The sequence below is a fragment of the Magnolia sinica genome, chromosome 3 (assembly GCF_029962835.1).
Source record: "Magnolia sinica isolate HGM2019 chromosome 3, MsV1, whole genome shotgun sequence".
Taxonomy (NCBI): Eukaryota; Viridiplantae; Streptophyta; class Magnoliopsida; order Magnoliales; family Magnoliaceae; genus Magnolia; species Magnolia sinica.
This window is the reverse complement of record NC_080575.1, coordinates 90,078,105-90,135,285: the sequence shown is the minus strand read 5'-3', so window position 1 is coordinate 90,135,285 and position 57,181 is coordinate 90,078,105. Positions and strand designations below refer to the sequence as shown.

The window sequence follows — 57,181 nt, the reverse complement described above, 5'->3', positions numbered from 1 at the left end:
AAATTAATACCCCAACAATCAAATATGTCCAATGGTAAAATTGGAAATAAAGACATTATGTTGCACTAGGACACTCTTTCCAACCTTTGACATCTATCACAACAACATAGAAAGTATGGCTGTCTTTAAACATGGTAGGCCAGTAAAAACTGTACTATAGGATTTTTGCAGTAGTTTTCTTAGCAGAAAAATAGCCACCACATGCTTCCATGTGGCAAAAAGAAATAACACTCTGAACTTCATCCTCTGGGACACAACGTTTAAAAATCTGATCAGTCCCATATTTATATAAATATGAGTCATCCTAGAAGAAGTTCTTAACCTCGATTTCAAAACGCTTCCTATCTTGTGACTTCCAATGATATGACTTTTTTTCATTACAAGATAGTTCACTATATCCGTATACTAAGGTAATTTGGAGATCGTAAATAATTGTTCATCAAGGAAAGTGTCCCAGATATGCATTTCCTCAGTGGAATCATCTAACACCAATCTGGAAAGGTGATCGGCCACTACGTTTTCTACTCCTTTCTTATCTTTTATCTCTAAGTTAAATTCTTGGAGTAGGAGGAATTATTTCAAAAGTCTCGGCTTTGCATCCTTCTTAGATAGCAAATATTTTAAAGTCGAGTGGTTCGTGAAAATGATCACTTTGGATCCCATCAAGTAGGACCTAAACTTATCTAAAGTAAAAACTACTGCAACTCTTTTTCAGTTGTTGAGTAGTTCACTTGGGCCGAGTTTAGAGTTCTACTCACATAGTGAATAACGTAGGGCCGTTTATCTTTCCTTTGACCCAAAACAACCCCTATGGCATAATCACTTGCTTCGCACATTAGTTCAAAAGGAAGTGTCCAATCTGGTGGACGCATGATAGGTGCAACGCATGATAGGTGCAGTGGTAAGGGATGATTTAATTTTATTAAAGGCACTTGCACACTCATCTGTATACTTAAATGGGACATCGTTTTGAAGAAGATTAGTCAATGGTCTAATAATGACACTAAAGTCCTTGATGAATTTTCTATAAAAACCAATGTGTCCTTGAAGTGATCTAATATCTCTAACAGTTCGGGGGATAGGTAGATTAACTATAATGTCGAGTTTTGAATGATCTACCTCGATTTTATTTTTAGAGATTACATAGTCCAAAACAATTCCTTTTTAAACCATGAAATGACATTTCTCCCAATTTAAGATAAGGTGTTTCTCTTCACACCTAGACAAGACAAGAGATAAATTGTTGAAGCATTCCTTAAAACTACTCCCAAATACAGAAAAGTCGTCCATGAAAACCTCAAGAAACTTTCTAACTATATTTGAAAAAATACTTAACATACACAGTTGAAAAGTTGTTAAGGCATTACACAATCCAAATGGCATCCGTTTGAAAGCAAACGTGCCAAATAGACAAGTGAACATGGTTTTCTCTTGGTCTTCCAGGGCTATCTCTATTTGGTTATATCCGAATATCCATTAAGAAAACTATAGAAGGAGTGACCTGCTACCCTCTCTAAAACTTGATCAATGAATGGTAGAGGGAAATAGTCATTCCTTGTGACCTGGTTCAATTTTCTATAGTCAATGCAAATACGCCAACCTGTGGTGACACATGTTGGAATGAGTTCATTATTAGAATTTTGCACAATAGTTATTCCAGATTTCTTTGGGACTACTTGAATTGAACTCACCCAAACACTATCGGATATTGAGTAGATGATTTCCACATCTAACAATTTGATCACCTCATTTTTTACAACTTCCATCATATTTGGATTGAGATACCTTTGAGGTTATCTAATTGGTTTGGCGTCCTCATCGAGGTGGATTCAATGAGTGCATATAGAAGGGCTTATACCCTTTATATCAGAAATGGTCTACCCCAAGGCTCCTTTGTGATCCCTTAGAACATTCAACAATTTAATCTCTTGATCCTTTTTTAAAAATGAAGAGATCACCGCAGGATAAGTTTTATTTTCACCTAAGTATACATATTTAAGCTCATTTGATAGTAGTTTTAAATCAAGCTTTGGAACATTAGTTAGTGATGGCAGAGGTCGCGAGTCCTCGATAGATAGGATTTGAGTGCACGGTTTCCATTGGTACATACCAATGTCCTGGGTGGTAGTGCTCTCATTATCATCACAAATTTCAGCAGGCACTTTTTCTAAATTAGAATTTTTCAAGTCCCCAAAGGCTTGAGTCAATTCCTTAGTCAGACTAGGTTCCAATTCCTCTTCTTCTATCAAGCAGTCCATGAAATTCAGCTCATGGATCTCATTATTATCAATGGGCTGCTTAGATTAAAAATATTTAGCTCTAGAGTCATGTTACCAAAAGACAAGTTCATCATTCCATTCCTACAATTTATGATTGCATTTGAAGTTGCTAGGAACGAGCAGCCTAAAATGATGGGAACTTGAGCACTAGCATTTACACAAGGTTCAGTGTCTAGTACAATAAAATCCACAGGGAAGCAGAATTTCTTTTCTTGGACTGGCACGTCCTCTAAAATTCCCCTTGGTACCTTAATGGAGCGGTCAGCGAGTTGGAGTGTAATCATGGTTGGTTTAAGCTTGCCTAATCCCATTTGTTTGTAAACCGAATAAGGTACAAAGTTGACACTTGCACCCAAATCTAGCAAAGCAAGCTTAATTTGAAAATTCCCAATAATACAAGGAAAAATGGGACTTCCCGGATCTTTGTATTTGGGTATGGCCCTTTGTTGAATGATAACACTAACTTTCTCAGTAAGGAAGGCCTTTTTGTGCACATTTAATTTTCTTTTTACAGTGCATAAGTCCTTGAGATATTTAGCATATGATGGAATTTGTCTAATGGCATCAAGCAGAGGAATATTGACAGTAACCTTTTAGAGCACATCCAACACCTCTTGATATTTCATGGGGACAGTCGAATTTCGAGAAGTCTAGATGGGAACGGAACTGGAGGCTCATATGATTTAGTGTCTTTATCATTTTGTTGTTACAGCTCTTGAACCATAGCCGGTTCATCATTCTCTTAAGACAGTGGCTCATCCTCCGGTATTTCTACCAGTTGCATTATCTTGCTATCGACCTCTTTCCCACTTCTCAAGGTAATGATAGCCTTAACTTATTCATGATGTAGCTCACTTGAATTTGAGTCTCCAATGAAATGTGTGTTTCTAGGGTTTGGTGTAGGTTGAGAAGGAAGGGTGCTTTTTCCCCTAACATTTAGTTGAGTCTCAATCCTAGCCACAACCATCTTTAATTCCTGATTTGATTGGATTAGAGACCAATTCATTTGAGCTTGAGAGTTCACGAATGCGGTCAATGCATCCTCCACAGATGATCGCGTTGGTGGGGGCACATATGGTGCATTGTTAGGCGCCCCAAAGAAGTTGTTTTGTGGAGGCATTTGAGGTGCATTGGGCACATTAATTTGTGGTCCATTCCTCCAACTAAGATTAGGATGGTTACGCCAATTTGGATTATACGTGTTTCCTATTGGTTGCATAACTGACCTTTGGTAATTATTTATAACATTTGCTTACTCATACTTATACGTGATATTTTGTACAACTGGAATTATTAGACAATCCTTTGTGTCATAGTCTACATCACCACAAATGCTACAAAAATTACCTAAGAAAGTGTTTACTTTAACCATATCAACCTTCCTAATTTTCAAAGCTTCGACCTTTCTAGCCAATGCATCGAATTTTGCATTAAGGTCGTCTTCCTCTCTAAGGACATACATCCCCACTTTCTCTCTAAGAATGGATCTAGTTTGGTCTGGTTTAACAGAGACATCCCATGTCTGCGTATTCTCTACTAACATGTATAGAAAATCCCATGCCTCATTATGATCCTTGTCAAGAAAAGTTCCACCACACATCATCTCTATGAACTGATGGGTATCCATGGTGAGTCCCTTTCGGAACACATTAATCACCTATCATGGTTTATAACCATGATGTGGACAAGTAAGTAGAAGGTCTTTGAAGCACTTCCAAGGTTGGAAAAACAGTTCATTCCTCTTTTGGGAGAACGACATGATTTCTTGTTTTAGTGCATTTGTTCTGTGCTTAGGAAAGAATTTTTTCAAAAACTGTCTACTTAAGGCTTGCCATATAGTGATGGTATTAGGTCTTAGAGAGTTGAGCCATGCTTTAACCCGATCCTTTAGGGAAAATGAGAATAACCTAAGCTTAAGTGTATCTCTATTGCCATTGTTTACTTGTAATGTTGCAATTACTTCCTCAAAGTCCTTGAGGTGCAAGTAAGGGCTTTCAGAATCCAAGCCACGAAATTTAGGAATCAATTGAATCACACCTGGTTTAAAATCAATGTTTCCTATATCAGCAGGGAATACTATGCAAGATGGTAAAGTTGATCTCTCAGGGTGTAGATGTTCACATAAAGTCCGTGATTGGTTTAACACATTCCTATGAACTTCATTTTCATCCTCAAGAGGAGGATTAAGTTGATTTTCTCTGTTTTGATTTATAGTTGGATCTGACAAACTTGGATTTGGATTATCAACTAGGTCTACCATGGAATCCAAGTAATGTTTAATGCCTCTTCTAAGTGAATGATTAAGGCCTGGAACTAATCCGCCTTCGGAGGAGAGTCGATTGTTTTGATCCCTACTCCAACGGGACATAAACCATCCACACCACACAACAAAATAAAAGCAAAAACTTAACCAACAACCCAGGCGGTAGGGTCAGCTATGAGGGTTCAATCCACAAACTAAAATAAATCAACAACCCAGGCGACAAGGCCGACCATGAGGGTTCAATCCACAAAGCAAAAATAAATCAACAACCCAGGCGGCAGGGTCGACCATGAGAGTTCAATCCACACACAAAAATAAATAAACAACCTAGGCAGTAGGGTTGACCATGAGGGTTCAATCCAAAAAGCCAAAATAAATCAACAAGTAAAACTAATGTAGAAATTAAACTATTCTAATCTGGAAAATAGATTCAGCAAATGATCTTTGTGATTAAACAGCAACTGCAGGACAACCATAGCATTTGAGTGATATAATCCCAAACAGGGCAACCTTATGTCATAGTTAGTGCTTGAAAGACCCAACGGAATTTACTTTAAAAAAATAGAAAATCTACAGAAATTTTGGGGGGTTTAGAAGGGAACTTACCTTAGATATCTTGCACAAATCTAATCTATCTCAGTCTCTCCCTGGCAACGACGCCAAAAACTTGGTTGCTTGTCTCAAAGTGCAGAGGTTTGTAAGTAATATCCCATGAATACAAGGTCGATCCCACAGAGAGAAATTATGAGAAGGAGAAAATTAAAACTAAATTGATGATTTAATTTTGGAATTTTTGAATGGATGTAATTCAAATGAATTAAAATAACACCCAAGCTTCAAAGTTCTACACATAGGTTAATGTTCCAAAATCATGATGACTTGGATAATACAACTAAGATCTGAGCACTATGGTCAGCCTAATCGAAAAATAAAATAGTTTAAATATTTTAATAAATGATATAAAAGATTAGAAAATCATGGATTTGTACCATTGATATATATTCTTAAGCGCCAGTGATTTTAAGCATTCAATATCCATGAGATGATAAATCAAAAAAATGTAGTAGGTTGAGAACCTCTCCTATCTAGGAAATCTAATTGATCCAGGGTAAGCCTATCCATTAATGTGGATCTCATATGATGGAAACATTTGTATCTCACATGAGGATCAAAAACTTAAACCTAAACAATAGATAACATGCATACACTATTTTTCTCATCATTAAAATAATTAATCATCATAACTATGAAAACATTAAACAAATGTGCTTCCCTTCTAGCTTGGGCTAGAGGGAACATAGAATAACATAATTAAATTACAGAAATAAAAAGCAACAAGAAAGAAATAAATACAAATAAAAAAATCTAAAAGGAAAAAACACAACTTATAAAACTTTAATAAAATTGAAAACTCTTTAAAAACCCTAAATCTTGCTCTTAAATGCTTTGAATGATGCTTAGGAATGCCCTGGGAATCCCTATTTATAAATAGGGAACTCCAACTTTCGTACAATGTCGAAAAACTCTAGAAACCGCCTCAAATATATGCAATTTTCCAAAATAGACTTCATGCTGTGCAGTTTGCTTAAAATAGATTTTACGCTGCTCAGTTTTCCAAAATAGACTTAAGAGTTTCAGAATACACTTTTTCAGGACTATTTCAAGATTCTTCACTTCAAATCGTCGATTCTCTTCATTCCTCACTTGGTTTTCTTGGATATTTAGCATGTAAATTCTTCAATCTTGGTCTCCCAAGATCCATCCATTGCCTTGGTGATTCTTGAGCATCAAATCCATGCTTTTAGCACCCTTTTTCAATCCAAGCTCTTAAATTCACCTTGCAACACATACATGAGTAAAATGGAATACTAAGTTGATTCATGTTCATAAAACCAATATATAAATGGGGGAAATTATGCAATATTTGAGTCTCAACACAAGGCCACCTCAGGGATGGGTCAAAGTGAATGTTGATGGGTTGGCGAGGGGAAACTCGGTTCCCTCGGGGGGTGGTGGAGTGGATAGAGACTGTAATGGAGACTTCCTTTTCGCTTTAGCTTTTGGGTATGGGAGAGGTTCTAATACTATGGCGGAGTTTAGGGCGATTTTAGATGGAATCGAGCAGTGTGCTGCGTTCGGGTTCTCAAGAATTGAGGTGTCCAGTGACTTTAGCTCGGTGGTAGTGGCCCTTGCTAAGGAGACTTGTGGGTCTTGGCCTTTGTGGCACTGGAGGCATAGGATCAAGGTGCTTCGGCACACTTTGAACGTTCGTATATCTCACACGCCGAGGGAAGCTAACGTGGTGGCAGACGAGCTAGCCAGGCTAGGTAGTGAGACCCAAGCAGAGATGATTTTCAGATCGAGGGATTCCCTTCCCCCTACCATCATGGGTAATATAGTCCTGGATAGAGTAGGTTTGGGTTATCTAAGAGTGGTCCATCCCTCTTAGGTGCTGCCCTTTTTCTTTCATTTTCCCTTAGGATAGGCGGGCCTTCTCCTTTTTGTTGTCGGCTTGGCCCGAATTAGTGTTAGAGCTGTATAGCTCTGGGCTTTTTTCGTAATGGAATTCAAGCTCTCTTTTGAAGAAAAAAAAAGTGTTGTTGTTGTAGGGATTTGATTTTGTAAAAAAAAATAAAAATAAATATTTGTTGCAACATATTCTTTGCCAACTCCCACCACTCTATTGAATTTGCTAGGAGCTATGATCTACTTAGATTTTGTAGCAACCTTTTCCTTTGGCGGATCTACAGCATTACGTGACCACAAAGGTTTTCTAGGCCTGGATGAATGGAGAACCTACTACATACAAAAAAAAATGCATGCATGCATGCATCATATGATGATTCCACACCTATGAACTCTATGTAGAGGAATTATGCAATCTTGATCTTCAACAAATGTATAATTTGTTGCCATTTCTTACCAAATCAAACACCACATTCTCAGAACAAACCAAGATTTTCAGTCAAAAGGAGAATAGTTAAGAGAGGCTAGAAATCCATCTTCACATGTTTGACTTGAGCCTAAGGTCTTGCACAAGCATGAAATAACCAAGAACTGAGGCAAATGGGTATCGTACTGTATGTTGACATGTAGGACTGAAGCATGGATGTTCCCCATCTTGACTGATTGAAACTTCTAAGCAAAACAATAATAGATAGAATTATTTTACATGGTGAGAAGGATTTTAAAACTCACCATAACCTTTTTGCACATACTCATGCAGATCTTCATTCCACAACTTTTGGTTGTCATGATTGAAGCACATGAGTAGAAAAATAATCTCAAAAAGAAACATGTAAAGTTGTGGCTCCAACAACTGATACATACTACTTTTTAAAATGCTGCACAAAACAGAACCAAATTTAATCTAAGCCTATAAAATCCGAATCAACTAAAGAATTAAAAGTTAGTTTCTTGTCTTCAACCAACAACAAATTCGAAATTAAAAAAATGATAGAAATTAACTGTATCCAATGCTCTTAGAACTATCATCTCCAGGATTAATTCAAGTACAATTAAGAATCAGATGTGTCTCTGAGATACCAAATTAAAGAAGGGCTGATTGCAATCAGGTTTATTTAACTATAATTGTACCAATGCCAACAAGGCAACAACTGGGTACCAGGAACAACCATATCATTATTATACTTAAATTTTTTTTTTTTTACGAAATCATTTAAAATCTCAAGGATTGCTTTGGAAGCCTATCTTACTTGGGTGTGGGTGCAGGTGTTGGGTAATAGTACAACTTGAGGCAAGAGACTCACTTGAACCCAAATCACTGCATACAGGGATAGCTTAGCATTTAATAATTAATATCTTCTAACTAATTGAAGCTCTACCTGGAAGCAATATGTGCCTGCCAGTCCCAACTTAGGAAGGTTTTTTTTTTTTTTTTTTAAATTAAAAAAACTATATGCATTGATCAGGAATAGGCCGAGAACGGCTTACAAATTCGGGAAGGGCCGATATCAAAAAGGGAATGGGCCCTCCTATCATATGGGATGAAAGGGAATAAAGAGAAATAGGCTGGCTTAGGCCAGGCATAGGGAGCCAAGGCCGACTTTGTCGAGAAACAGAAGACCTTTGATGGCGGCTGGGAGAGTGTCACGAGATAGAAAAGTGGTGTTGGACTGGGCCTCTCTCCCCAGACGATCCAAACAATCAGCGACTGAGTTCGCTTCTCTTGGCATGTGGACAATTTGAAGATGAAGGGAGTGGGAGAGGAGGGAGACTCTTGCCTTCCAGTACCAGATCGGCCAGTAGGCGTTAGCAGGATCAGTAAGGGCCTTCACCACCACCATGGAATCACTCGCGAACAGGATTTGTGAATAGCCCAGACGGCGTGCTAGCATGAGAGCATCCAAGACATCTTTTGACTTGGCCCTCGTGTTTGTGCTAATGTTGTAGCCGTGGGCAAACCGAAGAGGAATCGACCTGACTCATCTCTCCCAACTCCCAAAAGCCCCAGGTTCCCTCTAGAGGAACTATCCACGTTCAGTTTGATCCAGCTCGAACGAGGCCTGCACCTTTTAACAATGGAGATTGTTGGCTTTAGTGGCTGTGGATTCGGGATGCTTGTTAAGGGTCAAATATTGCATATCAGACCCCAGTTACTGCCTGAATTTATGAACATGGTACTGTTTAACGGCCTAATTTAACCATGTTTTTGCTGTAAGATGTGTTTAGGAGCTTGGACCGAAACAGCGTGCTAAAAGCATGAAATTAATGCTTAGAATTCACCAAAGCATGGGATGGACTCCAGGGGACCAAGATCGACGCCAAAAATTCGAGAAAAGTGAGAAACCGAAGCTCAAGTGACCCGAAAATGAGCTAGAATGCAAGATCACAGGGTTTCCACCATCCGTTCAGCTCGAAACTTCACATATGGCCTAAGGACCATAAATTAACCGTACATGTAGAATTTCAGCCGTTGGAACCCTATGGAAGTGGCCCAATGGACACATAAGACCCTAAAACACTGATTTGGGGCCCACCTGCTATCAGGATACACTTCAAATTTGGTCCCCACGGTTAAAATGAGATGAAAAACGGATGGATGGAGCGGATGTCTCAAAAAGATCATAGTGGACCCCACATGTACACATGTGTGTACATAGCACACTTTCACCGGCCACGCACCAGATCTCCCAAAGTCGGTCAGTTTATTCTTAAAACTCAAGAAACATCCAGCGACGGACGGGAGGACGCCGGTTTTGGCTAGTGGGTCCCACATATCATCCCAACGGACGATCAGTGCCGACCATTGAGTCTCTAGGCTAGGTGTGACCCTCTACTAGGTGGATTTTGGCCCCATACACGTATATGCATGTGGATCTTCGTAAAATGCAAGATTAACGGTGAAAGAAAAGATTCAATGGACCGAATCAAAAGACATACAGAAATACCCTTTTCCAGCTAGTTTTTCGAGAGGAACGCAATGGACGGATTGGATTTCCACACCGACATCAAATATGGGCCCACCAACCATCACAGCGCTGGATGCAAAGCTCTGTTTTGCAGAATTTTTGTGGCTTGCGGACAGTTCTTGTGGGCCACCACCGTACAACAAAGGTCTAATCCGGACCGTCCATTCGGAGCCCAAGGGCCCTCTCATCCAATCCTAGGTGTCAAAAGTCTGAGAACAAAACCGCTAGGATGATCTCAACCATCTGACAGAGAATGAACGGCAGAGCAAAAGACCTTGTAGGCCACACTGAAATCAATCCAATCTCGTCATTCCCGAATGGTTTTTCATTTAGAATCTAATGAACGGTGTGGATTTCTTCATCGCAGTCAGTATTGGGCCCCACCAAACACCAGCGCAAACACGGGCTCTGTTTACGCACATCTGGAAACCCAGACGATCCAATCCGTTTTGTGCGCGTGGCCAGGATCGGTCCAACGATCCTGACCGTTCGAAACCTTCTAAATGTGGGTTCGACTGATGCCAAGAAGTCTGGCCGGATCAGATCATGCAATAAGCCTTGCTTTGCTGAGATTCATTCTTATCAAGAAGTTGCCGCGTTCTTGTTTCGCATGCGGCTGCGAAAGGAGCTTGCGAAAGGTCCACCGATTTTTCTCTGCGTAAAGCAGGCTTCCGCACCGACCTCCTTACTCTATATAAGGAAAAAGAAAAGGAGAGAAAATCATCCTAGATCTGGGTGGACGTGAGAGCAAGAGAGAGAGTTTTTCTTTAGTTTTTCTATTTTAGTTTCTTCTTTCTTTCTTTTGAGAATTAGTTAATCATGCTTGTGGTTAGCTAACCTCTTAGCTAGGGCTAAGAGGTGAAGCTTGTGGTGTGATGGGTAGTGTTCTACTAGTTTGATTCATGTTATGAACTGATTTGATTCTGGTTTGATTATTAAGGAATGCCTTTAGTTGTTAATGGTTTGTTGTGACTGAAATTACAATAGATCTGCGATGGCTTGAGTATTTCCTTTTCCTCTTTGTGATTATGAAGTCAGGAAGCTCTGTTGTTTACTATCGTCTCCTGGGCATGGTTAGATGACGACACCCTTCCTACCGTTCATACATCTCTCAGATTGAAGTAGATTGGTTTAATTTTGTTGTTTGCTTTGTCTCATGGGCATGGTTTTGTGATGGAATCCATTCTTATTTACTTAAATCTTATCTCTCTAAAACTAGATCAAAAGACGTTCAGATTTGATTTTCAGGTTATATCTTCCAACTGGATGAATATGGGACTCGAAGTCCAGTTGAGTTCATGAATCGACTGTAGATCTCCCTGATCTCTACAAGTGGATCCTCTGAATCCATAGTTTCCTACCTTTGAATTCTACATATTTTAGTTTACTATTTCACCATTGTTCCTAAAATCCACCTAATTTAGATTTCATCTTTTTCTAGTTCTAGTTCTAGTTACTTTCAGATTACGTATAAGGTTCAGTCCCTTAGGATTCGACCTCGGTCTCACCGAGTTTATTACTACATCACAACCCTATACTTGGGGAGTGAACAATGCTCTAGCCTTTGCACATGATAGAGACTAATTTGAGGAGAACTCTAGGGGCCAGAACGCGTTGCACTATATGGGAGTCACCGGAAGCTGCGTTGTCAAAGCGGATGGAATTCCTGGCATTCCACAATTCCCAGAATATGAAAATGGGGATCAGGCCTTTGAGCGGCTACGCAAATGCTTGGGAAGCATTCCACCATTGAGAAGCTCGACCAGCCGTTATGGGGAGCAAGGGCTGGGGGATCCTGCAGTCCGCTCGAAAGCGCTCCCAAACTCTGCTGGCCAGCGAACCCATGGTAAAAAGATGGTCCACCAATTTGTAGTTGGGGGAGGAAGGCAGGGGGCAGCAGGAACACATGGATGCGATGCTTACACCTTTGCCTTGAATGTTGACGTCAACTGGGACCGCGTTTTGAAGGATTTTCTAGGTGAGGAGGGAGAATTTAGGCAGGACCTTGGTATGTCAAACCCATGCTAACCACCTGATCTTTGGAGCTGTTGGCCTGATGCTCTACCATGCCAAAGCAGCTGAAAGTTCCCCATTCCCCGCCAATAACCAGATGCGTCTATCTTCCTCATCAGACATACAAAAACCTTCCTCCAAGACATGGTCCACAACAGCCTGGGGAAGGACCTACAAGGCCTTGGCTATTGATCCAACCAGTTGGGCCGATCCAGTCCTGGACACTGGTTGGAGGTTGGGCCTGCTGATGTAGTTGCAGATCCCACAGGGGCCTGGGGCCGGACCAGTCTTCTGTCCAGAAGTCTATGTTGCCTCGATTGATTAGCCATCTCAACTTGTCCATGAGTAGGGGGAAGGTCACCCTAATTTTTTTTCCAAATTAGAGATGCGGTGGGGCCTGATGATGTAGCGGACGTGGTGGCGAAATTAGAGGTGTACTTGACTCTCACAAACTTGCACTAACTACTATTTTTATCTCAGAACAGGGCCGCCCAGGCCAACTTTAAACGGCAAGCATGCATCACCGATTTTAAGGGCCTCAGGCCTAGGCCACCTTCTGATTTTGGTAGCAAAAGGCTTCACCAGTTCCACTAGTGACACTTTTTCTTAGGCCCATCCCAACTCCAAAAGTCAGTAAATAATTTTTCTAAATTAGTTAGGATGCTAGACGGGACCTCCATGGCTACGAGAGTGTGTATCGGGATACTATTGAGGATGTGGGCAATGAGGGTGAGCCTTCCTGCCTGAGACAAAATTCTGCTTTTCCATGAGGTAATTCTGGACTGAATCTTCTCCACCATTGCATGAAAATAAATTCTCTTAGGCCTCCTTTGGAAGATGAGAACACCCAGGTAAGAAAAGGGCGGCGTTGCCCTTGTGAAGCCGAGGATGGAGGCAGCTGCTCTGCATCTTGATTCGGGCATAGCTGGTGGAGGAATGAAGAAGCTCTTTGCCGAGTTGATTTTTTTACCCTGAGCACCTTTCATATTGGTTAAGGAACTTCTTGATTTGACTCAGGGACCTTCTGGAGCCGTTGGCGAAGAGGATAGTGTCATCCACAAATAGTAGATGGGAGATTATCGGGCAGTTAGGATGCGTCTTGTAAGGCTGGCAAGCTCTCGTGGCCACCAACCGATGGAAACCCCTGCTAAGGCCCTCTGTTGCAAGAATAAAGAGGCCTGGGGAGATTGGGTCTCCTTGTCTTAGGCCCCGAGTGGAATGGAAAAAGCCGGCAGCTTCGCCATTAATGAGGACCGAGAATCAACATTCCGACCAACATCTTTCAACTAGCTGAATCCATTTCTTATGGAATCTGAACTACTTGAGGACCGCTTTTAAATAGTTCCAATTGAGCCCATCATAGGCCTTTTTCATGTCCAACTTCAGTAGCAAATTACCAACCTTGACTTTCTTATTTATGTCCCTGAAAGCCTGGACGAGGGCACAACTTTTTACCATGGATCTTCCCTGCACAAACGCACCCTGTTCTATGGAGACAATCCTGCGGAGAATTTTATCCAATCTAACAGCAATAATTCTAGAGAAGATTTTGTACAAGCAATTATAAAGACTAGTTGGTCTAAAATCAGAAGAGGAGACCGGGGCACTTATTTTGGGAATGAGGCAAATCAGCGAGGCCATGAGGGCTATAGGGAGATCAAACCCACTGAAGAAGTACATGGCAGTCATGAGAAGGTCATGATGAATTGTGGTCCAATAGGCCTGGAAAAAAACCTCAGAGAAGCCGTCTCGACCTGCTGTGCCGTCAAGCGGGATTGCTTTGACCGTCACATGGAGTTCTTTTGAGATTGGCACTGCTAACAGGAAAGAGTTATCTTAGGCAGACACCATTGACGGAATGGATTGCAGGAAGTCCCCCAAGAACGGGTTCCCCTTAGCCTGCAGGAGGTGCTGAAAGTGGGAAACCGCTGCCTCTCTGATCTTTAAATTGTTGGAGAGCGAAGTTCCATCAGCCAGCTTGATTTCCTGGATCAAGGATCTTCTACTTTTGCCTGCCGCTATGGAGTGGAAGAACTTGGTATTTCGGTCTCCTTCTTGCAGCCGATGGGCCCGCGATTCTTACTTCCAAAAGATCTCTTTGTAGATTTCCAGGCGGGAAAGGGCGTCTCTGAGTCTCTGGACTTCCTGCTAGGTTACCTGATTTAGAGAGGCGAGCGTCGCTGCTTCTACACGATTGAGATCAGCTGATGTGGATTGAATTTGATGGAAGATGTTGCCGAAGGTAACCTTGTTCCAGTGTTTGAGCGCTTGCTTCACGGCCTTAAGCTTCTTAATGATGATCTGGATTGGGTTCCCAGTTGTAGGAGCTGCCCAGACAACTTGAACCAGCTCCTGGAAACTGCTATGGGAGCACCACATTCTTTAGAAATGGAAAGCTTTAGGGCCCTGCGGTTGAGGCTAGGGAAAGTGCAGGAGCAATGGAGCATGATCTGAATTCTGCCTAGGGAGGTGATTGACTTGGAATGAAGGGAATTTCTGAAGCGAAAGGACATTGCAACATACTTTGTCTAGTCTGGCCCAGACCCTAGGCTAGCCCGCTTGGCTGCTTCCTCACATGAAACGGTTACTCGAGAAAAAGGCATTTGTAAGACCAGCGTTGTACAAGCCCTCCACAAAGTCTGCTGTGCTTCTAGCATCGAAAACAGTGGAGCCTTGTCTCTCGGTTTGCAAAGTAACTGCATTAAAATCCCCACAAACTGCCCAAGGGGTGGCGCACCCCGAGCTAAAATGGGCCAGGTCCTCCCATAGCTTCCTATGCAAAATTCTGGAGCATTTCGCATATACAAAGGATAAAAGAACCTTATCCGTTGCTTGACACAGACCCACTTCCAAGGAGAGAATCTGATCTGACACTGCCAGGGACTTGGTGGTTAGGAATGAAGCCCAGAATACCTAGATTTTGCTGCCTTGGTTAGTGTTGGAGCAGGCGGAATGATATCCTAGCTTCAGGCCTATTCGAACTCTTTTTTAATCCTTGAGCATCGGCTCTAGAATGGCCAGAATGAGAGGCTTGTGCTGCCTGATAAGGCTTTTGAGTGTCTTGATTGTGGGAGCATTCCCCACCCCGTGTGCATTCGAAACAAAATGTTATGCATTGAGCACCTTGGTAGATATCTCTCCCCGTCGCTTCAATGTTCTAAGCCTACCATACCAGTTCACAGCTGACACTTTGTACGTTGTCATAGTCCTCTGTTTGGGCTGGAATAGCGCTGAACTTGCAATTTTCATTGTGCATTGGACGAACTCCTCTCCAGCCTCTTGAATGACACTTGCGGCTACAGCTAACCCCCGGGAAGTAGAGAGGCTGAGCCCTCTCCATGTCCCCTAGATTGGATCCTCGAGGTTGTTTGCTGAAGGAGTGATGACCGAACTAGGGACAAAAGCTCTGTTGCACAGAGGGTTACCCACTGGGCTGAATGCCCCTTGCACGAGCTGGTTTTCCTGTTGCTAGCAAATAGGGGAGGGGTAGGGGATTGCTGCCTGACTGGGCTCCTCTAACGGGGCCTCGGGGAGCTGTGAGTGGGCGAATTCCCTTGGAAGTAAGGGGATAGGTCAATCTCCAATTGGCCCCCATCAGCAGGGCGCTTCCTGATTTTCACTGCATTCCATGCTTCGACCTGAGAGTCGTCAAGGTCCTCCTCAAAGTTGGTTCCTACTCTTAATGGGTTACAGCCTTCCGAGATAGCTTTCTTAGGAGATGGGAGGGCTTGTTCCTAAAGGCTATGAAATAGCAGACCCATGTGCATCTGTTGAGGTGGATTCGGAGGGGTAGAGATTGTTGTGGGTTAATGCTGGGTTGGAAGATGGGGGTGGGACAGATTTTGGGTGGGAGGGCCATGGGTATACACGGGCTGTAGGGTAGGTGGGCCATGGGTGAGCCAGGGTTGGAGAGCAAGGGTAGTGGGGCCGTGGGTGAGCGACGGTTGGAAAGCAGTGATGGTGGGATCCTGGGCGCTTGGAGGGCTCGGGAGCTAGGAAGGTTTCTGTGTGTTGTGGGGCCCGGTGGGGAAAAGTTTGCTCAACCCATTGCCTAGTGGATACTGAATTGATTGGTGGAGACCTATGGGAGAATTCTGGGATGCTGGGATCAGATTCAGCTTCAGTTATTGGCTAGGTTGTAAGATCTTCCCTAGGACTTGTAGCCCTCTAGGAGAGTATCTATCCCCGGATGAATAAACACTTTGATTCTAATAGCCTTTTGGGGAAGCCCCGAGAGGGCGCTCCTATCAATCTTTGCCACCTCTCCGAACGTACTTCCCAAATCCCTGAAGACTGACTCCAGCTAGGTGTGAGCTAGAATACCCAACAGCTTGATCCATCTGCCATGGGACAGAGGGATGGAGTTAGGGGACCACAGTTCTAAGTTAAGGAGGCCCATCTTCTTGTACAACATAGTATCCGAGAAGAATGATATTAGGGCTGTACGCTCGTTGAAGCGAAAGAGGAACGTGTCCTGGCTGATTTTTGAGATGGCCACTCCACCTGGTCTATAGTTGGCTCGAGACAGGTCCTGAGTGAGGTTGGGGATCTGAACATCGGAGTTCATAGCTTGAGCCAACAAGGCTAATTTCAGCTCCCTTAGCCTGTGGACAACGCTTTGGTTGTCCGCTTTCACTAGCCAATTGGCCTTGGCAATCGGACAAACACCTGATTTGCATTCGCTGGACTACATAATCTCCTAATGTGCTGGGATGGATGAGGCATCTTGTTTGTCTTCTACTCTTTGGGCATCTCGAGGTGACGGTAATGGGCACGCGGGTGCGGCTGTGGCATTTCGTCAAACATAGGATGGGCCAGATTGTTCTGCTTCTCTTACCACCATAGTGTACAATCTGTCACCCCTTAGGGTAGCCGTCTGGGGTGCAGGAGCTGCTGTTTTAGGCTTGGCAGTTGGAAGTTGGATTGCTGGGTCAAGGTGGGAGCGCGATTTTTGTTTTTTGAAATGTGATGATTCTGCCATCCACCCTTTTTCCGTCTAGGATATCGAGGGTTGCTTTCGCATCTGCTTCATACATGAACCTGATGAATCCATATCCTCTGGATTGTCTTAGGCCTAGGTTAGAGGGAATAAACGCATCAACGATTTTGCCATATCTTCCGAAAATCCTGTAGAGATCTTTAGTAGTGGTGTCGTATGTGATGTTCCCCACGAAGAGTGTGTGGAGGATGCTAGGGTCCCTTTATGGTGAACCAGCACAGGAAGGGTTGATGTCAGGTGAGTAGCTGGTAGTAAAAAGTTTACCAAGCAATCACAAGAATTCCTATTCTTAATATGATTCGCGAAACAAGTTACACAAAGACAATGTTGAGACTCAAATATTGCATAATTTTCCCCATTTATATCTTAGTTTTATGAATATAAATCATCTTAATATTCTATTTTACTCATGTATGTGTTGCAAGGTGAATTTAAGAGCTTGGATTAAAAAAGGGTGCTAAAAAGCATGGATTTAATGCTAAAAAATCACCAAGGCAAGGGATGGATCTTAGGACACTACAAGAAAGAGGGTTTTTAGCGACGAAACACATTTTCGTCGCTAAAAGTGTACTTTTAGCGACGAAAATTTTCGCAGCTAAAAATCATGGATGAGACTTTTAGCAACAAAAATTTTCGTCGCTAAAGGCTGCAAACAACTTTTTCAAAAAATCAAATGGATTACTTTTAGCTACGAAAATTTTCGTAGCTACAAATCGTGGATAAGACTTTTAGCGACGAAAATTTTCGCCGCGAAAGGGTGCAAACGATTTACTTTTAGCTACGAAACTTTTCGTAGCTAAATATCGTAGATGAGATTTTTAGCGATGAAAATTTTCGTCGCCAAAGGCTACAAACAATTTCTCATATCAATCGAATCGATTACTTTTAGCTACGAAACTTTTCGTAGCTAAAAATCATGGAATAGACTTTTAGGGACGAAACTTTCGTCGCCAAAAGCTACAAACAATTTTTGAAGTCGCTCGAATGGATTACTTTTTGCTATGAAACTTTTCGTAGCTAAAATTTGTGAATGAGATTTTTAGCAACAAAAAGTTTCGTTGCCAAAGGCTGCAAACAATTTTTCAAAAAATTGAATGGATTACTTTTAGCTACGCAACTATTCGTATCTAAAAATCATGGAATAGACTTTTAGCGACGAAAACCTTCGTCGCTAAAAGCTGCAACAAGGATCGCAACAGTTAAGATTACTTTTAGCTACGAAACGTTTCGTAGCTAAAAAACCTGGATGTGACTTTTAACGACGAAAATTTTCGTCGCTAAAGGCTGCAACAATTTTAACAACGTGGATAAGACTTTTAGCGAGGAAAATATTCGTCGCTAAAGACTTTTACCTACGAAATATTTCGTAGGTAAAAGTCTCTCTCTTTTTTTTTATAAACACCTGTTAGAATATAATTCATCATATTCTTCCTGATATACACCTGTTATATAATATATTTCATCATATTCACATTCACATCCATCTAAACCCAAACTATGTAAATTCATCCAAACATAAACTACATTCATCCAAACATAAACTGCATCCATCCAAACACAAACAATCTTATGGAAAAAAACAAATGAAAAGAGAGAGAACATATGAGAGGTGATCCAGACAAATGAAAAGAAATCAGGTTTAGGTTATAGGTTATAGGTTATAGCTTTAGGGAATTGAGAATATGTTAAGGTTTAGGTTTAAAAAATCAGGTTCTGGTTCAGGTTCAGCATCGGGTTTAGGTTTGGGTTTTCAAGTTTAGGTTTAAGTTTAGGTTAGGGAGTTGAGATTAGGATTAGGTGTAGGTTTAGGTTTAAGGATTTGAGATTACATTTAGGTTTTAGGTTTAGGTTATATGTTTAGGTTTAGGTTATAAGTATAGGTTATAGGTTTAGGTTTAAGTTAGGTTATAGGTTAAGGTTTAGGGAATTGAGAATAGGTTAAGGTTTAGGTTTAAGTTAGGTTATAGGTTAAATTTTAGGGAATTGAGAATACGTTAAGGTTTAGGTTTAGGAAATCGGGTTCAGGTTCGGGTTCGGATTTAAGTTTGGGGTTTCAAGTTTAGGTTTAGGTTAAGGAGTTGAGATTAGGATTAGGTGTAGGTGTAGGTGTAGGTGTAGGTTTAGGAATTTGAGAATACATTTAGGTTATAGGTTTAGGTTTAGGTTACAAGTGTCGGTTATAGGTTTAGGTTATAAGTGTCGGTTATAGGTTATAGCTTTAGGGATTTGAGAATAGGTTAAGGTCTAGGTTTAGGAAATCGGGTTCGGGTTCAGGATCGGGTTTAGGTTTGGGTTTTCAAGTTTAGGTTTAGGTTTAGGTTAGGGAGTTGAGATTAGGATTAGGTATAAGTTTAGGTTTGGGGATTTAAGAATACATTTAGGTTTAGGTTTAGGTTTAGGTTTAGGTTTAGGTTTTAAGTTTAGGTTAAGGTTATAGGTTTAGGTTAGGTTTAGGTTATAGGTTATAGGTTATAGCTTTAGGGAATTGAGAATAGGTTAAGGTTTAGGTTTAGTTTTAGGAAATCGAGTTCGGGATTGGGTTTATGTTTGGGTTTTCAAGTCTAGGTTTATGTTTAGGTTAGGGAGTTGAGATTAGGATTAGGATTAGGTGTAGGTTTAGGTTTAGGGATTTGAGAATACATTTAGGTTTTAGGTTTAGGTTTTGGTTTAGGTTATAGGTTTATGTTTTGGTTTTAGGTTTAGGTTAAGGTTATAAGTTTAGGTTATTGGGTTATAGGTTATAGGTTAAGGTTTAGGTTAAGGTTATATGTTTTGGTTTAGGTTTAGGTTTTAGGTTTAGGTTAAGGTTATAGGTTTAGGTTAGGTTTAGGTTTAGGTTATAGGTTATAGGTTGTAGGTTTAGGGAATTGAGAATAGGTTAAGGTTTAGGTTTAGGAAATTGGGTTCGGGTTCGGGTTTAGGTTTGGATTTTGAAATTTATATTTAGGCTAAGGAGTTGAGATTAGGATTGGGTGTAGGTTTAGGTTTAACGATTTGAGAATACATTTAGGTTTTAGGTTTAGGTTTAGGTTTTAGTTTATAGGTTTAGGTTTAGGTTTAGGTTTTAGGTTTAGGTTAAGGTTAAGGTTAGGTTATAGGTTATAAGTTTAGGTTATAGGTTTAGGTTTAGGTTATAGGTTTTGGTTATAGGTTATAGGTTATAGCTTTAGGGATTTGAGAATACATTTAGGTTTAGGGATTTGAGAATACATTTAGGTTTTAGGTTGTAAGTGTAGGTTATAGGTTTAGGTTTAAGTTAGGTTATAGGTTAAGGTTTAGGGAATTGAGAATAGGTTAAGGTTTAGGTTTAGGGATTTGAGAATACATTTAGGTTTTAGGTTTAGGTTTAGGTTTTAGGCTTAGGTTTAGGTATAGGTTATAGGTTATAGGTTATAGCTTTAGGGAATTGAGAATAGGTTAAGGTTTAGGTTTAGGTTTAGGTTATAGGTTTTGGTTTTGGTTTAAGTTTAGGTTATAGGTTATAGGTTTTAGTTTAGTTTAAGGTTATAGGTTTTGGTTTAGGTTTAAGTCTAAGTTTTAGGTTTAGGTTAAGGTTATAGGTTTAAGTTATATGTTTTGGTTTAGGTTATAGGTTTTGGTTTAGGTTAAGGTTATAGGTTTAAGTTATAGGTTTAGGTTAGGTTTAGGTTTAGGTTATAGGTTGTAGCTTTAGGGAATTGAGAATAGGTTAAGGTTTAGGTTTAGGACATCGGGTTGGGGTTCGGGATCGGGTTTAGGTTTGGGTTTTCAAGTTTAGGTTTAGGTTTAGGTTAGGGAGTTGAGATTATGATTAGGTGTAGGTTTACGTTTAGGGATTTGAGAATACATTTAGGTTTTAGGTTTTGGTTTAGGTTTTAGTTTATAGGTTTAGGTTTAGGTTTTAGGTTTAGGTTAAGGTTAGGTTTGAGGTTATAAGTTTAGGTTACAGGTTATAGGTTATAGGTTAAGGTTTAGGTTATAGGTTTTGGTTTAGGTTACGGTTATAGGTTTTGCTTTAGGTTTAGGTTTAGGTTTTAGGTTTAAGTTAAGGTTATAGGTTTAGGTTAGGTTTAAGTTTAGGTTTAGGTTATAGGTTATAGCTTTAGGGAATTGAGAATAGGTCAAGGTTTAGGTTTAGGAAATCAGGTTCGGGTTCGGGATCGGGTTTAGGTTTGGATTTTCAAGTTTAAGTTTAGGTTAGGGAGTTGAGATTAGGATTAAAAGTAGGTTTAAGTTTAGAGATTTGAGAATACATTTAGGTTTTAGGTTTTAGTTTATAGGTTTAGGTTATAGGTTTAGGTTTAGGTTTAGGTTTTAGGTTTTAGGTTTAGGTTAAGGTTTAGGTTTAGGTTTAGGTTTTAGGTTATAGGTTTAGGTTATAGGTTAAGGTTTAGGTTTAGGTTATAGGTTAACATTTAGGTTATAGGTTTTGGTTAAGGTTTATGTTTAGGTTATAGGTTACAAGTTATAGCTTTAGGGAATTGAGAATAGGTTTAGGAAATTGAGAATAGGTTAAGGTTTAGGTTTAGGAAATTGGGTTCGGGTTCAGGATCGGATCTAGGTTTGGGTTTCAAGTTTAGGTTTAGGTTTAGGTTAGGGAGTTGAGATTAGGATTAGGTGTAGGTTTAGGTTTAGGGATTTGAGAATACATTTAGGTTTTATGTTTAGGTTTAGGTCTAGGTTTTAGTTTATAGGTTTAGGTTATAGGTTTTGGTTTAGGTTAAGGTTATAGGTTTTGGTTTAGGTTTAGGTTTAGGTTTTAGGTTTAGGTTAAGGTTAAGGTTAAGGTTATAGATTTAGGTTATAAGTTTTCGTTAGGTTTAGGTTTAGGTTATAGGTTATGGTTATAGGCTATATAGCTTTAAGGAATTGAGAATAAGTTAAGGTTTAGGTTTAGGAAACCAGGTTCGGGTTCGGGATCGGGTTTAGGTTTGGGTTTTCAAGTTTAAGTATAGGTTAAGTAGTTGAGATTAGGATTAGGTGTAGGTTTAGGTTTAGAGATTTGAGAATACATTTAGGTTTTAGGTTATAAGTGTAGGTTATAGGTTTAGGTTTAAGTTAGGTTATAGGTTAAGGTTTAGGGAATTGAGAATACATTTAGGTTTTAGGTTATAAGTGTAGGTTATAGGTTTAGGTTTAAGTTAGGTTATAGGTTAAGGTTTAGGGAATTGAGAATAGGTTAAGGTTTCGGTTTAGGAAATTGGGTTTGAGTTTAGGTTTGGGTTTTCAAATTTATGTTTAGGCTAAGGAGTTGAGATTAGGATGAGGTGTAGGTTTAGGTTTAGAGATTTGAGAATAGATTTAGGTTTTAGGTTTAGCTTTTAGTTTATAGGTTTAGTTTATAGGTTTAGGTTTAGGTTAATGTTAGGTTATAGGTTTAGGTTATAGGTTATATGTTATAAGTTAAGGTTTAGGTTATAGGTTTAGGTTATAGGTCATAGCTTTAGGGAATTGAGAATAGGTCAAGGTTTAGGTTTAGAAAATCGGGTTCAGGTTCGGGATCGGGTTTAGGTTTGGGTTTTCAAGTTTAGGTTTAGGTTTAGGCTAGGGAATTGAGATTAGGATTAGGTGTAGATTTAAGTTTAGGGATTTCAGAACACATTTGGGTTTTAGGTTTAGGTTATAGGATATAAGTTTAGGTTAAGGTTTAGCTCATAGGTTTTGGTTTAGATTTAGGTTTGGGAAATCGGGTTCGGGTTCGGGATCGGGTTTAGGTTTGGGTTTTCAAGTTTAGGTTTAGGTTTAGGTTAGGGACTTGAGAATACATTTAGGTTTTAGGTTATAGCTTTAGGGAATTGAGAATAGGTTAAGGTTAAGGTTATAAGTCTAGGTTTAGGTTATAGGTTAAGGTTAAGGTTTAAGTTATAGGTATAGGTTTAGGTTATAGGTTAAGGTTTAGGTTTAGGAAATTGGGTTCGGATTCGGGATCGGGTTTAGGTTTGGGTTATAGGTATAGGTATTGGGATTTGAGAATAGGTTTAGGTTATGGTTATGAGTCTAGGTTTAGGTTATAGGTTAAGGTTTAGGTTTAGGAAATCGGGTTTGAGTTCGGCATCGGGTTTAGGTTTGGGTTATAGGTATAGGTTTTGGGATTTGAGAGTAGGTTTAGGTTAAGGTTGTAAGTATAGGCTATAGGTAAAGGTTAAGGTTTAGGTTTCGGCTATAAGTATAGGTTTTGGGATTTGAGAATAGGTTTAGGTTAAGGTTATGAGTCTAGATTTAAGTTATAGGTTAAGGTTTAGGTTTAGGTTATAGGTTAAGGTTTAGGTTTAGAAAATTGGGTTAGGATTCGGGATCGGGTTTAGGTTTGGGTTATAGGTATCGGTTTTGGAATTTGAGAATAGGTTTAGGTTAAGGTTGTAAGTATAAGTTATAGGTTAAGGTTAATGTTTAGGTTTCGGCTATAAGTATAAGTTTTGGAATTTGAGAATAGGTTTAGGTTAAGGTTATAAGTCTAGGTTTAGGTTATAAGTTAAGGTTTAGGTTTAAGTTATAGGTATAGGTTTTGGTTATAGGTTAAGGTTTAGGTTTAGGAAATCGGGTTCGAGTTCGGGTTCGGGATCGGGTTTAGGTTTGGGTTATAGGTATAGGTTTTGGGATTTGAGAATAGGTTTAAGTTAAGGTTACGAGTCTAGGTTTAAGTTATAGGTTAAGGTTTAGGTTTAAGCTATAAGTATAGGTATAAGTTATAGGTTAAGGTTTAAGTTTAGGAAATCGGGTTCGGGTTCGGGATCAGGTTTAGGTTTGGGTTATAGGCATAGGTTTTGGGATTTGAGAATAGGTTTATGTTAAGGTTGTAAGTATAAGTTATAGGTTAAGGTTAAGGATTAGGTTTTGGCTATAAGTATAGATTTTGGGATTTGAGAATAGGTTTAGGTTAATGTTATAAGTCTAGGTTTAGGTTATAGGTATAGGTTTAGGTTATACGTTAAGGTTTAGGTTTAGGAAATCGGGTTCGGGATCAGGTTTAGGTTTGGGTTATAGGCATAGGTTTTGGGATTTGAGAATAGGTTTAGGTTAAGGTTGTAAATATAGATTATAAGTTAAGGTTAATGTTTAGGTTTCGGCTATAAGTATAGGTTTTGGGATTTGAGAATAGGTTTAGGTTAAGGTTATAAGTCTAGGTTTAGGTTATAGGTTAAGGTTTAGGTTTAGGTTATAGGTATAGGTTTAGGTTATAGGTTAAGGTTTAGGTTTAGGTTATAGGTGTAGGTTTAGGTTTAGAAAATCAGGTTCGGGTTCGGGATCGGGTTTAGGTTTGGGTTATAGGTATAGGTATTGGGATTTGAGAATAGGTTTAGGTTAAGGTTATGAGTCTAGGTTTAGGTTATAGGTTAAGGTTCAGGTTTAGGCTATAGGTATAAGTTTAGGTTATAGGTTAAGGTTTAGTTTTAGGAAATCGGGTTCGGGTTCGGGATAGGGTTTAGGTTTAGGTTATAAGTATAGATTATAGGTTATGAGAATAGGTTTAGGTTAAGGTTATGAGTTTAGGTTTAGGTTATAGGTTTTGTTTTAGGTTTAGGCTATTGGTATAGGTTTAGGTTATAGGTTTAGGGAATGGTTTAGGAAATCGGGTTCAGGTTTGAGATTGGGTTTAAGTTTGGGTTATAGGTATAGGTTTTGGGATTTGAGAATAGGTTTAGGTTAAGGTTGTAAGTATAGGTTATAGGTTAAGGTTAAGGTTTAGGTTTCGACTATAAGTATAGGTTTTAGGATTTGAGAATAGGTTTAGGTTAAGGTTATAAGTTAAGGTTTAGGTTTAGGTTATATGTATAGGTTTAGGTTATAGGTTAAGGTTTAGATTTAGGAAATTGGGTTCAGGTTCAGGATCGGCTTTAGGTTTGGGTTATAGGTATAGGTTTTGGTATTTGAGAATAGTTTTAGGTTAAGGTTCTGAGTCTTGGTTTAGGTTATAGGTTAAGGTTTAGGTTTAGGCTATAGGTATAGGTTTAGGTTATAGGTTAAGGTTTAGGTTTAGGAAACCGGGTTCGGGTTCGGGATCGAGTTTAAGTTTGGGTTATAGGTATGGGTTTTGGGATTTGAGAATAGGTTTAGGTTAAGGTTGTAAGTATAGGTTATAGAGTATAGATTAAGGTTAAGGTTCAGGTTTTGGGTATAAGTATAGGTTTAGGGATTTGAGAATAGGTTTAGGTTATAGGTTTTGTTTTAGGTTTAGGCTATAGGTATAGGTTTAGGTTATAGGTTTAGGGAATGGTTTAGGAAATCGGGTTCGGGTTTGAGATTGGGTTTAGGTTTGGGTTATAGGTATAGGTTTTGGGATTTGAGAATAGGTTTAGGTTAAGGTTGTAAGTATAGGTTATAGGTTAAGGTTAAGGTTTAGGTTTCGGCTATAAGTATAGGTTTTAGGATTTGAGAATAGGTTTAGGTTAAGGTTAAAGTCTAGGTTTAGGTTATAGGTTAAGGTTTAGGTTTAGGTTATATGTATAGGTTTAGGTTATAGGTTAAGGTTTAGGTTTAGGAAATCGGGTTCGGGTTCGGGATCGGCTTTAGGTTTGGGTTATAGGTATAGGTTTTGATATTTGAGAATAGGTTTAGGTTAAGGTTATGAGTCTTGGTTTAGGTTATAGGTTAAGGTTTAGGTTTAGGCTATAGGTATAGGTATAGGTTTAGGTTTAGGAAACCGGGTTCGGGTTCGGGATCGAGTTTAAATTTGGGTTATAGGTGTGGGTTTTGGGATTTGAGAATAGGTTTAGGTTAATGTTGTAAGTATAGGTTATAGGTTATAAGTTAAGGTTAAGGTTCAGGTTTTGGCTATATGTATAGGTTTAGGGATTTGAGAATAGGTTTAGGTTTAGGTTAAGGTTATAAGTCTAGGTTTAGGTTATAGGTTAAGGTTTATGTTTAGGTTATAGGTATAGGTTTAGGTTATACGTTAAGGTTTAGGTTTTGAAAATTGGGTTAGGGTTCGGGATCGGGTTTAGGTTTGGGTTATAGGTATAGGTTTTGGGATTTGAGAATAGGTTTAGGTTAAGGTTATGAGTCTAGGTTTAGGTTATAAGTTAAGGTTTAGGTTTAGGCTATAGGTATAGGTTTAGGTTATAGGTTAAGGTTTAGGTTTAGGAAATCGGGTTCGGGTTCAGGATCGGGTTTAGGTTTGGGTTATAGGTATGGGTTTTAGGATTTGAGAATAGGTTTAGGTTAAGGTTGTTAGTATATAATATAGGTTAAGCTTAAGGTTTAGGTTTCGGCTATAAGTATAGGTTTTGGGATTTGAGAATAGGTTTAGGTTAAGATTATGAGTCTAGGTTTAGGTTATAGGTTAAGGTTTAGGTTTAGGCTATAGGTATAGGTTTAGGTTATAGGTTAAGGTTTAAGTTTAGGAAATCGGGTTCGGTTTCGGGATCGGGTTTAGGTTTGGGTTATAGGTATAGGTTTTGGGATTTGAGAATAGGTTTAGGTTAAGGTTGTAAGTATAGGTTATAGGTTAAGGTTAAGGTTTATGTTTCAGCTATAAGTATAGGTTTTAGGATTTGAGAATAGGTTTAGGTTAAGGTTATAAGTCTAGGTTTAGGTTATAGGTTAAGGTTTAGGTTTAGGTTATAGGTTAGGGTTTAGGTTTAGGAAATCGGGTTAGGGTTCGGGATTAGGTTTACGTTTGGGTTATAGTTATAGGTATTGGGATTTAAGAATAGGTTTAGGTTAAGGTTATGAGTCTAGGTTAAGGTTATAGGTTAAGGTTCAGGTTTAGGCTATAGGTATAGGTTTTGGGATTTGAGAATAAGTTTAGGTTAAGGTTATGAGTCTAGGTTTAGGTTTAGGCCATAGGTATAGATTTAGGTTATAGGTATAGGTTTTGGGATTTGAGAATACATTTAGGTTTTAGGTTTTAGGTTAAGGTTATATGTTTAGGTTAAGGTTTAGGTTTAAGTTGAGGTTGAGGTTTATATGTTTAGGTTTAGGTTTAGGTTTTAGGTTTTAGGTTAAGGTTATATGTTTAGGTTATAGGTTATGGTTTTAGGTCATAGGTTTTGGTTTAGGTTAAGGTTATAGGTATAGGTTAAGGTTTAGGTTTAGGTTTAGGTTTAGGTTATAAGATATATGTTTAGGGAATTGAGAATAGGTTAAGGTTTAGGTTTAGGAAATCAGGTTTGGGTTCGGGATCGATTTTATGTTTGGGTTTTCAAGTTTAGGTATAGGTTTAGGTTAGGGAGTTAAGATTTGGATTAGGTGTATGTTTAGGTTTAGGGATTTGAGAATACATTTAGGTTTTAGGTTTAAGTTTAGGTTTTAGGTTTTAGGTTAAGGTTTAGGTTTAGGTTAAGGTTGAGGTTTAGGTTATAGGTTAAGGTTTTAAGGCATAGGTTTTGGTTTAGGTTAAGGGTATGGTCCCTGCAAATACAGATATAAACACGGTCATCCGGCGCAAATGGCCAGGCCCTTCTAATGCTGTCCATAAAAAATGGACAGCTTCATCATGGTCGGTTCCCTCTTTCCAGGGAACCCCGCTCTTCCGAATAGCTCCGACGCACATCCGGGTCTGCTCCATTAATTTCGATCAAATACATAAACATGGCCTGTCCAAATGGCCAGGCCCCTCCAATGCTGTCCATAGAAAATGGACAGCTTTATCATAGTCATAACAGCGGTTCCCACCTTCCAGGGACCCCCGCTCATTCGGATAGCTCCGACGCACATCTGGGTCTGCTCCATTAATTTTGAGCAAATACATAAACACGGCCTGTCCAAATGGCCAAGCCACTCCAATGGTTTAGGCTTTCCTTACCTTCCATTATATGCTTTCAAGGTGCAGATGGCCATTGAAACACACATACATCTTGGGAATCGCTTTTCAAAACCGCAGACTGTTTTGTTTTGAAACTCGTTCATCTCACCTGAAAACCTGTCACATAATGAATAACTGTAACCACAATGATAACTATTGTGAATGCACTATAATGAACGAATTATTATTATTATTATAGATAACTGTAATTACAACATGGATGTTGGAGTCACTTATGAATGGGTAGAATGGCATATAAAGATTATAATCGACCTTAGAAATATAAATGCCATTATAGATAACTGTAATTATAACATGGATGTTGTGTGTGTCTATTTCATATGCACCTCAACATATATGTCTGTGTGCATGTGCAGGTGTGTGTGTCCATATATATATATATATATATATATATATTGTATTAGAGAAGGGAAGGGATTATTTAAATCATTAACAAAAGAAATATATGAATATTAAAAGATGTTGACTTCTTCATAAAATGCTTAGGCCTATAAAGAAATGGAACCAATGTCCACACCACCTGATTGATTTGCATATAAAACAACCATATTACAACGAACTATTTCAATCTCAATCCAAACCATCCATGGTGGGATGTGGATGATCACATATTTAATAGCGACCCGCGTGGCTTTGAAGTGGATTGAATCAGACCTCTCTAAACACAAAGGCCTTGACATGGTGGGATTCCCTTAAGTAGTGGCACAAAACCATATTTGGAAGTGGTTGGTGAAATACCTATTTGACACACTTCTGAACCCCAAACACTAATCTGTTGCCACGTGGGGGATTGCCAAGAAATACACCATGTTTATCGGAAGCAGGTTGCATGCTAAGGTTCACCATGATTTATGTATTTTATCCACTATGTCCATCCATTTCAATAGATAATTTTAGGGCTTGAGCTCAAAAATGAAGCATATCAAACGCTCAAATGGACTACACCATAGGAAAAAGTGTGAATTGAACATCTACTATAGAGAATTTCTTAAGGGCCATAGAAGTTTTGGATCAAGCTTATTTTAATGTTTCCCCTTTGCCCATGCCCATATGATCTTATGAATAGGTTGCATGACAAATAAACATCACCAGGGAGCCTAGCAAGGTTTCAACAATGGAAAACCCATTAATTAATTACCATGTTACTAGAACAAAATTTTCAAGCTCAGGTGCATGTGGATGATCAATCTCAATCCAAACCATCCATTAGATTCCTTCTTTTTGAAGTGGGCCACCATGAACGTAACACCCTATCTAATGACAGCGATCCCTGATCTAGAGGCATAAAGCACGAGAGCTCAGCTGAAAAACTACAACATGATAAAGAAATCATTCCTAGAAAAACTAACCATTCAACCATATTACATGACTCATTTTCTAGAAATGATGATACAAAGTCATGGGACCTTTCTTACAGTTCCCTATGTAAGGTGAGAACAATATAAAATAGAACACACAACACTAATGGTTCAGTTTTATCATGATATGCCACTCCTGTTCATTGAAGGAAACAATAAAAAAAAAAAATTAAAAAAAAAATGCTGCTCCTATTGGCAAGCTAGTTGTCTCATGACTCTCAACAAGGTTGAAGATCCATTTTTGCTCTCAAGGCCATTCAAGAAATGCATTGATTTGTCCCTAGGGATGAGGAGACCCATCAATACCATCCTATGGAGGTTAAACTCCAAAACCCTCAGACCTCTAGATGTTTAAACAAATTTAAATCAGCTAAAATAACCTGCAATTAGATGCCCTACATTGTTACTCCAATCATCATCATGTCCTTGTCCCAACTATTTGGAGTCACCTTTACAAATCATGTATTGCCAATCATTCCTATCTAAGGCCCTCTCCTTGAAAAGTGAATCCACCCACAAAGATATATTTTAATGAAGAAAAGATAATATGGAATACAAATATAAGTACTTAGAAACATGGGCTACACCCCCAAGTTAGTTTCTGCACCATTTAAAAATGGGAGTGGCTCTTCTTCAACTGCATGCATGGCATAGTTGTATGGCAATCCGAACTGTCCAAATTGCTGACCCAAGTACTAAAGGAGCATAACCAACAAATTGCACTGAGAAGATACTATACAGATTGTATGGTGTGCGCTTTTCTCTTTAGCCAATGAAACAAGCCATGCAAAAGATTCATTAGCTCCACATACATGGATTGAAAATTGTTGGGCTCATCAAGGCAAAAAATTGCAGAATTTAGAGATTATGGATTGAAAAATGCTATATGTCCAAGTTTAAGAAAAAAGCCATCCATCCAAAATTGCAGAATTTAGATATTATGTGGGGGATGTTTTAAGGCCTGTTTGGATTAGTGGAATCTCGTTTTCTACTTTAGAAAGAAATTATTTTCCTCGAACACGGCTTCTCTTGCTATTTGCAGAAACAAAATCAGCAGTGGAACTCTCCATTTCAACCGTCATCCTCAAAAATTGGTGATTTCCGTTTGTTGAAAAAAAAAAAAAAACAGAACTGAAGATATGGATTTTTAAATCTTTTTCGAGATGGGGTTCTCATTTTTCGATCATTGAGCTATTAACATTAGCATGAAAAATATGAAATGCTAAAATAAATAGGTTATTTAGAATTCTTTTTTGTAAAATTCTTTTTCCACACAAATTTTATCTGATATGACAATTTCCTATTCAAATATATAGAAATGAGTTGGAATAAACCCACATAAGTCATTTCCACTCGATAAAATTGAGTTATTTCAATTCAATCAATTGGGTTTCCAAACACATCGGCAATGAGTCACAAACGTGCAAAATTTTGTTTCTTTTTAACAAATTCAAGCAATTTCATGGACATGTAACAATTGTTGTAGGAGGAACGAAGCATGCCCACTAAAATAAACAACCAAATTACACTAATCTCAACATTCGATTTCAATTTATTTTTTTAAAGTATAAATCGTGAAAAAAAAAAAAACAGAAACTCCTAAATCCAAACATCCGAAATTTGGAAATAAACAACAAAAAATTGATTGAAAATCGTTTCTACATAAACTAACCTTTCCTTAAAGAGATTGTTTAGTGCTACGCCTGTGACTTTTGCAACAAGTAGCAGAGAGGGCTCTACTTTCAGATCCATCAGCGGAAAGGGGTTTTTTATTTTTCGTGAGTGGGAGTGAGAGAGGGTTTTTGGGTCTTTTAGCAGAGAGAGGTTTTAGATCTTTCGCCATCGGAGAGAGAGAGAGAGAGAGAGAGAGAGAGGGTGCGAGAGAGAGAGAGAGAGAGAGAGAGAGAGAGAGAGGGTCGGGCGGGCGGGCGAGCGGCAGGTAGAGAGAGAGGAAGGGGAAAGGGGGCTAGGGTTGGGTGGGGTCGGGTGGGGTTAGGAAAGGGTTCTGTACGGTCGAGCTCATGGGAACTTCCCACGTGGTCGAGCTGTGTGGCCCCACTGTGATGCGTGTCGATCATCAACACCGCACATTTGATGGGCCCCCTTTAATTTATGGGATATCCCAAAAATCAGCCATATACGGAACTTAGGTGGGCCATACCATCTAAAATCATGTGAAGAAATGCCTAAAACATATAAAATCACTTGGTGGGGCCCACTTGAAATTTTGATGCATATGAAACTTGGTCTGACTACTCATCCAAGTGGGACACATATAACGGATGGGTTGGATTTGTGAACCACATCTTGTTGAGCCCAACAAATGATCATGAATATTTTAATGGAGGGTAACCCCTCTCAACTTTTGTACATGGTGTGGCCCAAAAAAGTCACGGATTGACTTGATTTTTAAGCCCCAGGCCCAACATAGAATGGTGCATTTGACTGATTAGGTAAATGTTCGACACCCATCACGGTAACACAGTAGTAGGTGTTACCCCTGTCGTGGGCCCACCTTGATGATGTGTTATATATCCACTTTGCCCAACCATTTTTCCATCGGGATCTTAGACCCACCATGTTTGTGTTGCTGAGTTTTTCACTAAAGAAGTTTATTCATAATGTTTAAATTGAGTTATTTCTCCATATTATAGATATTTTGAATTTGTAAGCCCACTTTTATAGCCCACTTGATGATTGGTTTAGCTTAACAAATATCTCAAATATTCATCTTGATGGGCTTAACAAAATAACATAAATTGAGTTATTACTTTATACCTGTAAGTAACTTTCACTTGTAAGTGACTTACGGGTAAGTCACTTGCAACTTAAAAGAACTTACAGGCATCTAAACAGGCCCACCAATATTTATATACCTCTCATTTTTGGAATAAATCCCTTATTTCATGTATTTTTTTAGTTTTGGATAGGTTGGATTTCAAATAAACATTGCGATGGGCCTTAAGATAGTTTCAACGGTGGTAATCACTCTCCCCACTGTTTTCTGTGGTGGGGTCCACTATATAGTTTTTATCTGCCTCATTCTTTGGCTCATGACTTAAAATGATATCTCAAAATGGATGGACGGTGTGGATATAAAAATACATTGTAGTGTTTCCACACCATAGGAAACAATGGACCACACCATAGGAAATAATGGACTTGAACTTATACCATTGAAAATTTCTTAGGGCCACGTAAGTTTTAGATCAAGCTTAAATTTTTGTCGGCCATGTTGGCCATCCATTTTTCCAGCTTATTTACAGAATTGAGACCAAAATTGAAGCAAATCCAGAGCTCAAGTGGATCATACCACATGAAATAGTGGGAATATAATGATTACATTTGCACTGATGGAAATTAGCATTATTATTGGATAATGATTATATGTCTAGAAATACTATGGTTTCCCAAACATTTTCATTTCATGTTTAAGATCAGAATTGAAAACACCGCATCACCGAGTTTGGTGAGGGACACAATTTGAGGTACCACCATAGACATGTATGGTTCATCTCAGGTGCTGGGCCAGGGCCCAACTCTCTTCAGCATAAACAAGCATCTTTTTCTTTGAAGAATTGAAGTTAGTAAATTTTGTGGGCCCTATCATGATGTGTGTCGAACATCAATACCATGGATTTGATGTGTCCCCTTTAGGTTATGAGATATCTCAAAAATCATCAGTAAATGAAACTCAAGTGGGCCATACCATTTAAAACTATGTGAAGACATCCTAAAAAATATAAAAGCACTTGATGGGGCCCACATGAGTTTTGGATGCGACTGAAACTTGGTCTGACCCCTCATCCAAGTGGGACACACATAATGAGTGGGTTGGATATGTGAATCACATTTAGGCAAGCCCAATATAATGAGTTGGAACTAATGCTTAAGTTGACCATAAAAGTGGGGATTGAACGCTCACCATTAAAAACTTGCTGGGACCTGTAGAAGTTTCTGATCAAGTTGATATTAGTGTTTTCATTTCATCTGGGTCTACATGACCTCATGAATAGGTTGGTGTGTTGAAAAAACCATCATGGTGGCCCTTCCAAAGGTCTTAACTGTGTGCATCATTATCACTAATGCTTCCTTTGGTGTGGCTTACTGGAGCCGTGGACCTGCCTCAATTTTTGCATACTACTGTATATAGATGTAATAAAATGGATATCATTTTTTACATATCATTTGATGACTTGATCCCCTGCCACCAGCCATTAGCTGGTGGTCGGTGCTCTGTGGGCCCCACCATTACAAGAAACAGTGTTGAATGAACATTACAAGAAAAAATGAGGTATAACTCAATCTCAAGTGGACCACATTACAAGAAAAAGTGTAGAATGAACATTGACCATAAAAACACATTTTTGGAACTATAAAAGTTTTGGATTGATATTTATTTTTTCCCTTCATCCGGGTCTTCATGACCTAATCAACAGAGTGGATGTCAAATAAACAGTACATTGGGCCTTAGGTGGATTTTAATGGTGGATATCTAATCATTATTGTTTTCCTGTGGTGTGGTCCACCTAAGATTTATATCCCTATCATTTTTTATAACCATCCGTAAAATGATATGAAAAAATGGATGAACGGAATGGATGAAACACATACATCATGGTGGGCCCACAGAGCACCGACCATCAGCCACGTGGCGGGTGAGTAGCCAATCCGTCTCGGACGCAGCTAGGTTCAAATCTCGAGAGTAGTTTTTAGAGTAAATGGTTGTTAGTATATTCCCATGTATTTATGGTGATTCTCGAGTTGCCCAAAATGTTTGTATAGTATAGTATATAAAAGGAACAAAAAGCATCTTAATACAAAACTTCTTTCACCTCCATCATATAGTATGACCTACATGAGTTTTGGATCTACTTGGTTTTTAGAATTCTAACCTATAATGCTCTTTTAAAAGAGAAAGGCCTTTACTATTAGTGGAGGTAGGAAAATAAATATAATTTATTATTCTATAAAGAAACACTTCATCAACAATGGATAGTTAATTTAGCAATTATTTTTTCTTTTCCAAACATATAAAAGTAAGAATTCTTTTAATTTGCAATATGCGCAATTTATTATTCTTTTTTAATTGCAATATGCTTTTTATTTTGATGCTTAAAATCCTAACCACTCAAATAGTGGGACCCACTGTAGATATGTTAGAATCCAAAACATAGCATGCTGTGCAAGTTAGGGTTGTAAATGGCCCCCGCCAGGGTTGTTTTTCCATTTAAACCTTCCCGGATGAACTTTGGGACCCGATTAGGTGTCCGAACCCACCCAAGACAGTGCTGTTCTTACCACGGGCCCACCTTGATGTCTGTATTCTGTATCCACGCCGTCCATCCATTTTCCCAGATAATTTTAGGACGTCGTCCAAGAAATGAAGTAGATCCAATTATCAGGTTGACCATTCCATAGGAATCAGTGGTGAAACTTAAACATGGCTGATATGCGGCATTTACAAATACTTACGAAGTGCATACATGGCTTGAAACTTTAACAAAATGAAAAAGTAATTGACACCAAACCGTCTGAATTATGGTTCCGTGATTAAGATGTATCATGAATCAAAAGTTAAACGTATTTGATCATATGGATGTCTGATGGCTTGGATCATATTGGACGGTTAAGATTGAAAGGCATCCAATGGTCCTATATATTTCAAAAACAAGTTTCCACATATCAAAGGTTAGGATTATTCAACTAGATTGGCTTAGATAGTCAGTTTAATTTGAGTTAATGTGTGCCACGTCTACAATTTTCAAGTGCCTGTGTATCAAGCATTGCACTCTGTCACAGTATCAAACTATCAAGCTTCAACGGTGCTCACTGAATGATCACTGTTTCCTCTCGTGTGTCCCACTTGAGTTCTAGATACACCTAATTTTTTATCGCAGGTCCTTAAATGATCTCGAAAAATGGATGGACAGAGTGGATTTATCAAAAACATTTCTGTGGGCCCCACCCCGCATCCTTGCGCAGGAACTTCCTGTGAAAGAAATCCGCGTCCATCCCTCTCCGCCCAATTCATGCCCAAAATTTGAGCGCGCGCCCAAAATACCCAAAACCTATCTCTCCCTTTCTCCGTTCCCTGATTCCCTCTCTCACGCATCCGATCTCTGCTCCCTATTCCTCTCTCTCTCTCTCCCTCTTTTCCCTGATTCCCTTTCTCACGCACCCGATCTCTGCTCCCTCTCTCTCTCTCTCTCTCTCTCTCTCTCTCTCTCTCTCTCTCTCTCTCTCTCTCTCTCTCGATCTTCGTCCCGATCTCCTTTCCCTTTCTATCTCAAGCCCTTCAAGCAGAGGAAGCAAAAGAAGAAAGTAGAAGACAAGGTTCGTCTCTCTCTCTCTCTCTGTGTGTGTGTGGTTCTTGGAGCTCTTTTCTGCTGTATATGTGTAGACAATGACTGGATCTTCGTCGCTTATTTACTGTTAGCAACATCTTGTTTGGCTTGAGAAGATGCTTTTCCTATTTCTGCCCATGCTATCATTTTTGCTGACAAGACTTCCATTTCAAAATCTCATGGATCACATCATAAGATCCATGCTGCTCATCAAGTGGGCAACGCTTTCTACACGCCCTGGCCTAACAATCCGTAGTCTGCTTAACAGGGCTGCACGTTTCCAAAATGAATCGTACACAGGTCCCACCAACCTGTTTTGGGGCAATGGCATCAAAATGGCAGGGCCCACCTGTTAGGGGCTTGGATCTTGAACCATGTCTCACATCGAGGCATGTGAACTACTAGTCCCTTGAAAGGAGATCCACAAACTTCCTGTACGCAGGGGACGAGTGTGAATTAGGCTTTGTTTGGGAGCTTGTATTTGGAATGCATTGGAGTTCAAATCACAAATCAAGGTGATTCCAAATTGTCGGTTATAATTGGCAGCTTGTATTCGGACACACACACACACACAATTTTAACTTCCCAATTTTTCCATATTCTTGTGACCCACTTGATGACCTGATTGGTCCTATTTTAGGGCAGTCACACATACTCAGTGGGGACGTCGAGCTGATGAACAGCCAGGATTGAAAAAACTTGAAACATTGGCATGTGTGAAGTCCTGTTCTAGTGAATCATTCTCTTTATCTTCTCATTACTAATACTAATAATGATGTCAAAGGATGCGTTTGGATGCACTATCAAATTGAATTACAATTTAGAGACTGATAGTGTGGAAATATGGAAACTGGAATTTCCTTATCATTCATATTGAGAATCTTGCACCAACATGCAATGACATTACTTCTAAGTTGGACTTGAAAAAGAAAAGGAAAAAAAAAACCTGAAGTGCAATTTTAGGTATAGTTGTTCATTGTGAATGCTTGGAAACACTGTTTATCTGTCTGTTCCTCTTAGATGAAACTGAATGTTCAAATTTCAAATCAATTGTGCATCCAAACACAACATAAGTGTTTTGGTGCAATTGCAGAGTTTGTTTTGGAGTTGCTGAGGTCTTGTTGGTGATTGGAGTGGCCGTTGAATCTAATCACATGAGAATATGGAGAGAATCTAGGAAGAAACTGCCTAGTTGTCAACTAGATGGCATTTTTTACCTGTTGACAGTATTTCTAGCAACCGCCTTTTATTTTGTGGTATTGCAAACACTGAGAGTGAAAGATGGTGAGGCCACTGTCCAAAGAGAGATGGTTGAAGTGGCTCTCTGTTAACTCTCTGCTTTAATTTTATTCAATTTCTCACCTAGGTCCCTTCTTTCAATTCACACTATTGGTTATTATCTCGCTGCATGGATCAGTCAACTTTACATTTTGATGAAAGAGCCAGATCTCAACTTGACTTGTTTATTTTGCATTTTATTATGGTCCTAGAGCTAATGGGCCCTGGATTGGGATAGTTTTTAGGGATCCCATTGTGCTTTGATCAACTTGTCTGCCCTGAGTGGGGGTGTTTACAGGTATATCCAACCCCAAATACTTGCCCAAATTCAATGCCAGGCTACATCTCAATGGCTAAGCTCAAAATCAGAAAAAAAAAAAAAAGGATCCCTAAAACAAAATTGGCCAGGCCGAAGCTGCCTAAATGGATTTTTCACACGTGGTCCACCAAAGACAAACTGATGAACACTGGATCTCATTCATGTGCAGCATTTTAGTTGTGCATTGAAATCGAGTGCCAGGCGACTAACTTTTATATTAGCATTAAGCAGTGGAACCTTTCTCTCAGTTTATAACTTGATAATAACTGCCCACTAATCTCTAAGAAAGAGCTAACCAGGGACATATAGTCACCAATCAGCCTAATTAACAGCCATTAAGGAATCTTACCTAACTGGTAATAACTAATAAATATTAAAAAGTTACATTCAAGGAGACTACCTTCAACCTCATCAAGAGTGGACTCGATGAATGTCAAAAAATCTACTTCAGGAAAAGACTCATCTGTAGCTTCTGTGACTGTCGAGCACCTAAAAAATAACTGTTATTGGTAAGTTAGATGTGTCATCAACTGTTACATCTTACACTACCTACAATTCCTTCTTTTCTTTTTTTCAAACTGGTGGTCTAACTACCATTCTCATCAATGAAGTATCAGAACTTCACAAACTGGGAGCAAAAATAAGAAGTAAATCATTCAATTCACTGCAATAATAGTGCCTGTTTGATCATACAGTTCACTACATTTTATTTTTTTTATTGACAGGACAGAGAATAATCACATTCCATTCTAGGCATGTTTGGGATTAGGGAAATGAGAATATGGATATAGTAAATCTTGTCGAATTCATGGATTTGCATTCGATTTGGATTTATCAAATCCTAAAGTCCCTTGTTTGGTAATCAAGTTACAAATCCATAGATTCAGGGAGCAATTACTGCAATGGTGAAGCATTTATTGCAAAGGCTTAGCTTTTCTTGCTCTTGGAGGAATCTCTCGTTTTGTGGATTTGAGAAGTCTTTTAGTTTTTTCAGAGATTTGGGTGTGACCGAAATCCATGGATTTATGGGGGTATTGGATTTGGGAAATCCACAAATTTGGCAAATCCCCAACCAAAAACAAACAGGAAAATATTAAATCTGTGGATTTCCAAAATTCCTCACCCAAAACAGCCCCTAAAGGAAGATAAATACCATTGAAAAGTACAAAGGCAACAAAACATGAAAAAGAACACAGTCAACAATGGTATAAGAAATTGATCCATATGTCAGCAAAATATTATTAGCATAAACATACGTCTTAGAGAAAAACACTTCTCAAAGAAATAGTTGAATATGAAATCAGAATATTGATCTTTTGTAGGAAGAATGTCTCAATTCTTTGTTTACCTGTGAACATGACACCCCCTTTCTATGATGCTTGCATTTGCTTTTACCCATATGGAAGATAAAGGGTTTGCAAATGAAGAATGAAACATTCCTCTAAACTGTTGATTTGGAATACCTGAGTAGTTAAACAACACGTAACAAATTAGCATTATTTTTTATTGCATGTCTATGAACACTATCAGCATATGAAAATTCTGATTTGTCAAAAAATTCCAAGCTAATTTCAAGTCTCTAAATGACCATCTTGAGAGGGTGAAATGACCCAAATACATTTCATCTGCTAGAGCTTCTTCTTCTTCTTCTTTTTATCCCACACTTAAAAAAAAGAAAAAAAAAAAAGAAAAAACCACAATCAATCAAACAAACAAACAAACAGCGGCAAACTTGATTTCCTCGAATTTCCTTGAATTCATTTGGGCCAATGATTTAGGGCTGTTGCTGTGTATGGTATTATGTGGATATATGACTCGTCCGAGTCAACTTGGACTCGGTAGAGTCCAATCCAGTTTGGCACTGCTAGTCAGTATTGAGAACAGCAACAATATCATCAAAAGCAGATTGTTTAGCCTTTTTTCAATGTGAAGCATGAATTATTGCTGCATTATCTTTCTTAACAGGGTCTTTGGTTGCACCAAATATCATCAAAAGCATCCTTAACCTATTGAAGGATCATGATTTCATCTTCCTGTGTGAGAGATTTTAGGTGCATTGGCCACGGACAGTCGGCCAAACAATATCAATGGCTTGGATCACTGAACCATGGGCTAGCACAATCGTGCAAACTGAAAGCCTGACATATGAACTTTCTTTGTTCTAGACTTCTTTATCTTGAATCTCTCTCAATTCAAGATTGAGGCAAGACGATACCCAAGGTGGCGCCAGGTCCGACAAACCTGGTGGACCATCCTATTATTTTTCATCTCTAATACTGCTTTTTTATTTTTAATTTTCTTTTCTAACAAAATTACATTTTCTTCATTTTAATGGGAAACAGAAGCAAAAGCTTGTGTTGGCAAAACAACTGAATCTAAGACCTAGGATGTGGAGGTCTGGTTCCAAAACAGAAGAGCAAGGTAAATTCATTTTCATGTGTGAATTCGAGTGTGTGCATTTTCCATACTCATTTCAGAAAAATAATCACATGCTTACTTTATTGTGGCAAATAATTTATAAACTAGTTAATGCATGACTTCTTACTTTATTGTGGCTGTATTTTGTTGGGTCACAATTTATGGATTTTGTTCATATTCGAAGCCATGTTAGTCTGCATTTATCATGGAAGCCATTACTTCCAAATCTCACAATTAAGGAGTATAGATTTATCCACACTACTTGGAACATTTTCAAATATGCTGCCAAAGGGTTTTTATGTAGAATCTAGGAACATGTGTTTATGATGCTTAAATCAATCCACTTGGATGTGTGGTAATGATGCAAATATCAGCCCACTAGAACATGTGTTTGTTTCTATTGCTTAAATCAGTCCACTTGTCCACTTGGAATATGACACCCATACACATATACTCCAATTGTACACATGACATAACATATAAACACAAATTAACCACAGACTGCTTAATAAAAAATTTAGTGTCATGCATGCATTGGATGTGCAAATATTGAATTCTTAACAACTAACTTAGCATTTGCGTTTGGCATGAGATATGTTTTCTAATACTTGTGACGTAGTTCGAAATTGATTGTTTAATTTGACTAATATGGATTTGCTTTGTATCTAAATTTGAATTTACATTATTTTTCATTCGGCTATTGTTGATATGAAGAATGTATTTCTTGTAGCAGAATATTTTTAGGATAAATTATTCATATATCATTTTCTTATCATAAATTATTCATATTACAGTTTATAGTTGTGACTTATAATTTATAGATTTGTAAGTTAGATAATTAGTTACTCGTTTGAGGATTTCTATGTGGCTATACATAGATATGGTGTGTTTTTGGTGGCATAGAAATCGCTCAAATTGTCCCATTTTGGACAGTTCAAGGTTAGATGGATAGTATGCTTTCATATAATCTATTTAAATGTTCATGCTTGATCCGCGGTCCATCTCCTCGTTTCTCTCTAGATATGTTTCTTCCGTTCTGTATCCAATGCCAAATATCTTTACATTATTTTAGATATTTGACATCGGAATGTAACGTAAGATCAACTTATCTGGAGAGGCATGGGGAGATGCTGCCGGATTTTTGGCGTGTACGTTTAAATGAGAATATGAAAGTATTATAATCTATCCAACCTTGGATGAGTAACTAATTTAGGATTTAATTGTATTAGCTTAGAATTGATGGAGCAGACCCGGCGTGGACGTTTAAATGAGAATATGAGGCATGGGGATCTCCGGAAGGTGGGAACTGTTATTATGACCATGATGAAGTTGTCCATTTCCTATGGACAACATTGGAGGGGCGTGACCATTTGGACATGTCGTGTCTTTTTATTTACTCGAAATTAATAGAGCAGACCCAGATGTGCGTCGGAGCTATCCGGATGAGCGGGTTCTTTGGAAGGTGAGAACTGCTGTTATGACCATGATGAAGCTGTCCATTTCTTATGGACAGCATTGGAAGGGCCTGGCCATTTGGACCCAATTTTCCGATCCCGAACCCGAACCCGAACCCGATTTCCTAAACCTAAACCTTAACCTATAACCCATACTTATAACTTTAACCTAAACCTATTCTCAAATTCCAAAACCTTAACCTATAACCTAAACCTAGACTTTAACCTTAACCTATAACCTATACTTATAACCTATAACCTAAACCTAAACCTAAACCTTAACTTATAACCTAAACCTAGACTTATAACCTTAACCTAAATCTATTCTTAAATTTCAAAACTTATACTTATAACCTAAACCTAGACTTTAACCTATAACTTATAATCTCTACTTATAACCTTAACCTAAACTTAACTTAAATTTAAACATTAACTTAAATTCAAATCTCTAAACCTTAACCTATAATCCAACCTAAACCTATTCTCAAATCTCAAAACCTATAACCTAAACCTAACTTTTCCTTAAACCTATAACCTACTTTTCCCTAAACCTATAACCTACACTTATAACCTAAACCTATACCTATAACCTAAACCTAAACCTTAACCTATAATCTATACTTACAACCTTAACCTAAACTTATAACGTAAACCTTAACCTATAACCTAAACTTATAACCTAAATCTAAACTTATACTCAAATCCTAAACATATAACATATAACATATAACCTATAACCTATAACCTAAACTTATAACCTAGCCTAATCTTAAAGCTATTTCCGTAAACTGACTTTGGTCTTTTCATTGTAGACATGGATAAGAGTTGGATGCGAGCTGAGAATTGGTTTGGCCCAGAGTATAAACAAGGGGTTCAAGAGTTCATGGAATTTGTGTGAAATCGGGCAGATTCAAGGAATAGGATTAGGTGTCCATGTCGAAAATGCAGGAACATGATATATAAGACTTTAGACAAAGTAGAGGACGATTTGTTCATAGTTGGGATTGATCAGGGTTACACTTGGTGGATCTATCATGGTGAAGATATGACCCATAGAGTTGAGCCCACTGAAGTCCTTGCTGAACCAATTGTATTGGATGACGAGGATGAAGATGTTGATGAAATGCAAGATATCATAGGGGATGTGTTCAGGAGAATAACTGCGGATACTGATTTTGCAGCGACAAGCAGTAGCTAAGATATTCCTCTAATGGGTGATGTCGAATTAAAAAAGTTTAGTAGGTTATTGAGGGATGCGCAACGTTCACTTTATCCGGGGTGTGAGAACTTCTCCAAATTGAATTTTCTTGCAAAGTTACTTCATTCGAAGACAATAAATCGTTGGAGTAACAAATTGTTCGACATGTTGCTTGAGTTGTTGAAAGAAGCGTTACCGGACGGTGAGACATTGCCTAAGTCTTATTATGAGGCAAAATCCTTGATGCGAGACTTGGGCCTTGGTTATGAATGCATACATGCATGTATAAATGATTGTTTATTATATCGGAAAGAGCATAATAAGGCTGAAGAGTGTCATTTATGTGGAGAGTCAAGGTGGAAGCATGACAAAGCCAGGGGTAAGAAAATCCCGCAAAAGGTGTTAAGGTACTTTCCATTGAAACCCAGACTGCAAAGATTGTTTATGTCTCATAAGACGGCTGAAGATATGAGGTGGCATAAGGAGAAACGCGTTCATGATGATAGTACAGTGAGACACCCTGCGGACTCTGAAGCCTGGCAAAATTTTGACAAGCAACATGACTGGTTTGCAGAAGATTCTCGCAATGTTCGACTGGGTCTTGCAAGTGATGGTTTTAATCCATTTAGTAACATGAGTAGTTCGTACAGTATGTGGCCAGTGGTACTTATGCCCTACAATTTACCTCCTTGGTTGTGTATGAAGGAGTCATCTTTCATGATGTCATCGCTTATTCTTAGACCCAGGTCACCTGGGAATGACATTGATGTGTATTTGCGACCGTTAGTAGATGAGTTAAACGAGTTGTGGAGTCAAGGTGTACAAACGTATGACACATTTGTAGGACAGACATTTCGATTGCATGCAACGGTCTTGTGGACAATAAATGACTCTTCCACGTATGAAAATTTGTCTGGGTGGAGCACGAAGGGCAAGTTGGCTTGTCCTACATGTGGTATTGAGACTTGTTCATTGTCATTGAAGCATGGTAGAAAAACGTGTTATATGGGCCATCGTCGCTTCCTTCCGAGCGATCATAGTTGGCGCAGGAAGACAATGATCTTTGATGGCAAACAAGATCATAGGCCACCCCCGAAAGAGCTATCTGGAGAAGATGTGATGCAACAACTGAGTAACATTGGAGAAGTTAAATTTGGTAAGGCATCGCACTTGAAGAAGAGGAAATGTACAGTTTTGGACTATAACTGGAGGAAAAAGAGCATCTTTTTTGAGTTGCCTTATTGGAGTGATCTGAAATTGCGACACAACTTGGATGTCATGCATATTGAGAAAAATATATGTGACAATGTCTTCGGAACATTGATGAACATAGAGAAGAAAACAAAAGACAGTTTCAAGGCTCGATTGGATCTACAAGAAATGGGTTTAAGGAAAGAGTTGCACTTGCAGCCACATGGAAATTCGTATACTATACCAGCAGCCTGCTACACGTTGACAAAACTAGAGAGAAAACGTTTATGTGAATGGTTGAGATCGGTGAAGTTTCCCGATGGGTATGCGTCAAACATATCTCGGCGCGTAAACGTTACGGATTGTAAGGTAACAGGAATGAAAAGTCATGATTGTCACGTCCTTCTGCAATGCCTACTGCTGGTTGCGATTCGTGGATTCCTGAGCAAGGATATCAGTGCGGCGCTGATTGAGTTGGGTATATTCTTTAAGGATTTGTGTTCGAAATCGTTGAATGTAGATGTTATTAAACGACTGGAGAGGGACATTGCCATAATCCTTTGCAAACTTGAAAGAATATTTCTACCTGCGTTTTTCGATGTCATGGTACACCTAGCTATTCACTTACCGCACGAGGCGAAGCTTGCAGGCCAAGTACAATATCGCTAGATGTATCCAATCGAAAGGTGGTAGAACCTATTAAAATTTTTATTCATTCCATAAACTACATATATCCATGTTTTCATATGTATAACATAGTGGTTTTGTATATAGATACCTCCACACACTGAAACGATTTGTGAGGAATAAGGCACGATTGGAAGGGTCGATAGCTGAAGCGTACATTGATAATGAGTGCCTTACATTTTGCTTCATGTATCTTCGTGACATAGAGACTAGATTCAATCGAGAAGATCGGAATGCTGATGAAGGGCAGGAGCATGAACAAGGACTCATATCTATATTTGCACATAACGTTCGTCCTTTAGGATCCCCGACGTTTCAGGATATGGACCTTGGGGATCTAGCAAAGGCGCGGTGGTATGTGTTGCATAATTGTGAAGAAATAGAGTCGTACTTAGAGTAAGTCTTCCCTCGATTATTATTTTCTCTACATACGATGATCTTAATGTTTCTTACAGATGACGTGCCATTTATGTGTAGCGAACACATAGACGAGATGAAGTCCAAATTCTCCACAAATTATGATCGAATGCATCAGGATCAGTTTCCAGAATGGTTCGCCAAACGTGTAAGATTTCACATTGTATCTCACCACACTTAGCATTTTCGTTGTATTGCACATTATTTCAACTTATGAAAATTCCTAAACAATTATATTCTGTACATGATAATAGATGAAGTCGTTGTGCACAAGCAACTCTGCGGATGCGTCTGATGCATTATACTCACTGGCATGTGGCCCTGATAGACGTGTATCTAGATATACAGGTTATATTGTAAACGGGATTCGATTCCACACCGAAGAACGTGAAAAGTACAGGACCACACAAAATAGTGGGGTGGTTGTGAAAGGAACAAATGAGGAGGATGAAATTGACTTTTATGGCATTTTGACAGATATTATTGAGCTGAGTTATTGTATGAGAAAGCGGGTGTACTTATTTAGATGTGATTGGTGGGACATTGAAAATAAGAAGTTGGGAATACAGACTGACAACTACTTTACGAGCGTAAATTTATCTCGGAAGTGGTTTAAGGACGACCCATTTGTCCTCGCCAGCCAAGCCGAACAAGTATTTTATCTCACTGATACCAAGTTAGGCGGCTCTTGGCACGTGGTGCAGAAAATAAAGCCCAGGAACGTATTTGACGTTCCCATACCAGAAGTTGAAGATAGCGAGGATAGGAGAAATGACACGTTTAGGGTTGAAGAAGCATATCAAGAAGACATGCCATCTAGGGATACAGGGACTGATTCAAGTGTTGATATTGATGTGGTGCAATTAGATAGAGATGATGTGCCACCTGATCATGTTGATGCCTCAATAATACGTGATATTGTTACAAATGATAGCGGTTTCATTGATGACGACATTACGGACAATGAGGATGAAATACTGATCAGTGATAGTGATGGTGAAGAAATAGCTCTAAGCGATAGTGATACAGACGACGATTATTAAATGTACACATGATTTATATGTCATTTTTCAATTCGAATAATTTATGTATTCCATGTATACGTGAAAATTACAAGTCATGATTAATTCTTTTTATTGACTTGTTTATAATCCACATTTGCAGTTGAGTCAATTTCTGATCATGTCCTCCTTAAACCGGAGCATAGGAGAATCACGCAGCATACTTCATCAGCTGTTGCAGATGGATGTTTCGGTCCTATCTTCTTCCGGTAGGGCCATAGAGATACCCGGTCTGGTCGATGAGTGTAGAGGAATATATCGACGATGATTCAGATGAAAGATTATGATATCTCAAAGAAATTTCAGGGCTGATGGAGATATATAACCGCGGGAAACGAGATATGGAAGATGTGACTCTGTCACTTGCACATCTGAATGGAGTTTCAAGAGACCAGATATCTCCTATTGTGACTGACATGTTGGCTGTAAATATGTCGAGTGCTTCGCATGAAATGACATATGCTTCTAAAGCATACGATAGCTTACGCAAGGAGTACTTCGGATAGTTTACCTCAAAGTTGTTTCGTATTACAACGAAATATGTGTATTTAATATAGAATGACAATGTATAATGGAATTTTCAATGATTATAAATTAAAGTTTACAGTTTTATTATATTATACTTGCATTATAGTATAATGGTCTAATCATATTTTAATCATCTATCTAAGCATAAACACATGCATTGTACCGTCAACACTACTTGTACAATGTTTTAGTATATTCCACTTGTATTGACATTGTTTAAATTTATAAGTTCGTAGCTCGCACATATTCAGTGATGGCACCAGGTGGGAGAGTACGTCGTTCGCGCACTGGATCTACCCCTTCTACTCGTGAAGTGACGGAGCCAGCATCGCCGTCACATGTTGCATCGCAGGCGTCTGATCCTTCAGTCGCGCATACACCGGGCACTGCATGTAAGTTTAGGCATATATTTTTTTTAATGATTTCTGTTTATGTTTAGACTTTTATATTTCTTTTGCAACAGCGTCGTCGACTAGCCGACGAGGACGTGGACCCACGCGTGGGTTGTTTTTAGAGCGACTTACGTGTGAGGGTAGGGTGACGGTAGAGTTCCCACAGGACTGCATTAGACTTGTTGGGAACAATGCCATGTTGTTTATGTCAGAAGTTGGTGTCTTATGCCGATCTCTGATCCCCCTACCACTCCCTGTTGGGGAGACGTGACAGATGATGTGCGGCAGCTTATCCGTCAGCGCCTTCAGGTAAATTTTAGTAAATTAAAATTTATTTTATAAAAGTTCATTTATAGTTAAGTTATTTTCTTAATAAGTTTACCATCTTAATCTATTATTTACGAAACTGTAGGATAAATTTGACTTGGATTTGAGTGTTCCGCACATCTCCCATGCCGTCAACGACATGATGAAGGAGCGGTTCAAGGATTATCGCAGTAAGTTACACCGGCAATACAAGCAGTGCATGAGCCACGAGGAGGCCGTACAGTTCGCACCGCTGCACGTGACCGATGAGGACTGGCAGATACTCTGCGATAGGTTTTCGTCTGATTCTTTTCAGGTAATATTTACATATTTATGATATCTTAACGTAATAATTAAATTCGTAATTAATAACAATGTATTTTGAATAACGTGTTCAGAAGGGGAGCAAAATAAATTCTGACAATAGAGAAAAGTTAGAAGTGAACCACGTAGTTGGTTCAAAGTCATTTGTACGACTCCGTCACGACATGATAAGAAAGTACTGGCAATTATTACGTTTATATATTCTTTCCATGCATTTATATTAATTCTATTGTCTTTTCGATTGCGCAGTGAGATTCCGTCACTGGCCAGGAGCCCGGACCAGTAGACTTCTACAAAGGGACTCACTGTCGGCAGACAACAGGATCTTGGGTACATCCTAGAGCCAGCGAGATTTGGATAAAGATCCTTACATTGTAAAATTTATTTGCATTAAATTATAATAATGTCATTTATTATGAAAATTCATATGTTTTCATTACAGGAGGAGATGAACACCTTACGCAGTTAGCCCACTCCCGATGGTACTCAGCGGAGTGAGCCAGAGATCCTGAGTCAGGTGCTTGGCACCCGTTCTGGATATGTGCGTGGGTTTGGCCATGGTGCCAAACTCATGGCACCCGCTAGAGCTGCCTCTAGCCGATCCATCGTCGTTGGCGACAGCGCCGTACGCCGAGCTGATACTGCAGAGAGAGAGGTTCAGCAGCTACAGGTTGATCAGCTGGACAGACAGAGGGAGGAGCAGACGAGGCAGAGGGAGGAGCAGGAGAGGAGGATGGACGATCAGCTGGCGAGGCAGAGGGAGGAGCAAGAGAGGAGGATGGAGGAGATGCGGGTGGAGCATGAGCGACGGATGATGGAGATGTTTCAGGTTATCGCTGCACGCTTACCCACTGATGCCCAGCGCCTCCGCCTTCATCTGTGTGATTTTTTTATATATTTATTTATTATGTTAAGTTTTGAATGAATATGATGCGGATAATATTGTTTGTGTTTGGATGAATGTAGTTTATGTTTGGGTTTGGGTTAATTTAATTAGATGGATGTGAATGTGAATATGATGAAATATATATATATATATATATATATATATATATATATATATATATATATATATATATTTATATATATATATTATCGGTGTATATCAGGATGAATATGATGAAATATATTGTTAAGAGGTGTATATCAGGAATTTTGTGCGGAATTTTAAGAGGTATATATTTAAAAAAAAAAGACTTTTAGCAACGAAAATTTTCGTAGCTAAAAGTATTATAATTTATTTTCAGCAACGAAAATCTTTGTTGCTAAAAAGGCTTGTAAAGTTTTTTAGCGATGAAAGTTTTCGTTGCTAAAGGTGTAACAAATTTTTTGGCAGCGAAAACTTTCGCTGCTAAAGGTCATGTAAAGGTTTTTTATCGACGAAAATTATCGTTGCTAGAAAGGAACGAATTTTTAGCAACGAAACTTTTCGCTGCTAAAAGTCTTGTATAGTTTTTTTTTTTGACGAAAATTATCGTCGCAAAAAACTGAACTACTTTTAGCAGCGAAAATTCTCGCTGCTAAATGTCTTGTACAGTTTTTTTTGCGACGAAAATTATCGTCGCTAGAAAGGAACGAATTTTTAGCAGTGAAATTTTTCGCTACTAAAAGTCTTGTATAGTTTTTTTTGTGACGAAAATATTCGTCGCTAAGAACTGAACTACTTTTAGCATCGAAAATTTTTGCTGTTAAAAGTCTTGTACAGTTTTTTTTGCGACGAAAATTTTCTTCGCTAAAAGTCTTGTATATGTTTTTTGCGACGAAAATATTCGTCGCTAAAAACTGAATAATACTTTTAGCAGCGAAAAGTTTCGCTGCTAAAAGTCTTGTACAGTTTTTTTGGCGACGAAACCTTTCGTTGCTAAAAGTAACGAATTTTTAGCAGCGAAAATTTTCACTGCTAAAAGTCTTGTACAGTTTTTTTAGCGATGAAAATTTTCGTCGCTAAAAATCTTGCTTTAGCGACGATTTGAATTTTTCATCGTTAAAATCCATGCACATCGGTCTTTTAGCGACGAAATTAGCGACGAAAATTTTCGTCGCTAAATGTATTTAGCTAAAAATCGACTTTTAGGGCGAAAATTTTTTTTAAAGTGGGAAAAGGGAATTCACATGCCAAAGATCCAAGAAAACTAAGTGAGGAATGAAAAGAATTGAAGATTTGAAGTGAAGAATCTTGAAATCGTCCTAAAAAGTATATTCTAAAGCTCTGAAGTCTATTTTGAAAAACTGCGCAGCAGGAAGTCTGTTTTAAACGAACTATGTAGTGAGAAGTCTATTTTGAGAAAATACGTATATTTGAGGCGGTTTCTAGGGTTTTTCAACTTTGTACGAAAATTGGAGTTCTCTACTTATAAATAGGGCTTTCTACGGCATTCCTAAACATTATTGAAGGCATCCAAAAGCAATATTTAGGGTTTTTTTTAAAGAGTTTTTAGTTTTATTAAAGCTTTATAAGTTGTTTTTTTTTTAAAATTTTAAATTTTTATTTTAGATATTTTCTATTTGCATTTTTTTTTTCTTTCTTTCTTGTTGCTTTTTATTTTTGCAATTTAATTATGTTTTTCTAAGTTCCTTCTAACCCAAGTTAGAAGGGAAGCACATGGGTTTAATAATTTTTTAAGATTATGATGATTGATTGTTTTAATGATGAGAAGAATGGTGTATGCATGTTATTTATTATTTAGGTTTTATTTTTTATCCTTTTGTAAGATCCATATGTTTCCATCATATGAGATTCACATTGATGGATAGGCTTACCCTAGATTAATCAGATTTCCTAGATAGGAGAGGTTCTCAACCTGTTATATGTCTTTAATATTAATTATCCTATAGATATTGAATACTTAAAATCACTGGCGCTTGAGAATATATGTTAATGGTGCAAATTCATTATTTTCTAATCTTTTATATCATTTATTAAAATATTTAAACTGTTTTATTTTCCGATTAGGCTAACCATAGTGCTCAGATCGTAGTTGTGTTTTCCAAGTCATCATGATTTTGGAACATTAACTTATGTTTGGAACTTTGAAGCTTGGGTGTTATTTTATTCAGTTGAATTACATTCATTCAAAAATCCCAAAATCAAATCATCAAATTAATTTTTATTACTTAGTTTGTTTTGCATTTAATTTTTTTTCTTCTCACAATTCATCTCCCTGTGGGATTGACCCTGTATTCACGGGATACTATTTACGAACTTCTGCACTTGGAGGCAAGCAATCAAGTTTTTGGCGCCGTTGCCAGGGAGAGACTGAGATAGATCAGATCTGTGCTAGATAGCTAAGGTAAGTTTTCTTCTAAGGTAAATTTTCTTCTAAACCCTCCAAATTTTCTGTAGATTTTTTTTCTTTTTTCTTTTTTCTTTGAAAATAAATTCAGTTGGGTCTTTCAAGCACTAACTATGACATAAGATTGTCCTACTTGGGATTTTATCACCCAAGTGCTATGGTTGTCCTACTGTTGCTGTTTGATCACAAAGATCATCCGCTGAATCTATTTTCTAGATTAGCATAGTTTAATTTTTATATTAGTTTTACTTTTATTTATTTATTTTTATTTTTTTATGGATTGAACCCTCATGGTCGGCCATGCCGCCTGAGTTGTTGATTTATTTTACTTTGTGGACTGAACCCTCATGGTCGGCCCTGCCGCCTGGGTTGTTGGTTAAGTTTTTATTTTTATTTTAAGTATCATACTTGCTATTTGAATTAGTGGTATTTGTTGTGTGGTGTGGATGGTTTATGTCCCGTTGGAGTAGGGATCAAAACAATCAACTCTCCTCCGGAGGCGGACTAGTTCCGGGCCTTTATCATTCACTTAGAAGAGGCACTCAACATCACTTGGATTCCATGACAGACCCAGTTAATAATCCAAATCCAAATATGCCAGATCCAACTATAAATCAAAACAGAGAAAATCAACCTAATCCTCCTCTTGAGGATGAAAATGAAGTTCATAGGAATGCGTTAAACCAACCACGGACTTTACGTGAATATCTACACCCTGAGAGATGAACTTTACCATCTTGCATAGTGTTCCCTGCTCACACAGGGAACATTGATTTTAAACCAAGTGTGATTCAATGGATTCCTAAATTTCATGACTTAGATTCTGAAATCCCCTACTTGCACCTCAAGGACTTTAAGGAAGTAATTACAACATTACAAGTAAAAAATGGCAATAGGGATGTACTTAAGCTTAGGTTATTCTCATTTTCTCGAAAGGATTGGGCCAAAGCATGGCTCAACTTTCTAACACCTAATACCATCACTTCATGGTAAGCCTTAAGTAGGGAGTTTTTGAAAAAGTTCTTTCCCGAGCACAAAACAAATGCACTAAAACAAGAAATCATGTCATTCTCCCAAAAGGGGAATGAACTATTTTTTCAAGCTTGGGAGCACTTTAAAGACATTCTAATTACTTGTCCACATCATAATTATGAACCATGGCACGTGATTGATGCTTTCCGAAAGGGGCTCACTATGGATACCCGTCAGTTCATAGAGATGATGTGTGGTGGAGCCTTTCTTGACAAAGATCATAATGAGGCTTGGGATTTTCTAGATATGTTAGCAGAGAATACGCAGACATGGGATGTCTCTGCTAAATCAGACTAAACTAGACCCATTCCTAGAGAGAAAGCGGGGATGTATGTCCTAAGAGAGGAAGACGACCTTAATACAAAATTCACTGCATTGGCTTGAAAGGTCGAAGCCTTGGAAATTAGGAAGGTTGATATGGTTAAAGTAAACACTTCCTTAGGTAATTTTTGTAGTATTTGTGGTGGTACAGCCCATGACACAAATGATTGTCCAATAATCTCAGTTGTACAAAATATCATGCATGAGCATGATCAAGCAAATGCTATAAATAATTACCAAAGGTCAGTTATGCAACCAATAGGAAACACGTATAATCCAAATTAGCGTAACCATCCTAATCTTAGTTGGAGGAATGGACCACAAACTAATGCACCCAATGCACCTCAAATGCCTCCACAAAACAACTTCTTTGGGGCACCTAACAATGCACCATATGTGCCCCCGCTAAAGCGATCATCTGTGGAGGATGCATTGACCACATTCATGAACTCTCAAGCTCAAATGAATCAGTCTCTAATCCAATCAAATCAGGAATTAAAGACAGCTGTGGCTAGGATTGAGACTCAACTAAATGCTAGGGAAAAAGGCATCTTTCATTCTCAACCTGTGTCAAACCCTCAAAACACACATTTCATTGGAGAGTTAAATCCAAGTGAGCTACATTATGAACAAGTTAAGCCATCATTACCTTGAGAAGTGGAAAAGAGGTCGATAACAAGATAATGCAACGGTAGAAATACCGGAGGATAAGCCACCGTCTCAAGAAAATGATGAACCGACTATGGTTAAAGAGCTACAATAGCAAAAGGATAAAGATACTAAGTCATATGAGCCTCCAGTTCCATTCCCATCTAGACTTCAGAATCCGACTGTCCCCATGAAATATCAAGAGGTGTTAGATGTGCTCCAAAAGGTTACTGTCAATATTCCTCTGCTTGATGCCATTAGAAAAATTTCATCATATGCTAAATATCTCAAGGACTTGTGCACTGTAAAGAAGAAATTAAATGTGCACAAAAAGGCCTTTCTTACTAAGAAAGTGAGCGCTATCATTCAAGAAAGGGCTGTACCCAAATACAAAGACCTAGGAAGTCCCACTATTCCTTGTATTATTGTGAACAAATTGAGTATGCTTTGTTAGATTTGGGTGCAAGTGTCAACTTAGTACCTTATTCAGTTTACAAACAAATAGGGTTAGGTGAGCTTAAACCAACCACGATTACACCCCAACTCGCTGACCGCTCTATTAAGGTACCAAGGGAAATTTTAGAGGACGTGCTACTCCAAGTGGAGAAATTCTACTTCCTCGTGGATTTTATTGTACTAGACACTGAACCATGTGTAAATGCTAGCACTCAAGTTCCCATCATTTTAGGCCGCCCATTCCTAGCAACTTCAAATGCAATCATAAATTGCAGGAATGGAATGATGAACTTGTCTTTTGGTAACATGACTCTAGAGCTAAATATTTTCAATCTATGTAAGCAGCCCATTGATAATAATGAAATCCATAAGTTGAATTTCATGGACTGCTTGATAGAAGAAGAGGACTTGGAACCTAATCTGACTGAGGAATTGAATCAAGTCATTTGAGACTTGAAAAATTCTGATTTAGAAAAGGTGCTTGCTGAAATTTGTGATGATAACGAGAGCACTACCACCCAGGACATTGGTATGTACCAATGGAGACTTCGCACTCAAATCTTATCTATCGAGGACTTGCGACCTCTGCCATCACCAACCAATGTTCCAAAGCTTGATTTAAAACTACTACCAAATGAGCTTAAGTATGTATACTTAGGTGAAAATAAAACTTATCTTGTGGTGATCTCTTCATTTTTAGAGAAGGATCAAGAGATTAAATTGTTGAAAGTTCTAAGGGACCACAAAGGAACCTTGAGCTGGACCATTTCTGACATCAAGGGTATATGCCCTTCCATATGCACTCAGTGGATCCACCTCGATGATGACGCCAAACCAATTAGACAACCTCAAAGGAGTCTCAATCCAAACATGATGGAAGTTGTAAAAAATGATGTGATCAAATTGTTGGAAGTGGGAATCATCTACCCAATATCCGATAGTTTGGGTGAGTCCAACTCAAGTAGTCCCAAAGAAATTTAGAATAACTATTGTGTAGAATTCTAATAATGAACTCATACCAACACGTGTCACCATAGGTTGGCGTGTTTGCATTGACTATAGAAAATTGAACCAGGTCACAAAGAAGGACCATTTCCCTCTACCATTCATTGATCAAGTTTTAGAGAGGGTAGCAGGTCACTCCTTCTATAGTTTTCTTGATGGATATTCTGGATATAACCAAATAGAGATAGCCCCGGAAGACCAAGAGAAAACCACGTTCACTTGTCCATTTGACACATTTGCTTTCAAACAGATGCCATTTGGATTGTGTAACTCTCTCACAACTTTCCAATGGTATATGTAAGTATTTTTTCAAATATGGTTGGAAAGTTTCTCGAGGTTTCATGAACAACTTCTCTGTATTTGGGAGTAGCTTTGAGGAATGCCTCAACAATTTATCTCTTGTCTTGTCTAGGTGTGAAGAGAAACACCTTGTCTTAAATTGGGATAAATGTCATTTTATGGTTCAAAAGGGAATTGTTTTGGGCCATGTTATCTCCAAAAATGGAATCGAGGTAGATCGCTCAAAACTTGACATTATAGCTAATCTACCTATCCCTCAAACTGTTAGATATATTAGATCACTTATAGGGCATGCTGGTTTTTTTTTTTTTTTTTTTTTTATAAAAGATTCATGAAGGACTTTAGTGCCATTACTAGACCCTTGACTAATCTTCTTCAAAAGGATGTTCCATTTAAGTGGACAGATGAGTGTGTAAGTGCTTTTAATAAAATTAAATCATCCCTTACCACTGCACCTATCATGCACCCACCAGATTGGACACTTTCTTTTGAACTAATGTGCGATGCAAGTGATTATGCCATAGGGGCTATTTTGAGCCAAAGGAAAGATAAACGGCCCTACGTTATTTACTATGCGAGTAGAACTTTAAACTCGACCCAAGTGAACTACTCAACAATTGAAAAAGAGTTACTTGCAGTAGTTTTTGCTTTGGATAAGTTTAGGTCCTACTTGCTGGGATCTAAAGTGGTCATTTTCACGGACCACTTGGCTTTAAAATATTTGTTATCTAAGAAGGATGCAAAGTCGAGACTTTTGAGATGGATCCTCCTACTTCAAGAATTTGACTTACAGATAAAAGATAAGAAATGAGTAGAAAATGTAGTGGCCAATCACCTTTCTAGATTGGTGTTAGATGATTTCACTAAGGAGATGAATATCTAGGACACTTTCCCTGATGAACAATTATTTGCGATCTCCAAATTACCTTGGTATGCGGATATAGTGAACTATCTTGTAACGGAAAAAATGTCATATCATTGGAAGTCACAAAATAGGAAGCGTTTTAAAACCGAGGTTAGGAACTTCTTCTGGGATGACCCGTATTTATATAAATATGGGACTGATCAAATTTTTAGACGTTGTGTCCCAGAGGATGAAGTTCAGAGTGTTATTTCTTTTTGTCACATGGAAGCATGTGGTGGCCATTTTTCTACTAAGAAAACCACTGCAAAAATCCTACAGTGTGGTTTTTACTGGCCCATCATGTTTAAAGACACCCATGCTTTCTGTGTTGCTTGTGATAGATGTCAAAGGTTGGGAAGAGTGTCCCGACGCAACATGATGCCTTTATCCCCTATTTTATCATTGAAAAATTTTGATTGTTGGGGTATTGATTTTATAGGCCCATTTTCATCTTCTTTTAGATTTTTTTATATATTGGTTGATATGGACTATGTTTCAAAGTGGATTGAGCCAGTTCCAAGTAGGACCAATGACAACAAAGTGGTTATATGATTCCTCAAGGAAAATATTTTTTCTAGATTTGGAACTCTAAAGGCCATCATTAGTGATAGCGGGTCTCACTTTTGCAATAGGACATTTGAGGCTTTGATGAAGAAATATGGCATCAAGCATAAAGTGAGCACCCCATACCACTCACAAACGAGTGGACAAGCTGAGATTTCTAATCGGAAAATCAAACACATTTTAGAGAAAATTATAAGGCCAGATAGGAAGGATTGGTCCCTTAGACTATCCGATGCTTTATGGGCTTATAGGACTGCTTAAAAGACCCCGATTAGAATGCCTCCATACATATTGGTGTATGAGAAGGCTTGCCACTTGCCTGTGGAATTGGAATATAGAGCCTACTTAGCAATAAAGAAATTAAACTTTGATATGAACTAAGCAAGTGGACAATGGAAATTAGAGTTGAATGAATTATAGGAGCTGATGAGAGATTCTTATGAAAATTCTAAAATTTACAAAGAGAGGATCAAAGCTTTTCATGACAAAAATATCCTGAGGAAGAATTTTGAACCACAGCAAAAGGTCCTATTGTACAATTCTCGTCTCCAGTTCTTTCCAGAAAAGTTATGATAAAGATGGACAGGCCTCTTCATTGTGAAGAATGTTTATACTCATGGGGCTATTGAAATTGAGAATCCACGTAATGACAATGTGTACAAGGTTAATAGTCAGAGATTGAAGCCTTATGTGGAAAACTTTTATTTGGGAGAGGAGTCCTTCCCTCTTCATGAGCCAGAATATTTAGATTGATGCTCTTAGTTTGACGGAGCATTTATGTAAGATTTGTATCATATTCAATTCTTTTTAATGTCACATAGCAGGTGAGTTTTTCATGGCAAGTATTATCCATCATTTTTTTTATTTTTATTGTTCTCTACATTACATTATTATTACATTGGGGATAATGTAGATTTTAGGTTGGGGGTATGGATAGTCATCTATGTGAAGTTTTTTTTTTTTTTTTTTTGGGTTTCAGTTTATTTTATTATTATTTTTATTATTTTTTAGGTTTAAGTTTATTTTTTTAGGTTTATAGGGATTTTTTTTTCAACATTTTCAAAATAATATTTTTATATACAAGAATGTGAACATGATATTTTGCGAATTCCAAAGGCAAAGTTAATACTTAGTCTAGGTTGATAGTAGTCAGAAATCTGATAACTGAAAATTATAAACTTGAGTTCAATTATCTAATCACTAGTTTAAAGTGAGTTGTAATTTAATGTACTGAATTCACAATACACCTTAGTTAACTAAGTGAGGAATATGATATGTGAACTAGAATAATAACTTTTGATTCAAACAAGGTTGAATAAATTAGTACCATTGATATATGCTTAAAAGAGAAAATATTGAAGAATAAAAAAAGAGTAATGGAAAAAGAAAAATTTATTATAGAGCATGAATGCAATGACCATAATAATCGTGTGAGTAATCCAGAGTAAGGATACCTAAGTATCCATTACTGTTACCATTACAAGTACGATACCTTAGGTTATGAAGTAAACCCGGTGGGAATCTTCATCTAAGGGTGGTTTATAATAATGAGGATATGATGATAAAAGAAGAAATGTCATGAAGAAAATGAGATAACTAGAGATTTCATAATCTTGGGATGATTGAAAGGAGTTAGGATAGAGAACATGC

General features: G+C 38.3%; 2 long non-coding RNA genes across 3 annotated transcripts; both read left to right on the top strand.

The window, feature by feature from the left end:
* Nucleotides 1-35,309: 35,309 nt before the first annotated feature.
* LOC131240201 (uncharacterized) lies at nt 35,310-47,861 on the top strand. Of its 2 annotated transcripts, none has more exons than XR_009168652.1 (3): nt 35,310-35,424; nt 46,216-46,378; nt 47,721-47,861. It is a non-coding gene; the product is annotated as an uncharacterized LOC131240201 (long non-coding RNA). The 2 variants fall into 2 exon arrangements; XR_009168651.1 differs by lacking the exon at nt 47,721-47,861 and adding an exon at nt 46,450-46,617.
* On the top strand, nt 46,803-47,674 carry LOC131240200 (uncharacterized). Its single transcript, XR_009168650.1, has 3 exons — nt 46,803-47,000; nt 47,258-47,382; nt 47,451-47,674. It is a non-coding gene; the product is annotated as an uncharacterized LOC131240200 (long non-coding RNA).
* Nucleotides 47,862-57,181: the final 9,320 nt, after the last annotated feature.